This window comes from Anomaloglossus baeobatrachus, chromosome 2, assembly GCF_048569485.1.
Source record: "Anomaloglossus baeobatrachus isolate aAnoBae1 chromosome 2, aAnoBae1.hap1, whole genome shotgun sequence".
In the NCBI taxonomy this organism is placed as follows: Eukaryota; Metazoa; Chordata; class Amphibia; order Anura; family Aromobatidae; genus Anomaloglossus; species Anomaloglossus baeobatrachus.
This window is the reverse complement of record NC_134354.1, coordinates 259,846,355-259,918,443: the sequence shown is the minus strand read 5'-3', so window position 1 is coordinate 259,918,443 and position 72,089 is coordinate 259,846,355. Positions and strand designations below refer to the sequence as shown.

The window sequence follows — 72,089 nt, the reverse complement described above, 5'->3', positions numbered from 1 at the left end:
TAGTACCAGCCAGTGCTGCACGCTGCAGACATGTTGGGGGAGGGTCCCTAGACCAGCACAGGCCTGGGGAGGGCGGCCACCGGCAGATCAGACGGCCCACTGCACACTGATTGGAGCGATTGCGCGTCATCGCACGATAGCTCCAATCAGTGCTGCAGGGGGGGGGGCCACGGTGTCTGCTTGCTTCCAGCCAATGATCGGAGCTGCTGCAGCTCCGGTCCTAGCTGGATTTTACAAGATCACACTATTTTTGGCATTTTTTTTTGCCGAAAACAGCGTGATCAATGTGATTGGCGGTTCCGATTTGAACAGCCAATCACATCGATTGCCTATGGGGGGTGGCGATGCCACCCCCCCTGGGGTCAAGCAAAGTTCCCCTGCTGTAAGAAACAGCAGGGGACATCATTTGAAAGCCGTTGCTATGGCCACGGCAATCAAATGAAGTTTAGGCAGTAAAATTACGTCCCTGGTCGTTAAGTCACGTTAAAATAGGACGTAATTTTACTGCCCGCGGTCGTGAAGGGGTTAAGGCCATAATTCCAGTTTTGTTCATGATGCCTCCTACATAACAAAGTATTAACTATACTGCATGATAAACGCTGGGAAAAAACAACAATTCCATTGGTTTTGCCACTAAAGGCTGCTTTCTGTAAATCTCATGCATAAGAAAAATGGAATAAAAAAAAAAAAACATAATTATGCAAGGACTCAAAAAACTACCCCACATAGCCCTCCATACAGAATAATGGGCTCCTTACAGTCCTCCATACAGAATAATGGGCCCCATATAGCTCTCCATACAGAATAATGGGCCCCACATAGTCCTCCATACAGAATAATGGGCCCCACATCGTCCTCCATACAGAATAATGGGCCCCACACAGCCCTCCATACAGAATAATGGGCCCCACATCGTACTCCATACAGAATAATGGGCCCCACACAGCCCTCCATACAGAATAATGGGCCCCACACAGTCCTCCATACAGAATAATGGGCCCCACAAAGTCCTCCATACAGAATAATAGTCCCACCATAGCCCTCTATACAGAATAATGGGCCCCACATAGCCCTCCATACAGAATAATGGGCCCCACATAGCCCTCCATACAGAATAATGGGCCCCACATAGCCCTCCATACAGAATAATGGGCCCCAGGGCTGGGAGCCCGACGGCCGCAGGCGGAGACCTGGAAAAAGGCACACTGATCCCCATGAATGGAGGGCCCAGGGTACTGGGAACACCTCCAATTCGTCACATGTCTATGCCACAAATGTGGGACGATATAAAGAACCCCCAAAGTACGCAAACACTAATATATGGTCCAGCCCTACAGGAATCTTTCTATGCATACCCCAATATGTCTCACACCACCACCTCGATGGGTGACGACCGCCCGGCTTCTCTGGCAGACCTGCGGTCACTGTTACAAGCGATTCCCACCAAGAACGACATTGCAGCATTGGCTAGTCAAGTGGTGGCGGAATGTAAACAAGAATTCATCCAATTACGGCAGGATCTCTCCTCACTTACTCACAGGGTAGACACCCTGACTGAACAACAATCAAATACTCAGGTGTCTATTCAAGAGACTGTGGAAAACCAATCCAAGCAACTATTTTCCCTTCAACAACATGTAGATGATTTAGAAAACAGAAACAGACGGAACAATCTAAGAGTTAGAGGTCTTCCGGAATCTATCACTGCCCCTGACATACCTGCTGTTCTTCGTTCCATCTTTAATAATCTGCTAAAAAGGCCACCAGGAGCTCCCCTTGAACTTGATAGAGCCCATAGGGCTCTACGTCCTCCGGATCCAGATGATTCCCGTCCGAGAGATGTCGTGTGCAGGGTGCACTTTTTTGCTATAAAGGAGGACATTTTACAAGCAGCCAGGAGGAAACAGAACCTGTCATTTAATGGCTCTACCATACGCATAATGCCGGATCTCTCACGCCACACCCTGGCCCAACGTGCGACCCTTAAGCCCCTTCTTGATGCTTTAAAAGAGAGGGGTCTACCGTTTCGGTGGGGATTTCCATTCTCCCTGTCGGTGCGGAAGGACTCCCGATGGATGGTCTTGCGATCCCCAGAAGACCTCCCGGCTTTTACTAAGAGCCTGAATCTGCCTACAATCCCTATTGCAACCTGGCCGACTACCCTACTCCAGCAGTGGATACCTAGGGGACGGCCTGCCTCTTCCAGACTGACTCCACCTCCTGTGCCCGGCAGGGGGCTGCCTCCGAGAGAAAGGCGGGGTCGTGGGGCGGGTCGCCCTCAGTGACCAATATAGATGTGCTCAGTGGCGGAATGCGCCCTTATGACTTATGCCTCTTACAGTTATTTGAGTCACTTGACTCTCGTATGCTGCCTCTAAGTTTATTCATCGCCCGTACTACATGAATATTTGATATTGTTGCCGGTTTCTGTGGTTATCTTTAATGTTTTTAGCATGCACGGAGCTCTGCTTGGTTATGTCTGACATCCTTTTTCCCCAAATAGGTCGGGATCCTCTGTCCTGCCTAGATCAGGCGGATATGTTCCCTAGAAACATTTGTTCGGATTTAGTTTACTGTGCAAGGTTTCTTTTGCCTGATGTTCTCCCTGTTTTCGTTTTTCTTTTCCTCTTCTCCCTGCTACATCCTACCTACCTCCAGTCTTCTCTTCTTTCTATTCTCGGCGGCCGGGCTGATCGTGTTCGATACCCTCTCTTATATATCTCTAATGTACTATTCTTTTATAGATGGCGGATCTAACCATCGCTTCTTTCAATGCCAGGGGCCTCAATGTTCCGGAGAAAAGGACACAGACACTGTATCATCTTCATAAACGGAAGGTAAGAATAGCGTGCCTCCAGGAGACACACTTTAAACAAGGACATGCCCCTATTCTTAAAAATAAATATTATCAGACATGGGTATCCTCGGACAACCCAGACTCCCGTTCTAAAGGCGTGGCAATAGCCATACATAAATCCCTGCCACATCAAATCTTAAAGTGCACGACAGATAGTCTTGGAAGATACATTATCCTCTCACTGAGGGTGGGAACCCACATTTTCACAATAATTGATGCATATGCCCCAAATCAAAAACAGGACAGCTTTGTTTCCCGTCTGATCGACGTCGCGATCCCCTTGCTACAGGGCACGGTGATTTTATGTGGCAACCTTAATGTCACCCTCGACCCCACATTAGATAATTCCAAAGGGAAATCTAGTATTGCATACACCACCATTAAACGTATCAAAAAAGCTCTACTGCGCATTCAACTGTTCGACACCTGGAGAATTCAACACCCGTCGGACAGAGACTATAGTTTCTATTCCCACACTCAGGGCTCCTATAGTCGTCTTGACTACATACTAATACAACATAGCGCTCTCCCGTGGATCCAACATACGGGAATGGATAATATACTGTGGTCAGACCATGCGCCGGTGTATTGCACGATAGAGATCCCCTCTCTTTCGGCTCCTAAAGGGTCGTGGCGGCTGAATGAGTCGTTGCTACTGGATGAGCTTTGTGTTACTGACATTCAGACCTCTATTACAAGGTTCATGGAGGACCACTCAGTAGATGACACAGCCCCCACATATAAGTGGGAAGCACTGAAATGTGTCCTACGAGGTATTTTTATTAAACACGGGTCCCGAATCAAGAAAGAAAAGGCCCAAGACATAGTAAAAGCTCTCCATAAGGTCTCTGAACTGGAGCTCATCCACAAGCGAGCCTTATCGGCCACAAATCTACAAGCCCTTTTACAAGCTAGGTTCCAGGTTAAAAAACTGCTTGATTCCTCATATCAGCGTCTAATACAGATGGGAAGGGGGAGGTTTTACGAGTTTGGGGACAAACCCGGCAGATTGTTGGCCAACGCGCTGAGAGAAGAAAGAGCTCATACCCTCATAGAACCCATGCGATGAAATACTCTATGCCACCACAGACATCTCAAATACTTTTCACGACTATTATTCCAAGTTATATAATTTACCTGTCGAGCCCCCCAGGTCGAGTGATGAGTGTCCCTCAATGCCTTCACCTTTTAGATGTCTCGATAGCTCTATAATTGAGAACTTGTAAAGTCCATTTATACTGGAGGACCTGCTGGCAGTGATGCGCGACACTCCTGGAAACAAGAGCCCTGGCCCTGGTGGATTCCCCGCCAAATTTTATAAATCCTTTTCGGAACAATTAGCGCCACTAATGCTCCTTTCCTTTAACTCGATTTCGGACTCTGTCCCCTTTCCGCCCCACTCCACCACGGCTCACATCTCACTACTCAGTAAGGCTGGAAAAGAGCCCACGGTGTGTAGTAGTTTTAGACCGATATCACTTCTTAATGTAGATTTAAAAATTTATGCCAAGCTTTTGGCAAATAGACTTGGTCCTTTGCTTCCTGACCTGATCCATTTTGACCAGGTCGGGTTTGTCCCGGGTAGAGAGGCAAGGGACAACACCATAAAACCCTTGGATTTAATTCAACACGCACATACTAAACAACTGCCTCTGATGTTGCTGTCTTTGGATGCTGAGAAGGCTTTCGACAGAGTCTCCTGGCAGTCAATTGCACAGACCCTGGACCATATAGGCCTGGGACCAGTTTTCTCATCTAAAATTATGGCTTTATACCATACCCCGATGGCTCACCTTAAGATTAATGGCACTCTGTCGAAACCCTTCTCCATTCGAAACGGGACCCGGCAGGGATGCCCCTTGTCACCTTTACTGTATGTCTTAGTCATGGAACACTTGTTGTTGGCCATCCGGGCCAACCCGGACATAAGGGGAATTAAGATCGCCAACCGGGAGCATAAATGCGCTGCCTTTGCTGACGATCTCCTTGTTTACCTATGTAACCCCATCACCTCTCTCCCATCCTTAATGGTGGAACTGAACCGCTTTAGCAAGTGGTCTAATTTTAAAATCAATTTTGATAAATCAGAATTCTTAAATATTTCTCTACCCCAAAACAACTGTAAATGTTATAAAACCAAACTTTCCCTTTAGATGGCCACCCCACGGTAGTATTGGATACTTGGGCATCTCTTGATGCCCAAGTATCCAATACTACCGTGGGGTGGCCATCTAAAGGGAAAGTGCCATCTGACTTGTCCAGGCTCTTTCAATTAAACTACCAAAGTTTCCTGTCACGGCTCGAGGGTGATTTAGCCCGGTGGCACAGGGGCACTCTTTCATGGTTCGGCAGGATCAGCGCGCTCAGGATGACGGCTCTGCCGAGATTGCTGTACTTGATACAGACGGTTCCGGTCTATGTTCCAGCAACCTATTGGGCCAAAATGCAGCGCATATTCAGTCAATTTGTCTGGTCCGGAAGGCGTGCCCGTATAGGGAGTAGCGTCCTAACTAGGACCAAGAGTGCGGGAGGGACGGGACTACCTGACTGTAGGCGGTACTACTTGGCAGCCGCTCATGCCAGGATCCTGGACCTTCTACATAATACTGGTTCTAAGTTTTGGGTCTGCCTTGCACAGGATATGTGCCCCTTATCATTACCAACCCTGCCCTGGACCTGGCCGCTCCTCACCAAGCATAAGATTGAGATGTCCTATAGTACTAAACAAACATTGAAAACTGTCCACTCTGGGTCATCACGCAATCTCATGATCCAGCCTAGAGGGCCCCTTATGCCACTAACCGATAACCCGGAGTTTTTACCGGGAGCATCATCTAATAATTTTCTGGGAAGCACGAAACTGAATCCTTTGAGATTAAATCGGGTGGCTCCGGGCGGGTCTCTCATCCCACTTCTGGAGATAGTAGAGGGCCGGAATTTCAAACTGCGATTTAATTTTGAGTATGCTCAACTCAAGCATTTTCTAACCTCCCAGGACACCATCAGGGCTCATCCCCCACCCCAAACTCCTTTTGAAATCCTTTGCACTGGGCCTTCCGACACGCGTCATGCAATATCAAGGGTGTACAAGCTTATGACAAGTGCAGCAGAGGTGTCGCTTCCTCGCTTTTGTAGAGCATGGGAGTTAGAGCTCAACCAAACGATTCCCGGGAATCAATGGGAGCGTTTCCGCTTGACCCACAGGTTGGTAGTTGCCACTAGGATGCAAGAAACCAGCTATAAAATACTTTCCAGGTGGTACAGGGTTCCGGCATCTCTTCATGCGTGGTGCCCCGAAATACCGGACACGTGCTGGCATTGCGGGGCCTCGGGAGGCACCATGTCTCACATCTGGTGGCACTGCCCGGGCCTGTCGGTCTTTTGGAGCAAAGTACTGGTAGCCATAAAAGAGGTCACAGGGATCGTAGTGCCCAGTCGCCCGGAGGCAGCCTTACTGTATATCTTTAACGTATCGGAAAAGGTTTTTAAAAAAATCTATCTTGGGTCACCTTCTTCAGGCCGCCAAGACAGTGGTCCCACGGCGCTGGAAAGACTCTACCCCCCCGACGTTGGATGAGTGGGTAACAGAGGTAAATGTGATCCACCGCATGGAAATGGTGATGGCCCAATCACGAGGGCAAACAGTGGAGACAGCCACTAAGTGGTTCCAATGGGAGTCTTTCCTGTCCAGTGAGAAATTTTTTGAACTAATTTAATCTCCGGAATGGGGGCACCCAGGCTTTTTCTCTTTTAGACAGTACACATCATCCTCTCGACAAATCTTAGCTCAATGGACAATGCATCAGCCCCAGTTGCCTCACCCTGCTTTCTATCTCTCCTCTCCTTCCTCTGAAATACTTCTCCTTCTTTGGATTCTGTGTCTATCACTCAACTTAATCTCTTCTACATGTTCTATTATCATCTAAGGTTTTAAATGTTTATCCATGTACTATTTCTACTTTGTATGATTTGGTACAACATGGATGTATGTTCTAATATTGTAATTCCTTTGAAAATCAATAAAATCTTAAATTGGAAACAAAAAAAAAAAAAAGAATAATGGTCCCCACATAGCCCTCCATACAGAATAATGGGGTCCACATAGCCCTCCATACAGAATAATGGGGTCCACATAGCTATCCATACAGAATAATGGGGTCCACATAGCCCTCCATACAGAATAATGGGGTCCACATAGCCCTCCATACAGAATAATGGGGTCCACATAGCTATCCATACAGAATAATGGGGTCCACATAGCCCTCCATACAGAATAATGGGGTCCACATAGCTCTCCATACAGAATGGGGTCCACATAGCTCTCCATACAGAATAATGAGCCCCATATAGCTCTCCATACAGAATAATGAGCCCCACATAGCCCTCCATACAGAATAATGGGGTCCACATAGCCCTCCATACAGAATGAGCCCCACATAGCTCTCCATACAGAATAATGAGCCCCACATAGCCCTCCATACAGAATAATGGGGTCCACATAGCTCTCCATACAGAATAATGGGGTCCACATAGCCCTCCATACAGAATAATGGAGTCCACATAGCTCTCCATACAGAATGGGGTCCACATAGCTCTCCATACAGAATAATGGTCCCCACATAGCCCTCCATACAGAATAATGGGGTCCACATAGCCCTCCATACAGAATAATGGGGTCCACATAGCTATCCATACAGAATAATGGGGTCCACATAGCCCTCCATACAGAATAATGGGGTCCACATAGCTCTCCATACAGAATGGGGTCCACATAGCTCTCCATACATAATAATGAGCCCCAGATAGCCCTCCATACAGAATAATGGGGTCCACATAGCCCTCCATACAGAATAATGGGGTCCACATAGCTCTCCATACAGAATAATGGGGTCCACATAGCCCTCCATATAGAATAATGGGGTCCACATAGCCCTCCATAAAGAATAATGGGCACTGGCATGGGGGGCGGTTGTTATGTTCTCCACTGTTCAGGCCCCTCCCCCTCAGTGATGTGATCGCTGGATGTCGCTCTGTTACCATGGTAATATATTCCCTCCAGGACTGCACTGCCCCCTATCACCTGTAGATAGATAGACCCTCATCTACACTGTATACAGCGGCCGGGGCTCGTACTCCTCCTCCGGCCTCCGCTGGGCTCCGCACGCAGCGCTCACCTAGCTGCACACACTCCGTCCTCTGTGACCCGCTGAGGGCTCAGATTGCTGCTGGCTCCGCCCCTCGGTCTCTTCACCGTCCTCAGCAATATGGAGTTGTCCGCACTGACTGGAATCCTGGACACAGGGGCGGGGCTTGTCACTGGAGCCACACAGGGGTTGTCATGGAGCTTTCTAGCATGGCCGGAGTCTATGGGAGATGGGTGGCGCTACACTGGTGATGGACGTGGCTATACAGGTGATGGGCGAGGTTAGAGCAGGCAGTATTGCCGTGCAGTGCGCGCTGCTCCACACTTTCCACCATAGATGGAACAGATATGACTCCTATACAGTAGCGTAGTTACCCCGTGCTCAGAGGGGGCCACTAGGAGCTTTCACCTGTCAGTGCTGCAGGGGCAGAGCATATAGGGTAGATAGGACCTGCGATGATGTCATGCCCATGTGACCAAGTGGGTGGAGCCACAGTTTTGCCTTGAGGGGCACAGTTTGAGCCTTGACCTGCCTGAGAGAAGATGGGGTGCAGGGTGAGAGGCATATGAGGGGTGCAGGGTGAGAGGCATAGGAGGGGTGCAGGGTGAGAGGCATAGGAGGGGTGCAGGGTGAGAGGCATAGGAGGGGTGCAGGGTGAGAGGCATAGGAGGGGTGCAGACTCTGGTATTATGGTGTGAAGGGGTGCAGGGTGTTTTAGAGAGGGGTAAGTTGGGGTACAGGCTGTGTGACCTATAGGCAGTGCTTTTTTTGCAGCGGTATGCGCTGGTACGGCGTACCAGAAAATCTGAAGAGCGCCTCTGGCTCTGTCCACATGGCTAACTTGTAAACTATCCAAATTAGCCATGTGGAGCGGAGGCACAAGCCAGAGGCGCATCTAGGGGGGAGCTGGCGGGGCGCTGGTGGGCTGCCTGATGCGGCGGTGTGGAAGTCTGCCAGGGTGGGAGCCGCTATTCTCTGAGCGGGGCTGTCACGCTGACAGCCGCACTCATAGAAAGTGCAGCACGCGGCTCCTACTGCTCAATTGTCCTTGTATCTGTCAGACGCGAGGACAATTGAAACCGTGATCCCTGGCGCTGACGTCCGGGTCAGTGCGACGGCTTTCATGTGATCAGGTCAGCTGATTAGACTGCTGACCCGGAAGCCAGCGCCACAGCGCAGAGGCGGCAGAGAAACGCTGATAATGCTCCACTGTGGAGCTGAAGAAGACACGGAGGAGGAACATTATGGGGTGAGAGGGGAGTATTTTTTAAACAGTATGGGGGGGGGGGGAAGGATCTGTGGACACACTATGGGGGAGGCAGAGGGTGGGGAATGGGAACCATCTGTGGACACACTTTAGGGGGACAGAGGGTGGGAAGGGGGCAATATCTATATACACAGTATGGGTGGGGAGGGAACTATCTGTGGACAGAATATGGTGGGAAGAGAGGATGCGGAGGGGGAAGTATCTTTGGACACAGTATGGGGAGAGAGAGGATGAGGTTTCATGCATGGGGACAGAGAAGTTGAGGTTTCATGCATGGAGAGAGAGAGAGGATGAGGTTTCATGCATGGAGAGAGAGAGAGGATGAGGTTTCATGCATGGGGACAGAGAGGATGAGGTTTCATGCATGGGGACAGAGAGGATGAGGTTTCATGCATGGGGACAGAGAGGATGAGGGGTGGTGCATGAGGACACAGAGGATGAGGGGTGATGCATGGGGACAAAGGATGTGGAGCGAACTGGAAAGAAATTTTGATGACACAGAATAAAGAGTGACATGGTATGAGGAGCAAGTGGGCAGGATGGGGAGTGAGGGGAAAAAGTATATGGACACACAGGAGGTACTGAGGAGACAGGGATGAGAAGAATGTGAGGGGCACAGAATAAAGACTGGGTAGTGGAGGGGGGAGGTATGGAGAGCGGCCAGAATGGGAGGACAGAATGAGGCTATAGCAGGGAGGGGGAGCGTGATGAGGGCACAGTATAAAGACTGGGCAGTATAAGGGGACACAGTGTAAATGACACTGTAAATAGTAGGCTCAGTTTGGAAAGAGGGAATATGGAGGGCATGTACCATAAGAGGGACTGTGTGGGTTATATTTTGTGCAGAGAATACTGAGAGGGGTTATTATTTATTCTGGGGCACAGTGTTGGGCAGATATTTTTAAATAGAAGTATTATAATCATTCTGCTACTTTTAGTTTTTTTTGTGGTACAGAAGACCGGAGAAGATGGAAATCTGCAGAGACGAGATGTGAATGTGAAAAGTTATTATTGCATCAGGACAAGAAAATGAATAGAAAGAAACAACCGGAGACAACATAATCTATAAGGTACCTGAATGTAAATGTTTATTTGTGATACTGACAATGTCTTATCATTAGGCCTTGGTCCCACTTGCGCATTGCTTCTTATGTGAGCGTAATGGGACCCCCACTGATCAGCTGATTATGGTGCAGGTGGCTCGAAATGCTTATTTCTGGATCTGCTCCGTCCTCTGATGGTGTCCGTGGCCGGGTACTGCACATCCGCCTCATTGATTGTAATAGGAGACTGCTGCCACTATCAGAAGACTAACAAAGGGATGGGAAGGGCACCACCCAGTGGGATCTCCTGGTATACAAAACAATTGGTAAGGAACAAGGAGAAAGAAGGGTATACCAACACGGGATCACCACAGCATTAAATAATGAGGAATTAATTTTATTGAATCATTTTGTAGCCAAAACACGAGACACATGTCTCCACACTGGGGAAAAAAAAAAAAAAAATCACACTTAAAAAACACAGTGACACGATAAAAACACTTAAAAAGCCATAGGCGTGAAAAACATGTCCGCCAGGAACCAAATATATGATAATCAATAAATATGACAAGGACACTCCAATAAATATTGCACAAGGCCCGTTCCTAGGATTTAAACATCTGGCATGATAAAATTTGTGCGATAGAATATACAGGTGAGCATAGATGGTAACATGTAATAGGTTATTATGTAGAGACACTTGAGACTGGTAAAAATGCAATATATGCAAATCAGTGGACAGACCATAAGTTGCACGGATACCAAGAATCTCTAGTAATGTACGTAATATAATGTAGATCGTATCTCAGTATGGATCTATCCACAAAGTACATGCAGGTCTCTATACACGCAAAATAGCTCTACAACCATAATGTCCCAACATAAGTGTATCCAAAAGGCCCATACAGTACATGACAATATTAAGTCAGTAATTCTATCTGCATAGTATATATACCAGTATTTTACCACCACACATAGCCAGTGTCCTAGGTGCTTGAAGAGGTGTCCACCAGTAAAAGTATATGGGGCAGATAAAGCAGCAACCAGGCTAGAAGCGGCACAGGAGCGGACCTATATCCATCACCCCACTAAATAAATATCAACCAAGCTGGTGGGGTAGATGAGAGGAGTGACCAAAGGGGTTCCAGGCATGGACACCCCACGCGTATCGCCACGTATACAGTGGCTTCCTCAGGGGAAAAAGAAGGCAATGTGCAATGGCAATGTGTGTCCTATTTAAGGGAGTATAATCAACACTCACCAGTGTTTGCAGCTGCAAGATTTTATACGCTGGAGGTAAAGCTCCGATGGCGGCCGCCATCTTGCTTAGTCACATGATATGGAGAACGTCCTCCCCTACCTTTTACTGCGCATGCGCAAGCCCAATAAAGCTTGATTACACATAAAATATGCTCAAGAAGCAGAGCCTAGCCTCGCTGTTTAATAGCGAAATTCATACATAAGATCTTTTAACATTATAATTATAGGCGCATCGCATCGCAATATGCTGATAAACTCAGCAGCCCGATCGGTGCTATCCGCATGCGTTAGGCAAACAGGGGGGAGGGAGAGAGAGAGAAAAAGTTGATGTATTAACCTTTTTGTAGATGGAGCACTTTCGAGTGCTCACAGACTTGTGATAGTTTTTTGGGGGAGATTTTTCAAGATTTTTCAAACACAAGGTAGAGTAGCCACATATCCCTATCCCTTCAGACAGATTCTATCAGAGATTCTGTCAGTGATACATATGAGGGAGACAAAAGAAGTGTCCAAAGGCATCAGTAAATCCTCAGCTAAGCATTACAGAGTACCACCATTCTTATGATCTATATTGGAGGGATTTGTAAGGGCAACCCTGTACCCATACAGTAATATTCGTAGTTCTTACAAGAAAAGGATCATTAGATGTCAGATGGTGGAATATCCCACTCACTACCTCAGAGGCACCAGAAAACAGACATAGGTCTCTTAAATGGACACCCCTGGATAGTAAGTAATGGCATACTGTACTCATTCCAACATAAGCATCACTGAGGACACCATGGAGACACACTATTCAATAAAATTAATTCCTCATTATTTAATGCTGTGGTGATCCCGTGTTGATATACCCTTCTTTCTCACTATCAGAAGACGGAGCAGATCCTGAACTGAGCACTTCCGGCCACCTGCCACCACTGGCACCTAGAGTAGGAAATTGGCGGGGTTGCCAGGTGCCGGACCCCGACCAGTCAGACATTGGTGACCTATCCTAAGGAAAGGCCATTAATGTTAAAGTAGTGGACAATCTCTTTAAAAAAGTGATTCACCCATATTCATTATTGGCCACATCGATATTATGTTGAGAAACAAGGTTTCTCTCAAATACCTTGTGTTGCCAATTCTGCCTGTGAGAGGTGCTATTGCAGACCGCTAATCCCCATTGCCTGACCCCCAGGCTCTGTGACCTCAGGATCCGGTGATGGCACGTCAACTTCCTGTTCACCTGACATTACCGCGGCGGCCCCAGTCTCTGGGAGTCACTGGGCTGTGGGCGGTGTTTCACCGCTCGTCACAGCCCAGCATTGCTCCTGCTTGCGGTGCTCTGCTGTGAAGGAGGAGGGAGCAGGTAGATGCTGCGCTGTGACACTGAGCAGTGATGAGCGGGGAAACTCCACCCACAGCCCAGTCACTCAGGAAGACTGCGGCCACCTCAGTTGACATGACATCACCCGATCTCAGAGGCCACAGAGCCCGGGGATCATGCGAAGGGGGTGAGTGTACCACAATAGCGCCGCTCACAGGCTCTACTGGTAACACAAATGTATTTGAGAGAAACCTTTTAACTCAACAGAATATCAATGTGGCCAATAATGAATATGGGTGAACCACCCCTTTAAGTATAATGGGCCTACATACATACTTTTTTTTTTCCTTTTAGAAGTGCTCACCTACTTGTTAAACGTGCCATGCTGTACTATGAGTAAACACCCCATTAGAAGGCTTCTCTATATAGTAAAAGCAGCAAAATATCTCATTGCTTCTCAGCAGAAAGACAGTAATGCTCACTCGGGCCGATATACGCCGACACAGACAATGGAGAAATTAAGTTCTCCATCTTCTCATCTGTGCTCCTATTCTTACATGTGAGACAATCGGATGGTAGTAAAATGACACTTGGCTCGCACTCTGAGCAGAGTTTGAGCAATGATCTCTGCTGGCTCAGGTGGGGACTCTGATGCCTCTTTTCAGCTCACGTCATCTGGGCAGCTCCTTTTCTTCTGGTCTGCTCTGTCGACGTTATGTTGATTTCCCACAGGTCTGATATCCCAGTACGCATATTAGGCCATGTCACAAAGCGTAAAGGGAATCTGTCACCAGGTTTTTGATACCTAATCTGAGAGCAGCATAATGTAGGGGCAGAGATCCTGATTCCAGCGATGTGTCACTTACTAGTAGTTTTGATAAAGTCATTGATTAATCAACAGCAGATTATCATTACAGGACTACTTGGCATGCTGCACGTAGTCCAGAATATTCATGAGCTCTGTGTAACTGTAAGATCTGCAGCAGGGAAAACAGTGATTTTATCAATATGTCGGCAAACAGGTCAGTAAGTGACACATCGCTGGAATCAGGATCTCTGCCCCTACTTTATGTGCTCTCAGATGAGGGATCAAAATTCTGGTGACAGATTCCCTTTAAAGCACCACTACAATATTTTTTTTATTACACCGCTGTAGTGGTGCTTTAAAGTGAACCTGTCAGGTGCAATATGCATCCAGAACCACGAGCAGTTCTCGGTGCATATTGCTAATCCCTGCCTAACTGTCCCTGTATCTAGTAGCAGAGATAAAGAGTCATAAGGACGCTTCTGTTTTTAATTCTTGAGTCCGAAACGCGTAAAGTTTCACCTGTGTTATTTTTGTACAGTGTGTTCCCAGACATGACTATTTTAATAAGATACTAATAAAGCCTTTTTACATTTTATTATATTGGTGCTGAACGCACTCCTCCGTTTCAATTTTCTGCCACACACACACACACACACACACACCGGTATGGACTGACCGGTGGGACTCGTGCACCTTGGAGGATAGCATAGACTTCAATGACAGGTGAGCTGGATATCTCTCTTTTGCCGTATAGATAAAGAGATCTTTAGAAAAAGTATTTCTAAAGAACCTTCATGATATGCTAATGGGTGCAGGGACTAGTCCCAAGGGCGTTAGTTCCTGCGCTCATTCCATCCTCTTAGCATGGTAGCACGCGCACAGGGGCATGCTAACAGGCTATTCAATGCAGCATCACCAGCAGTGACACACGTACCTGTGTCCGCTGATCTGAATGCCCAACACTTCCGGTCATGTGCAGTATGAAGCCGGGTGTATGCGTCCCGGCTTCAAAGAGGTCTAGTGCGCTTGACCAATGAGAGAGTGTGCAGTGGGTGGGGCTGGACACTGAGGCCGGGCAGGGCCAGCTCTGGTTATGAGGCAAAAAAGCAGAGGGAGCGGCCAAGTTTGGTAGAGCTGCAGGTAAACAAAGTGACTGCAGACAATGAAGTGAAATTCAGGAGGAAAAAAAATGTAGAAACAAAAAACTAAATTCATAGGAGTGTTGTATATTACAATAAAGCACAGAGTAGCTTCAATTTTTTTATATATTGGAGTTGGATAATGTCTTTAATATATGGACTGTGGTTCTTCTCTCTAAGCATCTGAGTAGATGGAGTGAAGGAGATAAACAGTTGTCACTCTGGGGCGAGGGAACGCCGAGTGTGTGGCACAACTAGACTATTACACCAGGGAAGATGTAAAGGAAGGCCCTGGTGATAGGGAGAGGGGAGAGGGGTCACCACCTCACACTCACCTGTGGCTGATCCATGTGCTCCATAACGTCCCTAGATGGGTCCTTCGCCCTGTGCGTGATCGTGTGCCTTGGCCCTGGCTGACCCTAGACTAGCACTGGCTGGGGAGCAGCCTAGCAAGACACTAGTCTTACTACTAACATAAATACAACACAAGGAAGGGGAGACAAACAGGGAGACAGATACAAAATAACTCCAAATCTTTTCCATAGAGGAGCTCCACTGCATCCACTGAAAAGCTACCACAGCTTTCTTCAGAGGTCAGCATAGAAAGAGCTATCACTGGCACATGGGAGAACCTGGAGTGAGTTTAAATAATGAAGGGAAGTGGCAACAAGGTGTAGCAGCTGAGATTAGAGCTAAATGGAATCTCAGCAGAACAAGGGACCCTTAACCCCTTCAGCACCAAATGAAGTTTAATTCACTCATATTAAAGAGAACCAGAGATCTGCAAATTGCTAAAACTTTTAATACACAGATACTGCAATGTATAAATACTTCAGCTGAACGCGACACTGTTGACAATGGCCTTCATCTTAAATGGTATTCTGTATGATAAGTCTGAATCCACATTTTTTGCAAAACGCTCTTTCCTCATTAATTCTTCTGAATCGTCCGACTCTGTGGAGACAGAAAAAAAAGGGATCAGCAACCAGGAAAGGAATATCAGATATTAACCCCTTAACGACCGCGGGCCGTAAAATTACGTCCTTGCGGTCATAATGTTACTGCCCGCGGTCTGCCGGCAGCATCATGCTGCGATCGGCACACATCTCAGCTGATTTTCAAAGCTGAGATGTGTGCCTGCTAGGCACGAGCAGAATCGTTATCTGCTCGTGCCGTTTAACCCCTTATATGGTGCTGTCAATATGTGACAGCGCCATTATAAGCGCGATCGCGGTCAACTTTTACTTACCGCCCGATACCGGAAGTCACGTGACGCGATCACGTGACTTCCAATAGTTGTCATGGTAGCACAGGGTCATGTGATGACTCCTGTACTACACCTGACTTGCTTTCACTTTCGCTGTGCCAGCGGCACAGCAAAAGAGAAAGAGGGCGTATCTGCTGTTTACAGCCTTGTAGCTGTGATCAGCAGATACTGCAGAGCAATCGGAATGCTGATCGCAATAGCCCCCTAGGGGGACTAGTAAAATAAAAAAAAAAGTTAATTTTTTTTTTAAAAAAATTAAAAAAAAAAACAAAAAAACCTAAAAGTTCAAATCACCCCCCATTCACCCCATTGAAAATTAAAGGGTTAAAAAAATAAAAAATATACACACATTTGGTATCGCCGCGTTCAGAAACGCCCGATCTATCAAAATATAAAATCAATTAATCTGATCAGTATATGGCGTAGCGGCAAAAAAATTCCAAACGCCAAAACTATGTTTTTTTGTCGCCACAACTTTTGCGCAAAATGCAATAAGAGGCGATCAAAACATAGCATCTGCGCAAAAATGGTACCGTTAAAAACGTCAGCTCGAGACGCAAAAAATAAGCCGTCACTGAGCCATAGATCCCGAAAAATGCGAACGCTACGGGTCACGGAATATGGCGTAAAACGTGTGCCACTTTTTCAGACAAACTTCCGATTTTTTTTAACCCCTTATATAAAAGTAAACCTACACATGTTTGGTGTCTACGAACTCGCACTGACCTGAGGCATCACACCCACACATCAGTTTTACCATATAGTGAACACAGTGAATAAAATATCTCAAAAACCATAGCGCTATCGCACTTTTTTTGCATTTTTTCTGCATTTGGAATCTTTTTGCCGTTTTCTATTACACTATATGGTAAAACTGATGGTTTCATTTAAAAGTACAGCTCGTTCCACAAAAAATGAGCCCTCACATGACCATATTGACTGAAAAATAAAAAAGTTACGTGTCTCAGAAAAAGAATGGCGAAAAAAAAAAACGAAAGCGAAAAATCGGCCGGTTGTGAAGGGGTTAAGGGAGGGCATGGACTTATACTGAATATTAGATTTTAGTCTTCAGTGATCCCATGGCATCAGAATATAAGTTGCATTAACGGAGTTTTGTTATATTTGTAAAATAAAATATCTCCTTACCTGCACTCGCAATTTTCACACTCATAGCTGTACCTATACCTGATGGCATATGTATGGTACACTGACGGTGCTGGTAATTCTGGATGAATTGTGATGGCCTTTTGTGTATACCATACCCAGGCTGGCCCATGGCCATCATTTTGTACCCCATGAATATTCCAGCAGGCGGCGTGGCACATTTCGTGCAGCAATGTATCTCTAAGATGGTCTAAAGATAAAAAATATACAATTATCATAAAATATAGAGATGCTTTACACCACAGGGGAAAATCTGCTATGCTATATTATGGGGAAGTCTTAAAGAGGTTGTCCACTATTTTAACAATAATGACCTATCCTTAGGATAGGTCATCAATATTCGATTGGCTGGGGCCAACGCGCCGCACCCCTGCAGATCAGCTGTTCTTGGTGTTGGCAGCAGCAGGCAGCTGGAAATGCTCAGTTTCGGAGTTGTACCGTATTCTGATAGCGGCAACGGCCGGCTACTGCACATTCGCCCCCCATTGATTTGAATGGGCGGTGGAAATGCAGCACCTGCCACTACCGCTATTAGATGACGGGAAACTCCAGGAACTGAGCATTTATGTCTGCCTGCTGATGGCGGCAACACCTAAAACAGCTAAGGGGCGGGTGTGTTGGGTATTGGATCCAGGCAAATCAGACATTGGTGAACTATCCTAAGGATAGGTCATCAAGTAGTGGACAACCTCTTTAAGAGATAAATGACCTGGAGCTTCAGAGTTTTCACTAACTATAGGTTATAAAGTATATCCATCACCCAGGCTGGCATTCCTGATTTAGACACCCAGTAATTTCTAGTTTGTTCCCTGGCAGTCACTATTAATGTGTAGTTTTACCTCATGATCCCCACATTTATTGAAAAAGGGGTCCCTGAAGACATTTCAACGATCCGGTTAAGAACGTATAACTATAAGGGTACATGCCCACGATCAGGACATGCTGCATCCTGGACGCTGTGGGTCCTGACCTATTGGGCCATGAGTCTCCTCTGCAGGAGACCGCAGCTGCTCATACCCACAACCAGGGTTCAGTGCGCCGTGGTCTCCTTGCTGTGTTTTCCCTACGAAGGATGCACGCGACTCCGCAGCAATGAATTGACATGCTGTGGCTCGAAAAGCTGCACTGTAGGTCAGTGTTTGCTGCGGGCCGCACACGCACAGTGGGCACGGGGTTTCTAAAAATCCCATCCACTGTCATTGTAATGTACAACGCACTATTTTGGACGCAGCTGAAACACGCTGCATCCAAAACCCTGCAAACACTAATTGTGGGCACAGCCTAAATATTTCTCTCAACTGGAAAAAACGAAAGTTGCAGTAACTTTCATTCGGCCCTAACAACCTATTACTTTTATTAAAATGTAATATTTTTACCAAATAACACTTACCTGCAGAGTCGCATACTTTATCAGACAGTTCAATGATGGAGGAGCGCTGGTTGCCCTGCCAGATGTTATAGCAGAAGGCACTTGTTGCTGTCAGCCGCTTACTCCATGTAATAGTGATGGACTCAGGAAGCTAAAGACGAGGAATAAAGAGTAAAAATACATTAAATGAGTAATTCCAGAGGAAAAAAACAGAGGAAAGTACAGTCCCTTCTAGGACACTACATAAACAAGGTATAACTTGTGGCTACTGGTCCTGAAGACGCCTCTAGGCAGCAGGGTCCGGGGGTGACTGCTACCTCCGCACCTCTATAACTACAGTGTGTGTGTGTATATATATATATATATATATATATATATATATATATATATATATATATATATATATATATATATATATATACATACATACACACACACACATAAAGGAATAGTAAAGGTTATTGATGATTTAGTTACATAAAAGCTTACATGAACAGTTACAGAAAACAGAACATAGAAGAAGACGTACAAGCCGAGGATTATAGAACTTACCTTATTCTCAAACACGGTCCGGTTCAACCATTTGAATAGTCGTGATGCCAGGTGGTGCTTGGTCTTCTGAAAGTTGTTCACATGCGGAGATTCGGGAGATGTGATCTCCTCTAGGAAGCAGCCTTTGATGTTACAGCAGGTGGGACTGGAAAGAATAGAAGATCAGATATGAAACCTTAGGTTATGTCAGAACACAGAACATTTACTTATTCATTCCATTCCTATACAATTATGTAAGGATTTCCCTTTAAGGATCAATTCACCCCAATGGTAGCAGGTCAGGGCTACATCTACAATAGGGGCAGCCAGCAAATAGCTATGAGTCCGGGCAGAAGGAGGGATCGGAACTGAAATAAATATCCCATAAATTTCAATGCAGGAATCCAAAATCAGTGGTATATCAGCGGGCGTGAAAGTATTCACTGGGTGCAAAGTGTAACTACACAGGGTGGAGGGGAGAGGGGGGGATTAGCTGAAAGGTCTTGGGGTTCATGTTACGTGGGGGACCCGGGGAAGCGTGCCAAGATGGGGAATGGACAGCTTCCGCCGGTCAAGGTCCACTGTGCGGTGTAAGGGACCGCTGCTATGGTGGGTGAAGAGTGAGCGGGTTGCTGCTAGCTATCGTCTGGAATGTCACAGACAATCTATGTACACCGGTCTGCCCTAACCCGTGTGGGTTGTATGGCAGGGATCACACGGCTCGGTGTACCTGTTGCACGGGGAAGCACAGAGGTGCCCACGCACGTGTGCCAGTGGAAGTCACGAGAATATGGCACGAGGGTAGCACAGAGGTGCCAACGCACGTGTGCTTTCAATAACCAGGTGAGTCCGGTGGAGACTCGAGGAGCTCACCTGGGACAGGAACACGGCCTGTAGAAGGAGCTACTGCCGGAGCAGCAAGGCAGGGACACGGCCTGCAAACCAGGTGCTGCCTAAGCAGCAAGGGCCAAGCCCACAGAAGAAGATAATGCCTGAGCAGTGGCGTGGCAGCCATGATGGCAGGAGGAGCTTTTAAGGAGGTGTAGCTCCAGCCAAGGGCGGGCGCGAGGCGGAGATGACGGACTTGACCCAATCAGGATCATGCTCACCCTCCTGCCTCTGGGAAATAGAGGCGGGATCCTCGGTCTCACAATGTGTAGAGATAACGGGAGTCTCACTGCTTCCCTGAGCAGCAAACCTCTGCACATTGCGCAACCTCACAGACCTTCGAGGCTGCTGAGCAGGAGGAGCTGCGGCAGGCAAGGAATGGGAGACCGCCTCATTTCTTGCAACAGGAGTACCACTAGGTGTCACCCTTGTGCTGCCTCTCTGAGGAGGTTTCTCCTGCACTCTGCGCAGTCTGGCAGACCTTCGGCGCTGCTGAGCAGGAGCGCTCGTGGCAGGCAAGGAGACTGTCTCATTCCTTGCCACAGGAGAGCCACGAGGTGTAACATTAACCCCCCGTCTAGGCCCCCCCTGCCCGTGCTCGAAGGCCGCTATCAAACCCGGGGCGTGGATATGATCCTCCAATTCCCAGGATCTATGCTCCGGACCACGGCCGACCCACTCCACGAGGTAGTACCTCCTGCCCCGTATGACTTTTGTCTCCACAAGCTTCGCCACCTCAGAGTCGTCAGGCGGGGAGTCAGTTTGAGGCGTCAGGGACCCCGAGAACTTATTAAGTCGTACGGGTTTCAGGAGGGACACATGAAAGGTGTTGGCTATAGCCCAGCGTGGAGGGAGCTGGAGTCGGTATGCCACCGGGTTCACCTGCTCTAGCACTTTAAACGGACCCAGGTACCTAGGGGCGAACTTGGCTGCCTGTACCCGTAGGTTAACATTCTTAGAGGACAGCCACACTAGGTCACCAGGGGCGAAGGATGGTGCAGGGCGGCGGCGCTCAGCCGTTGTCACCATCCGGTCTTTAGCCCTCTTAAGGGCCTCTTGGGTGTTATCCCAGATCTCCCGGGCCTCAGTCGCCCAATCCTCCACTCTAGGATCGGGTGACGTAATGGGCATCGGAACCGGGATTCTGGGATGTTGTCCGTTATTGAGCAGGAACGGAGTCTGACCAGAGGATTCATGGACCGAATTATTAATGGCAAATTCGGCCCAAGGAAGGAGGTTAGCCCAGTTGTCGTGGTGCGTGGAGATAAAATGGCGGAGGTAAGTTACCAAGGTCTGATTGGTCCTCTCTACCAGTCCATTGGTTTCGGGATGGTATGCGGAGGAGATGTTCAGCTCTATCTGCAGGAGCTTACAGAGCTCTCTCCAGAAGCGAGACGCAAACTGGGGACCCCGGTCGCTCACCACCTTGTCAGGCATGCCATGCAGCCTAAATACATGCCTAATGAATAAGGTGGCGAGAGCACGTGACGTCGTGAGTCGTGGGAGAGGCACCAAGTGGACCATTTTAGAGAAGTGATCCGTGATGACCCATACGACCTTGTGACCTGCTGACTTGGGCAGATCTCCCAGGAAGTCCATTCCCACCACTTCCCAGGGACGATCCGGCACAGGCAGTGGGTGAAGAAGACCTGCCGGTCTCTGCCGGGACGGCTTATTCCGTGCACACGACATACAGGCTCCCACATACTCCTGTATGTCCTGGGGTAGTCTCGGCCACCAATAGGGCCTAGTTACAAGGTCTCTGGTCCTTTTGACCCCAAAGTGACCCCCGACCTTGGAGGCATGGGCCCACGATAGCACCTCATTCCGTAGTTCAGGGGGAACGAGGGTCTTGCCAGGTGGCACCTGGTCCAAAGAAGTGGGAGTGACCATCCTCAAGCTGTCCGGGGGTAGTATAAGACGAGGCTCCTCCTCGTCCTCCTCCAACACAACCATACAACGTGACAAGGCATCGGCCCGTACGTTCTTCTCACCGGCCAGGTGGCGGATAATAAAGCGGAACCGGGAGAAGAACAAGGACCAACGGGCCTGCCTTGGGTTCAGGCGTTGTGCTGTCTGGAGGTATGTGAGATTTTTATGGTCGGAAAATACTTCAAATGGATGCTTCGCACCCTCCAGGAGATGCCGCCATTCCTGGAATGCTAGTTTCATCGCCAGTAACTCCCTATCCCCCTATGGAGTAGTTCCTCTCGGCCGGAGAAAAGGTTTTGGAGAAAAAGAAACATGGATGCTTCCTTCCTCGTTCGTCTTTCTGGTACAGGACTGCACCAGCACCGACCGAAGAGGCGTCTACCTTCTAGTAGGAAGGGTTTGGAGATGTCTGGACGATGAAGGATGGGAGCTCTGGAGAAGTAAGTTTTGAGAGTGTGAAATGCCTCTACCGTTTCCCGTGTCCATGCTTTGGGATTAGCGCCCTTGCGGGTAAGGGCAATGATGGGTGCTGCCACCGTCGAGAAGTTGGGAATGAACTGGCGATAATAATTGATAAACCCCAAGAATCGCTGAATCGCTTTCAGCGAGCGGGGCTCAGGCCATTTCATCACTGTCTCCAACTTCCCCGGATCCATTGCTAACCCCTGACTGGACACGATATACCCCAGGAACGGCAAGGATTCACGTTCAAAAATGCACTTTTCTAGCTTAGCATATAACGAATGAGTGCGGAGCCTCTTAAGTACTCGGATGACATCCCTCCGATGGGTGGCAAGATCGGGGGAGAAGATAAGGATATCATCCAGGTATGCAACCACGGAAAGATACAAATCCCGGAAAACATCATTCACAAAGTCTTGAAATACGGCAGGGGCATTGCAGAGTCCGAAGGGCATTACGAGATACTCGTAGTGACCGTCCCTGGTGTTGAAGGCGGTCTTCCACTCATCGCCCTCTCGGACTTGCACTAGATTATACGCCCCGCGTAGATCCAGCTTCGTGAAGATCTTTGCCCCACGGAATCGATCAAATAACTCCGTAATGAGGGGCAAAGGGTATTTGTTTTTGATCGTGATTGCATTTAATCCCCTGTAATCGATACAGGGGCGTAGATCCCCTTCCTTCTTTTGCACAAAGAAGAACCCCGCACCGGCCGGTGAAATAGACTTGCGAATGAACCCTTTTGCCAGGCTGTCCTGAATATATTTGGACATAGCCTCCGTCTCTGGAGCAGAGAGGGGATACACTCTGCCCCTAGGGGGCTCGGAGCCTGGCTTCAGGTCTAGTCGGCAATCGTATGGCCGGTGGGGAGGAAGGGTATCTGCGGCCCTCTTGGAGAAGACGTCCCTGTAGGCCTCATAAGGTGTCGGTAAACCTGGCTCCCCTGAGGACCCAACCGACCTAATGGTAGCGGGTGGTTCGGTAGTCACGAGGTGCTCCCTACAGGATCCTGCCCATGATGAGATCTCCCCTGTTGCCCAGTTGAGTATAGGAGCATGCTGTCTCAACCAGGGGAGGCCCAGTAGGATCTCATCCGTCCCCTCTGGAAGCACCAGGAAGGACACCTGCTCATGGTGTCCTGGTGGTACTTCCATCCTGAGAGGGATGGTGATCTGGGTGATGGGATCGACTAGTAGGGACCCGTTGACTACCCGAACCCTGAGTGGCTTGGGCAAGAGAACCAGGGGAACTGAGTATCGGGTTGCCAGGGAGGTCGAAATGAAATTGCCATCAGCGCCTGAGTCCAGGCAGGCCAGAGCAGAGAAGAGAGTAGTGCCAAACTGCAACTGGGCGCTGATAGTCAACCTAGAGGGAGAAGCAGCGTCTAGGAACCCCCCTCTGATGGAAACTAGACGCTGTCTTTTCCCGACGGTTTGGGACATCGGGTAGCTATGTGTCCCCTCTGCCCACAGGAAAAGCAGATGACACCAGACCGAGAACCTGGGGTAGAGGAGACCGCTTTGGACACCTCCATTGACTCCACGGAGTCGCCTACAGAGCTGGCTGGGAGACCTGTCTGGTGGAAGACGGGAGCCAGACGCTTTTTAGGCCGTGAGGACGTGGGTGCTGAAGAGACCTCGAGCCTCCGCTCCGCCTGGCGGATGTCTATGCGAGAGGCAACCACAATCAAGGACTCTAAAGTAGCAGGCACCTCACGCGTGGCCAGTGCGTCTTTGACGAACCCTGCCAGGCCCTCCCAGAACACAGGGACAAGGACCTTATCGGGCCAGTCCAGCTCTGCGGCAAGTGTCCTAAAGTGTACGGCAAAGTCCCCGACTGAAGCGGACCCTTGCCGAAGTCGTAGGAGGCGCAGCGCGGAGTCGTGGGTGACTTGGGGCCCGAGGAACACCATTCTCATGGCCCCAAGATAAGATGCTAAGTTATTCACCACCCGATCTCCGCGCTCCCACAACGGCGTGGACCACTTCAGCGCTCTCCCTGTGAGCAGGGACTGGACGAAGGCTACCTTCGCCTTCTCGGTAGCGTAAAGAGTCGTGGACAGCTCTAAGTAGGTGGTAACTTGGTTTATAAACCCACGGCACTCGGAGCTGTCCCCGCTAAAGAGCTCTGGAAGCGCAAGGCGAGGAGACCTTCCGCCCAATAGCACAGCCTGGGTAGCCGCCTGGGTGGCGACTGTCGTCAGAGCAGTCTTGTCGGAGGAAGACTGCTCCACTGCTGCCAAACGTGATTCCAACTGCTGCACATAACGCAGCAACTGCTGCTGCTCTTCAGCCATAGCCAGACCTTTGGCGCGACCGTAATGTTACGAGGGGGACCCGGGGAAGCGTGCCAAGATGGGGAATGGACAGCTTCCGCCGGTCAAGGTCCACTGTGCGGTGTAAGGGACCGCTGCTATGGTGGGTGAAGAGTGAGCAGGTTGCTGCTAGCGATCGTCTGGAATGTCACAGACGATCTATGTACACCGGTCTGCCCTAACCCGTGTGGGTTGTATGGCAGGGATCACACGGCTCGGTGTACCTGTTGCACGGGGAAGCACAGAGGTGCCCACGCACGTGTGCCAGTGGAAGTCACGAGAATATGGCACGAGGGTAGCACAGAGGTGCCCACGCACGTGTGCTTTTAATAACCAGGTGAGTCCGGTGGAGACTCGAGGAGCTCACCTGGGACAGGAACACGGCCTGTAGAAGGAGCTACTGCCGAAGCAGCAAGGCAGGGACACGGCCTGCAAACCAGGTGCTGCCTAAGCAGCAAGGGCCAAGCCCACAGAAGAAGATAATGCCTGAGCAGTGGCGTGGCGGCACGCTGCCAGACATCCAAACATAGAAGGACGGTCGCGCGCCGCCATGATGGCAGGAGGAGCTTTTAAGGAGGTGTAGCTCCAGCCAAGGGCGGGCGCGAGGCGGAGATGACGGACTTGACCCAATCAGGATCCACGACATCCCAGCCTGGCCAGTCAGGATTCACCACGTCACCAGCCTTGTCATCAAGCCGTGTGACGTCAGTGGGCGAATCAGGATCCACCAAGCATAGCACATGCTCACCCTCCTGCCTCTGGGAAATAGAGGCGGGATCCTCGGTCTCACAATGTGTAGAGATAACGGGAGTCTCACTGCTTCCCTGAGCAGCAAACCTCTGCACATTGCGCAACCTCACAGACCTTCGAGGCTGCTGAGCAGGAGGAGCTGCGGCAGGCAAGGAATGGGAGACCGCCTCATTTCTTGCAACAGGAGTACCACTAGGTGTCACCCTTGTGCTGCCTCTCTGAGGAGGTTTCTCCTGCACTCTGCGCAGTCTGGCAGACCTTCGGCGCTGCTGAGCAGGAGCGCTCGTGGCAGGCAAGGAGACTGTCTCATTCCTTGCCACAGGAGAGCCACGAGGTGTAACAGGTTCAAGCCATCAAAGATGTGACCGTGCTGGATCTTGTAGGCTGAGCTGATGGCAGAGGACGTACACCAGTAGGGAGAAGCACTTTATACCTTATACCATATTTTATAGCTTACCGATCAGAGTAACTAATTTTAGATTTTGATAGATCGGGCATTTCTGAATGCGGCGATACCAAATGTGTGTATAATTATTATTTTTTTAACCCTTTAATTTTCAATGTGGCGAAAGGAAGGGTGATTTGAACTTTTAGGTTTTTTATTTTTTTTTAATTTTTCACAATTTTTCTCAGTACTTTTTTTTTTAATATTTTCCCTAGGGGGCAATAAGGATCAGCAGTCTGATTACTGGTTCCTTTCTCACAATCAGAGCAGCATTGCTTAGATCGGGAGAAAAGCTCATCTCTTGTAATAGCCAACACTCGGCTGCTTTTTATAGGACCTTAGTCATGTGAGCTACAGGAGTCATCACATGACCTTGTGCTACCATGACAACCATTGGATTCACGTGATCACATCAACGCGATTCCACTCCTGCCTGGCAGGCACATATGTCAGCTGTACAAATCAGCTGACATGTGTGCTGATTGCAGCAGGCTGCTTGCAGCAGCCCGCTGGGATTAACCCTATGACCGCTAGGATGTAATATAACCACTCACGGTCGTTAAGGGGTTATACCATATTTTATAACTTTATATAACTTACTGCTCCTCTGAAGGGGATCCCTCCTCCAGCGACTCAGATGATTCTGTATATGAAAGGAAACAAACATAAACAACTGGATAATAAAGGGCAACACCTTATACAAAGGGATGAACCTGCAGCATACCAGAGGAACTACTGTACATAAAATTAAAGTATGCAAAAAGGATCACCTAAAATAAAGTTTATTGTACATAAAACATTAAAAATACTTAAAAAGTCAAATTGCTATTAACCATATAAATCCATAATAGATTTTAATTCTGCCCTATTGTTCATTCACATGGTTAACCAATTGCAAAAAGAGTTATTAAATGACTAATACAAAGTGCAAAACAATAGCAATATAGACAAACCATGATTAAATAATATAAAACTATCATAAAGATTATTCAGAAGTCAAGTAGATGCCATATTTTAATACAATGTGTAGATGGACAATATAAAAATCACCTAACCCTGATAACGTAAAGTATACCAATAAATAATATATATCACATTAGGTGAATAAATGATAAAAATCATGTAATCCCAAAAAGCATAATAATCAAACTGATAATATCCTGATGGTGAATATGAGAAAACAACGTAAATATAAACCATGAGTCAAAAGGTATATACTGCCAACACAGCCAATTAAATGTGATGAAGTATGTTCATGTATGAAAGCAAGACCTGCTGAGGTAAGCTGGATACTAAGTGATACCCCATGTGTTTCTCCACTAGAAATGAGGCTTCATCAGGGGAAAAGGAGGATCTTTATTGCTATTGTTTTGCAAATCAAGCACTTTAAGTGTTTTTACCAATCTTTTTGCTTTTGGTTAACCATGTGATTGCTGGATAGGGCAGAATTAAACACTGTTAGATTAGTGTTAGGGGAAATGTATGTGTACTGTGTAGATTATGATATATCCCTAAGTTTTGGACACTGACCTGTAACAATAGATGGTGGTGATACTATTACACAATCATCGTCCTCATCGCTTTCCACTGTCATCAGTAGGGATCTGCTCTCTTCAGAGGAATCAGCTGCTTCCTGATCATAAGTCCTGAGTCCTGTGAATAACATATAACAATACAGAGAATGGATTATGTCCAATACCAGAAAGATAGGATGTGTCTAAAAATTACAGCTCATTTTCCTTACTTTTGGGAGATGTTGTTCCCTCACCAATGGTGTAATCCTCATCATCAGAGACCACAATGACATTGATGGAACTGTGAAAATCAATATAGAAAAAGGAATTAGTGGGAAAATTCAAATTTGCAATTCAGTTATTGATATAAATGGATCAGATAAAATATTCAACGGCCCAGGAGCCACCAGGATCATATATGAAGCCGGGGTGGTGGGCATTGATTGTCCTCAATAGAGCTGTCTCCCAATGGGCCCTGAGCTCAGCAATGGAGAAGATGTGATTCATCTTACCTGTCATGGCTTGATGATGGTAATGGTGTTACATGATCTGAGGAATAAATGGAAATTAATATATTAGGGCAGTAAAGGTGATAATTAAAGATATCTTCCAGGATGCGGAGATTAGTAGGCTGATAATGATTGGAGGGGGGGATCTAAGCAACAGAATTAAGGGACCGCAGGGCAGCTGCCTAAATCATCATTGTCCTTTAAATTGGTTACAACCCAGTCCCACTGGGTGAGCTGCAGAGCCAGGAATGAACGCCCAAACAGGCAAATCTGTGTTTACACTGAATGCTGTTATTGAGGGTTGGACCCCATAGACCCATTGAAAATTTTGCTAAGACAAGACCGATAATCACATAAATTTAAAAAAATAAAATAAAAATAAGTATAGAGACTTCAAACGCTGCAATCTCAAGCAAAACTGTTCTTATAAACCCAGGATTGTGAGATCACATTGTTAGGTTGAATCTAGATCAAGAGAGGTAATTATTCCCGTATACTCTGCCCTGGTCAGACCCCAACTGCAATACTGTGTACAGATCTGGGCGCTCCAACTCAAGAAAGACATGGATATATAGGAGCAAGTCCAGAGAAGAGCAACCAAGATGGTAAAAGGTCTGCAAACCATGTCCTATGAAGACCGGCTGAAAGAACTAGGAATGGTTAGTTTGCAAAAGAGAAGGCTGAGAAGAGACTTAATGGTGGTCTAAAACTATCTGAAAGGTAGCCACATTGCAGCGGGATCTATTCTATTCTCATTAGCACAAGGAAGTACTAGAAGCAATGGGATGAAACTAAAAAGGAAGGCGATTCAGATTAAACATTAGGTAAAACTTTCTGACAGTGAGGGCAGTCAGGGAGTGGAACAGGCGACCACGGGAGGTGGTGAGCTCTCCATCAATGGAAATCTTCAAGTGGAAACTGGATAAACATATAGCTGGGATGATTTAAGAAAATCTGCACTCACAGGGGGTTAGACCCGATGGCCCTTGAGGTCCCTTCTAACACTACCATTCTATGATCTACATATCATCAGGGACTAGATTGTACCTGGGTCTCTGGATGTTTGCCCAGTCTGGAAGCCACCTTCATATTGATGTTCCGGAAGTCGTGGTCTTTTTTTTGGATGGGACTAGAAAAAAAAGGAAGAAATGTAAGAGCCCAAATGTCACATAATCATCAAAACATCAGTAAGGATAGGAAAATAACACTTAAATTAAAAAAATGTGATTTTCTCAGGTCGCAGGTTATGTATCCAATACCCAAATAGGAATTTGACTCTTTATTTTTACCTATTAAGGAAGCAATAATTAGCAGTAATGATAATTCATGAGACCATAAATGAGTTATATATAAGAATAATGTGAAGAAATGACATCTCACCTGATGGTAATCCTCATCACTGTCCTCTATGTCGGACAAAACAAAAATGCGCTTAAAGCGCTTATCACTCGCCATTTTCTCAATCACACAATCACACAATAACAATCACACAATAACAATCACACAATAATACAATCACACAATAACACAATCACACAATACAATCACACAGTCAATAACACAATCACACAATCACACTAACACAAAACACAATCACAATAAATAACACAATAACAAAATCACACAATAACAAAATCACACAATAACACAATAAAACAATCAATAGCTCAATAACACAATCACACAACACAATCAATAACACAATCAATAACACTAACACAATAACACACTACTCGCTCTATAACTCCTCAAAATACCCTCAATGGAATTATCCGTTACATGGCATTAAGAACTGTCCGGTATATTGTGACTTCATCACTCTATAGTGACATCTATCAGCTGCGGACATTGTGTCATCATCGATATATTCTATTATAAGCAGCTACAGTATATATGTATAGATAGGAAGGCTGCAGTTATTCTTCCAAATAATTATTGAAATAACATGGGGTGACTATTTTATTTGGGATGTCTTTGTAAAAACTATTGATTTGCAATGGTGGAAATATTTTCACAGCATCAATGTGAGAGACAGTTAAAATATAAGCTTTAATATATCTTATTAAATAGAAAAACATGAAACATCACTGCACATAATAAACACAAAATATGTGTGATAGGGGAACATGTAGGCATCTCTGACTCCCAGGTCACGGCTGGCAACAATGTTGTCAGAGTATTACGCCACTTTTACGGGCTGGCAATAAAATATACAAAATTGAAAATAAATTGAATTTTATAAGAAAAAAATGTTAAGAAACATTCTTTACTGTATAATGACTTGTATATAAGGCAAAAGAAAAAAGAAAAAAAAGTCTCCTCCACCCTATAGGCTATGTTCACAGTTTATCATTGTTTTAAACATTGAATAACGCTGTAGAAAAGCTGCAAAAATATTGAAAGAGTTGACATGCTTCTTATTTAAAAAACGCATCAGTTTTCCATTTTAGTGAAGAGAAAAAAAAACAATTGTGTGCATTAGAGTTATGATATCTGATCGCTTTTGCTGGTATTATAAGGCTATGTGTCCACGGTAGAATGTTGCTGCGGATTTTTCTGCATGAAAATCCGCGACTTTCCCGGCAAATCCGCACCTTTTCAAAGGTGCGGATTTGCCGCGGATTTACCGCGGAATTGCCGCGGATTTTGGTGCGGATTTTTTTTTTTTCCCAATTCTATAGCCAAAATCCGGATCAAAATCCGCAACAATAATTGACATGTTGCAGATTTTTCCGGATCAAAATCCGTGGCAAATCAGCCGCGGAAAAATCCGCAGCATGGACACAGCATTTCCAAAATGGCATTGAAATGGCTGGGAAGTGCCGCTGCTGCAGATTTTCGGAAAATCCGCGGCTTTTCCGCGAGAAATCCGCGGCAAAATCCGCGCATTTTCCGCAGCGTGGACACATAGCCTAAAAATCAGCTTTTACTGTGCATAAAATTCATGAAAAAAAGGCTGCAAAAAACCTCGGCAAAAATGCAACATGTGAAAACAGCCTTATTAGCCGGGCCATCTCTCACCGTATTTCCCCGTCGCCTATGACTACAATAGATGACATAGTAGAGGGGGAAATAAGACTACATCTTCCTGCAGTCAAGGGTAAATGTAATGTTAACATTTTCCTACCTTACCTGGGTATGTGGTATGTGTAACATGGTCAGACACATACTGTTTAATTTACAAAGGAGGGATTCTGAAGCTCACAAAGCCTATATGGACAGTGCAAGAACTCCAAAAATTAGAAGGAAGAGGGACCCTGAGACACCCAGTATTAGACATAAAGGAGGGTCTCGCACACATGCTGTTAAAACTGTTTGGTAGTGGGACTCCTAAACTGATAATGCCTATCAATTAAGTGCAACGGCTGCCAAAAAGTAGAAGTAGGGACTGCAATACACTATTGAAGACACATAGAACCTGGTACCAGAAAAACATTTTTTTTCCCATTATTAAGCTGTTGGACTCCTAGACTAATAAAGAATATGCACTCTGTGCAAGAGCTGCCAACAAGTAGAAAGAGTCACTGCAATACACCCTGGAAGTCACGTAGAGGAGGGCATCAGAAAACCATTTTTTCCCATTATTAAGGACTGGACTCCTAGACTAGTAAAGCCTATGCACTATGTGCAATGGCTGCCAAAAACTAGAAGTAGGGACGGCAATACACCATGGAAGACACATAGAGCCTGGTACCAGAAAAACATTTTTTTCCCATTATTAAGAAGCAAGGACTGTAAGGCTATAATCCCTATCTATATGCCTGTAATCGTAACCTATCCCTCTCCCAGCAGCTATCCCTACACTGAATGCAGCAAACCGCAATAATAATAGGGAATAGAATAGATGTACCCCTGATAATGAACTTTAGAATTTAGGGTGCAGCAGCAAAGACTGTAAGATTATAATCTCTGCCTATATGCCACTTATCCAAAACTATCCCTCCTCCAGCAGCTATCCCTACACTGAATGCCACAAGCAGCTTTGAATAGAATAAATGTAGCCCTGAAAAAAAAATTTGGTTTTATGGTGCAGCAGCAAGGACTGTAAGGCTCTAATTCCTACCTATATGACTCTAATCCTAACCTGTCACTCCTGCAGCAGCTACAGAAGCTATCCCTATACTATTTCCAGGGTAGAGTGAGGTGAGCGTGATGATTCCTTATGGCCGGCCAGTCACAGAAGCTTTGAAGTCTAAGAACACCATCCCAACTGTGAAACACGGGGGTGGCAGCATCATGATGTGTAGTTGTTTTGCTGCAGGAGACCCAAATTCCCACCAACTATTGTGGAAGGAGATCCAAAACATTTCTTCCAACTTATACAATGTAAGGGCAATGGAACCAAATACTAAGGAAATGTATTTAAACTATTGATTTTGCAGAAAGGAATAAAAATGCCTTAAAACTTTCTCTCTCTCATTATTCTGGCATTTGGCAAATAGAAATAATTTTGGTTCCTAATTGTCCTAAAATGAAAAAGGTTTATTCTGATTCCATGTCAGATAGTGAGAAAAACCTGCAGATGTGTCTTTTTATATAGTGGATGGATACTTGTGGTTTCGGCTGTATTATACTTTTATACAATTTAAAGTAGTCAGTGTCCAGTTTGTATAACAGGGTAAATTTGGTGCCCTCTACATAACTCGATACACCGCAATTAATTTCTAAACTACTGGCAACAAAAGTGAGTATACCCCTAAGTTGAAATGGCCAAATTGTGCCCAAATAGCCATTTACTCTCCCCAGTGTCATGTTACTCATAAATGTTACAAGGTGTCAGGTGTGAAGGAGGAGCAGGGGTGTTACATTTGGTGTTATCGCTCACACACTCTCTCATACTGGTCACTGAAAATTCAACATGGCGCCTCATGGTAAAGAATTCTCTAAGAATATGAAAAAAATAATTGTTGCTCTACATAAAGATGGCTGAGGCTATAAGAAGATTACCACCACCCTGAAGCTGAGCTACAGCACAGTGGCCAAGACCATACAGTGATTTAACAAGACAGGTTCCACTATGAACAGGCCTCGCTATGATCAACCAAAAAAGTTGAGTGCACGTGCTCAGCGACATATCCAGAGGTTGTCTATTCAAAATAGAAGAATGAGATCTGCCAACATTGCTGAAGAGGTTACAAGGGTGGGGGTCCTCCTGTCAGTTCTCAGACAATATGCCAATATGCCTCACACTGCATCAAAATGGTCTGCATGGCTGTTGTCCCAGAAGGAAGCCTCTTCTACAAATGATGTACAAGAAAGCCCACAAACAGTTTGCTAATAACAAGCAGACTAAGGACATGGATTACTGGAACCATGTCCTGTGGTCTGATGATACCAAGATAAACCTGTTCAGATGGTGTCAAGCGCGTGTGGCGGCAACCAGGTGCGGAGTATAAAGACAAGTGTGTCTTGCAACATTCAAGCATTATGGTGGTGGGAAGGTCATGGTTTGGGGCTGCATGAGCGCTGCCGGCTGTGGGAGCTACAGTCCCTTGAGGGAACCATAAATGCCAACATGTACTGTGACATACTGAAGCAGAGCAGGATCCCCTCCCTTTGTATTCCAACATGATAACGACCCAAACACACTTCCAAGATGACCACTGCCTTAGTAAAGAAACTGTGGGTAACAGTGCTGGACCTGCCAAGTGTCTCCAGACCTAAATAGTAATGAGCAACTTTGGGGCCTTGTGAAATGATAGCTGGAGGAGTGCAAGGTCTCTAACATCCACCATCTCCGATATGTCATCATGGAGGATGGAAGAGGATCCAGCGGCTCCTGTGACGCTCTAGTGAATTCCATGCCCAAGAGAGTTAAGGCAGTGTGTGAAAATAATGGTGGTTACACAAAATATTGTCACTTTGGGCAGAATTTGGCCATTTTGAGTTAGGGGTGTACTCACTTTTGTTGCCAGTGGTTTAGACACCAATGGCTGTGTGTTGAGTTATTTAGAGGGCACCAAATTTGCACCATTATACAAGCTGCACACTGACACTGTACATTGTATCACAGGGTCAGATCTTCAGTGTTGTCCCATGAAAAGATGTAATAAGGGTGCACTCACTTTTGTGACATACTGTATGTGTGTGTGTGTATATATATATATATGTATATATATATATATATACAGTTAGGTCCAGAAATATTTTTTGGACAGTGACACAATTTTCGCGAGTTGGGCTCTGCATGCCACCACATTGGATTTAAAATGAAACCTCTACAACAGAATTCAAGTGCAGATTGTAACGTTTAATTTGAAGGTTTGAACAAAAATATCTGATAGAAATTGTAGGAATTGTACACATTTCTTTACAAACACTCCACATTTTAGGAGGTCAAAAGTAATTGGACAAATAAATCAAACCCAAACAAAATATTTTTATTTTCAATATTTTGTTGCGAATCCTTTGGAGGCAATCACTACCTTAAGTCTGGAACCCATGGACATCACCAAACGCTGGGTTTCCTCCTTCTTAATGCTTTGCCAGGCCTTTACAGCCGCAGCCTTCAGGTCTTGCTTGTTTGTGGGTCTTTCCGTCTTAAGTCTGGATTTGAGCAAGTGAAATGCATGCTCAATTGGGTTAAGATCTGGTGATTGACTTGGCCATTGCAGAATGTTCCACTTTTGTGCACTCATGAACTCATGGGTAGCTTTGGCTGTATGCTTGGGGTCATTGTCCATCTGTACTATGAAGCGCCGTCCGATCAACTTTGCGGCATTTGGCTGAATCTGGGCTGAAAATATATCCCGGTACACTTCAGAATTCATCCGGCTACTCTTGTCTGCTGTTATGTCATCAATAAACACAAGTGACCCAGTGCCATTGAAAGCCATGCATGCCCATGCCATCACGTTGCCTCCACCATGTTTTACAGAGGATGTGGTGTGCCTTGGATCATGTGCCGTTCCCTTTCTTCTCCAAACTTTTTTCTTCCCATCATTCTGGTACAGGTTGATCTTTGTCTCATCTGTCCATAGAATACTTTTCCAGAACTGAGCTGGCTTCATGAGGTGTTTTTCAGCAAATTTAACTCTGGCCTGTCTATTTTTGGAATTGATGAATGGTTTGCATCTAGATGTGAACCCTTTGTATTTACTTTCATGGAGTCTTCTCTTTACAGTTGACTTAAAGACAGATACACCTAGTTCACTGAGAGTGTTCTGGACTTCAGTTGATGTTGTGAACGGGTTCTTCTTCACCAAAGAAAGTATGCGGTGATCATCCACCACTGTTGTCATCCGTGGCCGCCCAGGCCTTTTTGAGTTCCCAAGCTCACCAGTCAATTCCTTTTTTCTCAGAATGTACCCGACTGTTGATTTTGCTACTCCAAGCATGTCTGCTATCTCTCTGATGGATTCTTTCTTTTTTTTTCAGCCTCAGGATGTTCTGCTTCACCTCAATTGAGAGTTTCTTAGACCGCATGTTGTCTGGTCACAGCAACAGCTTCCAAATGCAAAACCACACACCTGTAATCAACCCCAGACCTTTTAACTACTTCATTGATTACAGGTTAACGAGGGAGACGCCTTCAGAGTTAATTGCAGCTCTTAGAGTCCCTTGTCCAATTACTTTTGGTCCCTTGAAAAAGAGGAGGCTATGCATTACAGAGCTATGATTCCTAAACCCTTTCTCCGATTTGGATATGAAAACTCTCATATTGCAGCTGGGAGTGTGCACTTTCAGCCCATATTATATATATAATTGTATTTCTGAACATGTTTTTGTAAACAGCAAAAATAACAAAACTTGTGTCACTGTCCAAATATTTCTGGACCTAACTGTATATATATATATATATATATATATATATATATATATATATATATATATATATATATATATACAGTGTGTAGTATTCAGCAGGTCAATGTGCAGAATTACAAATGCAGGGGGACCTGTCAGTCTCGGGATCAGAGCAGGGAGCGGCCTCCGGGGAGCAGCCTCCTGGGCTCGTTATCCTGGTCACAGTGGCCCTGGCAGGGTATTAAATATGTTTTCTCTGAAACAGTTGTCTTATAATGTTCTGCAGAAGCTGAGGTGTGCACTTAGAGGTTCAGCAGCAGCTTAGATGTTTATTATAAGGTTCTGCAGCAACTGAGGAAAACGCTACTATTTAATACAACATTAGCAGCTGAGGTGTTAATTATGAGGTTCTGCAGCGGATAAGGTATGTAGTTCTGCAGCGACTGTGCTGTGTATTATGAGGTTTTTCAGCAGTTGGGATGTGTATTATGAAGATCTGCAGCAGCTGAGAGATTTACACTTCCTGCAGCAGCTGAGATGTGTATTATGACGTTCCGCAGCAACTGTGTATAAAGAGGTTCTGCAGCGACTGTGCTGCGTCTTATGAAATTATGCAGCAGTTGAAATGTGTATTATCCGGCTCTGCAGTGACTGAGGTGTGTATTATGCTGTTCAGGAGCAGCTGAGGTGTGTATTATAAGGTTCTGCAGCAAATGAGATGTGTATTTTCAGGTTCTGCAACAACAGAAGTGTTTATTATAATGTTCTGCAGTACCTGAGGTGTGTATTATGATGTTCTGCAGCAGCTGAGGCATCTAATATGAACTTCTGTGGCAATTGCAGCAGGAGAGGTGCACCTACTTAAAGGATTAATAGACAATAATAGCATATCTGAGGAATATACAATAATTATCAAAGATGGGAATATCCCTTTTAAAGAGACGTACACCTGAGCCATAGGGAGTGACACTAGAGCTGTGTGAGCCGCCCTCTGGCCCTGGGACACTGCTACTTCTGAGTCTTGTATTGCGCTACTGATGGAAGAAATTAATATTTTGCCAAAAGGTTTTCAGACGTCTTCTTTGTTTTTTGAAAGGCAACAAGAATCCAAAATTATAAGCTCATATTTTGAGAGACCCTACTCCAGAGAAATGTGTATATACAGTATATATTCCAAAGGCATAAGCCCCATAATACAAGACAGGAGAATGTGTATGTGTTGTGTGGCAGTGCGGGGCTCCATACAGGTTGGGTGCTGGATGGATAAAGATTGAGACGGGGCCGTTCTGACCCCCAACCCCTCCGCCGCTGACTTTATTGCAGGGGCCCGTGGTATTGTCTGTGATGTTGTACAAGTGATCAAGAGATTGCAAGAGCAGGTAGGAGGACTAAAAATATGTAAAAAATAGAAAAAGTAAAATAAAACAAAGAAATTAAACATTCAAATCACCCACCTTTTCCAATTCATCTTCACATCCTTATTTACAATTGCCGCATCTGTAAAACATTGAAATTTTAAAATCTAAAATTATTTATTCCATATAATTAATGCTGTAAAAAAAAAAATAAAAAATCAATTCCAGCATTGTATTCTTTGAGTCACCTCGAATCCTGCACCATAATGTCAAAAAAAGCAATCAACATATCATAGGTGCTCCAAAATGTGAAAATCAGAACTGCAGCTGGCTCCCTTTAAGGCTATGTGCACATGTTGCTTATTTGTGAGCTTCTTTTCTGCACATAAAAAACATGTCTTGGCAGGAATAAAGCAGCTGAAAAAATGTGCATTTTTTTATTGTGTTTGCGTGTTTTTGCATATATTTTTTCCAGCATTTATTAGTCATGACGATCGCGATAGTTCAAGCGCTGTACCTGCGCGATCACCGTTGGGTCTACAGCTGACGTTACTGCCGGGAAGCGGCTCTCACTGCCTGGAGTGGTGCCCGCGCCGCTCCATGCAGTTTAACCCCCTGAATGCTGCAATCAATGTGATCACAGCAGTCAGGAGGCAGGGAGAGGAATGGCTTACCTCTCCCTGGTGATTGGGTCCCTATAGGACCCCGGGTTACTGAGCTATGGAGAGCCTCACACACCATGCTGTAGGCACAGTGTGTGAGGGGAAAGTGCTGAGCTTTAATCCCTGTAGTGATAAAGCTTTGCAGGGGATTATTGAAAGTCAGGATTCTCATAGACTTTGCTGGGATACGTTTTTGCTTGCAGTACTGATTAAAATATGCAAGGAAAAACGCATGAAAAAAGCCTGAAAAACGTGAAAAAAAACCACATTGTGTACACATAGCCTAAAAGATCTTTATATACTATAAATGCAGTCCCCCATTTACGAACATCCCACATATGTAAGATCCCTAGTTACAAACATTGGATATTAAAAAAATAATTAAATAACACCTCACCTCTAACCTCAGCCACCCAACTGCTCACTGCCCGCCATCTGGTCCTATTCTTCCTGCCTTTGCATGGCAGATCTCTGGCTTTTCAGTATAGGCTGGGTCCAGGGCTTCCAGCCACATACAGGCCCCACAGGTCACTGTAAGCCAAGAGTGGGGAACATTATTTCTGCAAAACCATTTTGACATCATTTGTGAGTTATACAAAATGATTACATTAAAAACTAGTCTGCTCTATTTGGTCAAACATTTATGTAACTCACCCTTGATGCGATGGCTGAAATTTTTTTCTTTATTGTGATGCCTGTGCTGCCCCCACATAATATACAATAAGACTGCGTATCTATCACATAGGATTTACCAAGACAGCTGTATACATCACATAGGATACACTGAGACTATGAGGCACACATCACGTAGGAGGCACAAGACTGCTGTATATACAGTATATCACAACAGAGACACTGATTCTGCTATGTACATCATATATGAGACACTGCAAATCTGTTGTACATCAGATAGAATATGCTTGGATTCTGCTATATACTGTACATGACATAGGAGACACAGACTGATGTACATACATCGCACAGTATACACTGAGACTGCTGTATACATCACACATGATACACTGAGACTAATGTATATACATCACATAGGATACACTGAGATTACTTTATATACATCACATAGTGTACACTATTACTGCTGATACATCACATAGGATACACCGAGACTGTGTTGCATACATCACATAGGAGGCACAAGATTGCTGTATATACATCACATCGGAGACACTGATAGTGCTATGTACATCAAATATGAGACACTAGAAATCTGCTGTTTACATCACAAAGGAAACACTGAGAATTATGTATATACATCAGATAAGATACACAGACTCTGCTATATACATCACATAGGACACACAGAGTATGATAACTCTACTGTACCCCTCTCAATTACCCCACCAAGGTATGGGGACCCTGTAACAACTCAGGCTCTGCCCACTTTGATAGGGGGTGAACTGTTCTTAATAGCCAGATGTTTTCTTCCTTTGTTTGGTAAATCAAGACAAATTAGCCATTGTTTCATGTCAGACTAACTGGAGCCCTATTTGTCTGTTAAATGTGGCTTGCCCCAGCCCTTTTGAACACATAATTCAGAGGAAAATCTTGCAATCGGGTTGAACTAGCAATCAATATGAGAACAAGCATCTCCCACTAATCCTGTAAGACACAATACCCTGAAATGAGAACTGAGGAGTATAAAAAGGCCTTGCTCCTGTCAACACATTTATTTCGCAGGACTTCAGCCTAGGATCCACAGTTCCTACTGGAGGATTGCAGCACTGCTTCACAGTTCAACAGAGCCCAAAAATTTGCTTGAAGAACCCAGGGTGGGACAATTTGGTCACCTGGCTACATATCTTGCTGTGCTCTGTCCGCTTCCTAAGCTTGCCGCTATCTCTTCTCAGTGGGTGCCTGCCAAAAGTGGGTTGCTGCTGACTGTGATAGTTGGCCCTGGAAGCCCCAAAGGCACAAAAATTCTAATCTTAGGAGGGCCAGCAGAAGGGTGAGACTCTATTGCTTGTACCATCTTGTGTTCTTGCTGGGAATGTATAATACACTTTTCGCTGTTGGTGAACCAATATAGTTTTGCCAAAGTGTGGTTCCCTCATCCTGTGTTGTCTGAATAGTGTTCTGCCCACTGATAAGGACTGCGGGCATTCAGTGGGATGAGCCTTTGTCTGAGCGGTCTTTCTGAAGACAGCCAAGCCAGTGGACGGGAGCACCCACTGGCCCTCCTGTCTCCACAGACCCCAACACAGTATATTCCTCCAACTGTGACGACCACACAGTCCTCCATTAAAGAAGTGATTCACCCATATTCATTATTGGCCACATCGATATTATGTTGAGAAACAAGGTTTCTCTCAAGTACCTTGTGTTGCCAATTCTGCCTGTGAGCGGTGCTATTGCAGACCGCTAATCCCCATTGCCTGACCCCCAGGCTCTGTGACCTCAGGATCCGGTGATGTCACGTCAACTTCCTGTTCACCTGACATTACCGCGGCGGCCCCAGTCTCTGTGAGTCACTGGGCTGTGGGCGGTGTTTCACCGCTCCTCACAGCCCAGCATTGCTCCTGCTTGCGGTGCTCTGCTGTGAAGGAGGAGGGAGCAGGTAGATGCTGCGCTGAGACACTGGGCAGTGATGAGCAGAGAAACTCCACCCACAGACCAGTCACTCAGGAAGACTGCGGCCACCTCAGTTGACGTGACATCACCGGATCTCAGAGGTCCCAAAGCCCGGGGATCACGCGAAGGGTGTGAGTGGAGCACAATAGCGCCGCTCACAGGCACTATTGGTAACATAAGGTATTTGAGAGAAACCTTTTAACTCAACATAATATCAATGTGGCCAAAAATGAATATGTGTGAGGTTCTCTGACTTTTTGCCTTGTTTTGTCATTTTGCTTTAATCTGTTTTTTCTTCATAGGCCATCTTGCTTCCTGTTCTGTTGCCCTCACTTTTGCCCTCAGTCAATATGGATTCCTCAGCTTCTATGTTCCCGCCCTGTTCCCTGCCAATTACCTGCTTAAGCCATCTCAGCTGATGGACCAATGCTTCTGAATCCTGTTAGCAGCCTGCCTGTAACCTGATCTACTGAAGTCTTTGGAAGAACTACCTTTCTGCCATCCTCTGTTTTGGATCCCTGGAACTCGTGTCCACACAGGAACCCTTCTGCTCTGCCATGGACACTTACAAGTACAGAAAGAGACTGAATTATACCTTGACACTTCTGCTGAACTTTGAGGATCTATTACTGCTTAATTTGTTCCCAGCTTCTGCACCCTGCAACTGTTTAACCCTTCATGTTTTGTGCACTTACTTGTATGAAGTAATACAAGAACTGTTTAGCAAACCTGTGTCTGTGTTTCCCTTGTACCCTTGCACTAGACTCTATACAAACAGTATTTAACACCTTACAAGATTCAGAAGCCAAGAATAGAGTCTGCAGGGTCTGGGAATATGGAAGCTCGTATTAGCAATCTGTGTGAAGTGACAGACACAATTCTTACTGAGATACAGGCTTTAAAGACCAGCTGTGCAAGTGTGCAGGATCGTAATGAACACAATCTGCAGGTTTTTGGACAAACCATTCGTGATTTACGGGCCCGGATTGAGGCCCTAGAGGGGCGACTCCAAGCACCATCTTCACCCCCGGTTTCTGGAATCCCCAAGTTGCCACCATTCCACTTTGGCGGTGAACGGGAAAAATTCAGGGGATTTATTAACCAATGCAAACTGTTTTTTGCTGCTCATGCATCACAGTTCCTCAGTGAGCGATCGAGAGTGCTAACAATAATCATGCTGCTCACCAACAAGGCCCTTGCATGGGCTAATCCCCTGATTGAGACTGATGATGATTGTTTGAATAATCTGAATGATTTCATTTCAGCCATGGGTCAGGTGTTTGATGACCCGAACCGAGGTGCTACAGCAGAAGCAGCCATGTTGACTTTGCGTCAGGGTAAATGTTCTGTAGCAGAGTATGCCTTGGAGTTCAGAAGATGGGCCCTCGACACCACTTGGGATAGCTCCGCCAAGAAGTCTGTCTTCCGGAAAGGATTGTCTTCTGTGATTAAGGACGAACTTGCTCGTGCAGATCCTCCATCTGTCTTGGGAGATTTCATCAATTTCTGCATTCGGATCGATGTCCGTCTTACTGAGCGCAGATAGGAGAGAGTATCTGAAAATTACCGTATTAACAATTTCCTTCCTTCTTCTCCAGTTAAGGAGTCTCTTGGTAGGAGAACTCGAGACCCTGAACCTGGACCCATGCAGGTGGACTCTCTACAGAGACGGGTCAGTGATGCACGCAAGGAACATCGACTGAAGGAAAATTTATGTTTCTATTGCGGTAAGTCAGGGCATTTCCTTACAAATTGCCCCAGCCGATCCCGTCAGACTACCGCAGCTGTTGTACACTGTGAATGCTGTGAAAGGAGATCTGTAATATCTGAATCACAGGCTCCAGAGAGATCAACAGCTATAGACATTGATTATTCGGACTTGAACTCCGTTATTTCTGACTCCGATTCCCATATCAATGCTGCAGTTTTTCAGGTTTCCTCAGCAGTGTCTCAGCCGATTTGTAAGAAGAACAATTCTCATATATTTCTCTCCATCAAGCTCTGGGTTAACACAGTCGGGGTGTCTAGCTCTGCTATGATTGTTTCCGGAGCAAGCGGCAATTTTATGGACATTTCCTTTGCCCAGAAACATGGGATATGTTCTGTGAAGAAGACTACTCCTGTACAGATGGAGATTGTGGATGGTTCACTGTTAACCTCTGGACCAGTGGATCATGAGACAGAGCTCCTGAAGGTTCTCCTGGGTAACAATCATCAAGAGAGACTGTATTTTATGCTAATCTCTTCTCCCCATTTTCCCATCATCCTAGGATTGCCATGGCTGCAGGCTCAGAACCCTACAATAAACTGGGAAACCAAGGAGCTGCATTTTCCAGAGAAGCAGAAGCAGATAAGTCCTGGGGTTTCAGTCTGTTCAGCCCCTAAGATACCCACACCAGTCTCCGAGCTACCAGCAATATACTGTGAGTATGCGGATGTGTGTGATAAGCGGAACGCTGACCAGCTTCCCCCCCCACCGTCCCTATGACTGTCCAATTGAACTTTTACCTGGTGCTGAGATACCCTTTGGCAAAATTTACCCCCTGGCTGGACCAGAGTTAAAAGCATTGAAGGACTATATAGATGAAAATTTAGCCAAGGGCTTCATTCGCCACTCTTCATCTCCTGCAGGCGCACCCATCTTTTTTGTGAAAAAGAAAGAAGGCTCTCTTAGGCCCTGCATAGACTATCGGGAGCTCAATAAGGTCACAATCAGAAACCGCTACCCACTGCCTTTAATCCCTGAATTATTAGAAAGAGTTCGGCATGCAAAGATTTTTTTCTAAATTGGATCTCCATGGGGCCTATAATTTGGTCCGCATTAGACCTGGGGATGAATGGAAGACTGCATTCAGGTCACGCTATGGACATTTTGAATATCTAGTTATGCCGTTCGGCCTGTGTAACGCCCCAGCTACCTTTCAACATCTAGTTAATGATATCTTCAGGGATCTCTTGGATACATTTGTGGTGATTTATCTAGACGATATTTTAATCTTTTCTAACTCCACAGATGAACATCATAGACATGTGAGGATGGTATTGGAGCGCCTTCGACAGAACCATCTTTATATCAAACTGGAAAAGTGTGAATTCCATTGGACCGAGATTCAATTTTTGGGGTACGTAATGTCTTCACAGGGAATAAGCATGGATGAAAGCAAGACTCCAGCCATCAACGACTGGCCAGCTCCCAAGAATGTAAAGGAGGTTCAGTGCTTCATCGGGTTTGCCAATTTCTATCGGCGTTTCATCAGGAACTTTTCTGAGGTAGTGTCACCAATCACACAACTTACCCGTAAGAAGTCTACTTTCACCTGGATGCCTCAAGCCCAAGAAGCGTTTTCCCTTTTGAAGAATAAATTCACCTCAGCGCCTATATTAGTGCATCCTAACCCTGAACTTGCCTTCATAGTAGAGGTGGATGCCTCGGACTGCGGCATCGGTGCCAAACTCTCACAGAGGACAGGTGAGAATGTTTTACATCCCTGTGCTTTCTTTTCCCAGCGGTTGTCTTCAGCGGAAAGAAACTATGACGTGGGAAATAGAGAATTGCTGGCCATTATTGCTGCCTTCAAGAAATGGAGACACCTTCTTCAGGGAGCGGCACAGCAGATAATCGTCCTGACTGATCACCGCAATCTGTAATTTATCAGGTCGGCCAAATGCTTGACTCCTCGCCAGGCTCGTTGGAGCCTTTTCTTAAATCAATTTAGTTTTGTAGTTTCCTATAGGCCTGGGTCACGCAATGGGAAGGCTGATGCACTGTCTAGGATCTTCTCCACTGACACCATTCCATTCACGCCTCCTAAGACAATTCTTCCCGATTCCAGATTCCTGGAAGTGATTCATAATCAAGACTTATTCAATGACATCAAGGAGGCATATCATTCAGATTCCTTGCTAGCAAATCCATCTGATGAAGTAAGTGTGGTCTTCAAAAATGGTGTGTGGTTTCAAGGGCAACGTATGTACATACCTGAGGCAATCAGATTGAGAGTACTGCAACTCGTTCATGATTCAAAAATGGCTGGACACAGAGGAATTCTAAAGACTCAAGAGTTCCTTTCTCGTTTCTTTTGGTGGCCCACTTACAGAAGAGACGTTCAAAATTACGTTACTTCATGTGAAGTCTGTGCGAGACTCCACGTTCTTCACCTACAGGTCTATTACGGCCCCTACCTATTCCATCCCGTCCATGGGGTTCCATTGCAATGGACTTTATTGTAGAATTGCCAACCTCCCAAGGGAAGAGCACTATTTTGGTGGTGGTGGACCGTTTAACGAAAGCAGCTCATTTTATCCTCTGTGTCGGCTTACCCACTGCAAAACAGACATCTGACCTAATTATTCAAAATGTGTTCCGTCTGCATGGAGTACCAGATGAGGTTATTTCTGATCGAGGGGTGCAATTCACTTCAAAGTTCTAGCAGAATTTTTGTAAGGCATTAGACATCAAAGTTAATCTTTCTTCTGCCTTTCACCCCCAGACAAATGGTCAAACTGAGCGGACCAACCAGACCTTGGAACAGTATCTCCGCTGTTTCATCTGCCATCTACAAGATGACTGGGTGGATCTACTCCCACTGGCTGAGTTTTCATATAACAACTCTCAGAGTGCCTCCACTAAACAGTCTCCTTTTTATGCTAATCTGGGCTATCACCCTAATATTCTTCCTCGCCTTCCCATAGATTCGCCCTTACCAGCTGTGGTTGACAGAATCTCTTCGCTACAGCAGAATCTTGATCTTCTAAAGGAGAACCTGGGATCGGCTCAAGAGAGGTATAAGAAAGCAGCTGATAAGTTTCGTAAGCCTGCACCAGCCTTCAAGGTAGGAGATTTGGTCTGGCTATCAACCAGAAACCTTAAGTTGAGAATTCCATCATCTAAGTTGGGACAAAAGTATGTTGGACCCTACAAGATCACTAAGATTGTAAGTGCTGTGGCTTGTCGTCTTCAACTGCCCAGAACTATGAGAATCCATCCTGTGTTTCACGTTTCTCTCCTAAAGGCAGCAGTACCTAATACATTTCCTGGACATTCTCCTTCCCCTCCTGATCCAGTGTTAATTGATGGTCAGGAAGAATTTGTAGTGGAAAAAATTCTGGACTCAAGGTTGCACAGAAATCAGCTACAGTACCTGATTAAGTGGCAGGGCTACTCATCGGAAGACAGCTCTTGGGAACTAGTCGACAATATCAATGCTCCCCGCTTACTCCGCCAGTTCCATCAGAGATACCCAGACAAGCCTGGTCTGGGGTCGTCCACTGGCCGTCCCTAAGGGGGGAGTAATGTGAGGTTCTCTGACATTTTGCCTTGTTTTGTCATTTTGCTTTAATCTGTTTTTTCTTCATAGGCCATCTTGCTTCCTGTTCTGTTGCCCTCACTTTTGCCCTCAGTCAATATGGATTCCTCAGCTTCTATGTTCCCGCCCTGTTCCCTGCCAATTACCTGCTTAAGCCATCTCAGCTGATGGACCAATGCTTCTGAATCCTGTTAGCAGCCTGCCTGTAACCTGATCTCCTGAAGTCTTTGGAAGAACTACTTTTCTGCTATCCTCTATTTTGGATCCCTGGAACTCGTGTCCACACAGGAACCCTTCTGCTCTGCCATGGACGTTTACAAGTACAGTAAGAGAGACTGAATTATACTTTGACACTTCTGCTGAACTTTGAGGATCCATTCCTGATTAATTTGTTCCCACCCTCTGCACCCTGCAACTGTTTAACCCTTCATGTTTTGTGCACTTACTTGTATGAAGTAATACAAGAACTGTTTAGCAAACCTGTGTCTGTTTTTCCCTTGTACCCTTGCACTAGACTCTATACAAACAGTATTTAACACCTTACAATATGAGTGAACCACCCCTTGAAGTATAATGGGCCTACATACATACTTTTTTGTTCCTTTTTAGAAGTGCTCACCTACTTGTTAAACGTGCCGTGCTGTACTATGAGTAAACACCATATTAGATGGCTTCTCTATATAGTAAGAGCAGCAAAATATCTCAGATTCTCCGCAGAAAGAGAGTAATGCTCACTCGGGCCGATATACGCCTACACAGACAATGGAGAAATTAAGTTCTCCATCTTCTCACCTGTGCTCCTATTCTTGCATGTGAGACAATTGGATGATAGTAAAATGACACTTGGCTCGCACTCGGAGCAGAGTTTGAGCCGAGTGTTATTTGTATAAGGCTATTTGCCCACGTTGCTTTCTGTCCCTGCATAAATTTCTGCAGCGATTTGAACAGCACACGTGCCCTTCAAATCGCTGCAGAAACAGTCCGTAATGAAAAGCCGATTTCTTGCGCTCTGGATGCAGCCCCCTCCATAGACAGAGCAGAACCTGCATCCAAAGCGCATGAAAAAGGTGACATGTTGCTTTTTAGAACGCAGCGCTTCGGCAGCAGCCGAAGTGCTGCGTTATAATACGCCACGTGGGCATGGATTAGGCACAATCCTCATTGATTGTGCTGGGGACGCAGGACGCATCCAGTTACGCTGCAGTGCAGATCGCAGCGTAACTGCATGCAAATACGCTACGTGGGCACATAGCCTAACTGTCCTGATCCTCTCACATGAGAGAATATACACTAGTGTGATTGTACACTACAGGGATTGTCCACCCGTGGAGTAATCTTCTGCAAGTAACTTGTCGAATCCTAACAGTGAGTAGAACATTGTGAGATGTGGCTTAGGCCCGTTTCACACGTCAGTGAAAAACACAGACGTTCTTCACTGACGTGTAAAACACGCACATGTCTCTCTGTGTGCCGTGATTCACTGCACACGTGGGTTGTCTAAGTACAATCCGGGCTCCGTTCTCCGTGGTCCGTGATTGCACATAGAGATTAACTCACCTGCACCCGCTCCTGCTCTAAATGGTGCTGAACGCTCCCGCGGTGCAGCATCCGTCCGGCGCTGACCCCCGCAGCAGCTGCTTCCGGGTTAACTGTGTCGTGCATTCATGAATATGCACGACAGTAATGAGCCGGCTCAGAAGCAGCATGCAGAACCGGCTGCACAGAGCGCCGCTGAAGCCGACTGAGTAAAAATGAATTTTATTTTATATGCACGTTTTTTTTTTTTTCTGGCACGTGTTTCATGGATCACACCACTGCGTGGTCCGTGGGACATCAGTGATGCCAGAAAAAAATGGACATGTCTCCGTGCGGCAATCACGGACACGCGGGTACGCCGCACGGAGACAAGGTCAGTGAAAAATCACTGATGTGTGAGGAGACCCATTGATTATAATGGGTCTGCGTATGTCAGTGATTCTGGTACATAGAAAAAAAAGCACAAACGTACCAGAATCACTGACGTGTGAAACAGGCCTTAGTCTGTAGTCAGTATTTGACCACAAATATGCATACCGCACACTTGGAACTGGCAAGACGAGCTGAATTTTAATGGTTCTTGCCAAAGATTTCACCAGGGGTTGACAACCTGTTAAAAGTTAGTATTAATGATTTCAGATTCATGGTGTATCTTATGGCTTCTAAGAATAGAGTGACAGATGAGGGCCGGGGAGATGCCCCAGAGGATAATAAGGCACATTCAATTTTCATCGAATAAATGTTATGTGAATAGAATTTCCCTGGTGAATTTGGACAAATTTGCCAAATTTGAATTGTGGCAGATTCACTCATCTCTAAAAGTAACATATAGGAGCACTTTCCTATGCCTGCCATTTTCTTTCCCTCACCCCCTCTTTGTACCCTCTATAATGTCTATGACTTACGTTCTCATGTTCCCGTATTGATCCTACAGTTAGCATTCATTGTTCCCACCGGAAAACACCTCTGGTACATTCTGGTTGTTGTTACTTAGTCGGGTATTCTTCTCTGATGGACGCTCTTTATTTAGCAGGAGGATGAATGGTGATAATAGATGTCATACTCATGTGTAGATGTGACGAGCAGTGCGACAATTATCTTTTCTCTTGTTATTTTGTACGCCTATAATTGTTGGTGTTGATACTGTGTTGTATGTTTTACATTTTTGTGTCAATTCTTAAAAAATGAAAAACTGATTTAGAAAATGAAGTTACATATATGTAGTCAGCCACCCGAGTTCTCCCTCTTAAAAAGATGAGATTTGCCTGTAATTGACATCGATGATAGACCACAACTATGAGAAACAAAATGAGAAAACAAATCCAGAAAATCACCTTCTCTGATTTGACAAGATTTTTTTTTTCTTTAAATTATGGTGAAAATTAAGTATTTGGTCAATAACAAAAGTTCATCTCAATATTCTGTTATATATCCTTTGTTGGCAACGACAGAGGTCAAATATTTTCTGTAAGTCTTCACAAGGTTGGCACACACTGTTGGTAGTATGTTGTCCCATTCCTCCATGCAGATTTCCTCTAGAGCAGTGATGTTTTGGGCCTGTTGCTGGGCAACATGGGTTTTCAACTCCGTCCAAAGGTTTTCTATGGGGTTGAGATCTGGAGACTGGCTAGGCCACTCCAGGACCTTCATATGCTTCTTACGAAGCTACTCCTTTGTTGCCCTGGCAGTGTCCTTGGGATCATTATGCAGTTGAAAGGCCCAGCCAAGTTTCACCTTTAATGCCCTTGCTGATGGAATGAGGTTTGTACTCAAAATTTCACGATACATGGGCCCCATTCATTCTTTCATGTACACGGATCAGTTATCCTGGTCCCTTTGCAGAGAAAAAGTCCCAAAGCATGATGTTGCCACCCTCATGCTTCACAGTAGGTATGGTGTTCTTTGGATACCACTGAGCATTCTGTTTCCTCCAAACACGACCAATTGTGTTTCTACCAAACAGTCCTATTTTGGTTTCATCAGACCATATGACATTCTCCCAATACTCTTCTGAATCCAAATGCTCTCTAGCAAACTTCAGACGAGCCTGGACATGTACTGGCTTAAGCAGGGGAACACGTCTGACACTTCAGGATCTGAGTCCCTGGCGGTATAGTGTGTTACTGATTGTAGCCTTTATTACGATGCTCCCAGCTCTATGCAGATCATTCACTAGGTCCCCGTGTGGTTCTGGGATTTTTGCTTACCACTCTTGTAATCATTTTTACCCCACAGGATGAGATCTTGTGTGGAGCCCCAGATCGAGGGAGACTATCAGTGGTCTTGTATATCTTCCATTTTCTTATTATTGCTCAAACAGATTTTATCACACCAAACTGCTTGCTTATTGCAGATTCAGTCTTCCCAGCTTGGAGTAGGGCTACAATTTTGTTTCTGGTGTCCTTCGACAGCTCTTTGGTCTTCACATTTGTGGAGTTTGGAGTGTGACTGTTTGAATTTATCAGTATAAAAAAAACACTTTTCCACAACCTCAAACAGCTGCCATTACTACAGGTAATGAGTGGAGGACAGAGGAGCCTCTTAATAGAAGAAGTTACAGGTCTGTGAGAGCCAGAAATCTTGCATATTTTTATGTCAAAATAATTATTTCCCCCCATAATTTGCAAAAATATCTTGCCAAATTAGACAAGGTGATTGTCTGGATTTGTTTTCTTATTTTGTCTCTCATAGTTGTGGTCTACCTATGATGTCAATTACAGGCCTCGCTCATCCTTTTAAGTGGGAGAACTTGAACAAGTCGTGGCTGACTAAATACTTTTTTTTTTCTCCATTGTGTAGGTGTAGGTATAGGTATATATATATATATATATATATATATATATATATATATATATATATATATATATATATATATATATATATATATATATATATATATATATATATATATATATATATATATATATATATATATATATATATATATATATATATATATATGTATGTATGTAATGCACAGATGTATAATATACAGATAAGGAACCTATAGCTCTGGTGACTGCATCTCGTCTTGGAGTCTGTATTTCTCTCTAAAGGAATTCCTACTTTTATTATATGCCTTGGATTATTTATCAAGGACCATGTTCTATCGTTTATGGTAATATACATTATTCTAATACTGTGTTCAATATCTAATTGGATCTGATGATTTTAAACAGTTAAAATCAGTTATAGAATAATTAATGCTGTTTGAAGTGCATTCATTTTGACGCTGATTGACCATTTTTTTTTTTTTTCCGTTTTATAAAACACACTGGATTTGAAGACGCACCCCAAATTTAGAGATAAAAATTGGAAAAAAAAAGGGGGGGAGCATCTTATTCTCTGGTGGTGCCTTACGAGAGGGGGGGCGGCAGCGGTGGTGGAGCGGGGTCACAGGAGGCAGGGGCGGTGCTGGAGTAGAGCGATGCTGGCAGCGGTGGGGGCTGTGCTGGCAGCGGTGGGGGCTGTGCTGGCAGCGGTGCTGGTTGTGAGGAGCATGACAGTGCGGAGAGTGTTACAAATGCTCTGTCGGCGGTGCGGGCTTCAAAGATATGGCACCTGGAGCCACCACAAATTGAGCTATTGGGCTCAAGATCTCATCTGCACACGGGCCACCTCTGGGGGCCATTTTCCTTACGTCAACTGCTGGGAGATGAATGGGCCAGTAGCGGCGCATGCGCAGATGAGATCTTGAGCTGAAAGCTCCATCTGCACATGCGTCGATTTCTGAACACCAGAGCATTTCACCCGCGGCACCGCCCTGTTCTACACAGCCCCACCGCAGTCACACAGCCCCCACCGCAGCAAGCACAACCTCCACCGCAGCCAGTACAGTTCCCATTCTCTACCTCTCGGTAAGCTACATTCGCATTATAAGATGCACCCCTAATTTTGCTACCAAATTTTTGGAAAGAAAAGTGCGTGTTATAATCCGAAAAATACAGTATATATGGGTGTGAAGAAACCATATGTGCACTAATATCCACGATTCCTATAATACTTTTCAAATATTCTTTTACTATATACAGATATAATTTCATAAAATGACAAACAAGAAAATGTTGCGATGAAGAAAGTTAAAGGGGTGATCCAGGAATTTAGCTAACTTTTTCCTATGGGGCTTGCTAGCTACCGTACCTGCCTGTTCTACCTGGCGATGGTCTCTGCTGGCTCAGGCGGGGACTCTGATGACTCTTTTCAGCTCACGTCATCTGGGCAGCACCTTTTCTTCTGGTCTGCTCTGTTGACTGGTCGTCACTGCCGACGTTATGTTGATTGCCCACAAGTCTCATATCCCAGTACGCGTATTAGGCCATGTCACAGAGCGTAAAGGGAATCTGTCACCAGGTTTTTGATACCTAATCTGAGAGCAGCATAAATGTAGGGGCAGAGATCCTGATTCCAGCGATGTGTCACTTACTGGGCTGCTTAGTGCAGTTTTAATAAAATCATTGAGTAATTTAACAGTAGATTATCATTACAGGACTACTTGGCATGCTGTCAGGTAGTCCAGCATATTCATGAGCTGTGTAACTGCTTGATCTGCAGCAGAGAAAAGTGATTTTATCAAAATGACGGCAAACAGCTCAATAAATAACACATCACTGGAATCAGGATCTCTGCCCCTACATTATGCTACTCTAAGATGAGGGAGCAAAAACCTGGTGACAGAGTCCCTTTAAAGGGAACCTGTCATCAGAAATTTCGCCCAAAAGCTAAAAGATTCCCCCTCTGCAGCTCCTGGGCTGCATTCTAGGAAGGTCCCTGTTATTATTGTGCCCCATGTGAGACCAAAATAAAGCCTTTATAAAGTTCTACCTTTTTGTATGCAGCTTCTGTAAATCCGACACGGGGGCGGGCTCTCTGCCGTCCGTTATTCTGCCCCCTGGTCCTGTATGCCGCCCCCATCGCTCCTTTCCATATCTGATGCACCGCCCACTGCTCCAGCCATCCCCGTGCATGCCCAGTGCCAGTCTCACAGGACTGAGCACTGTGACTGCTGGTGATGTGTGCGCAGGCAAGTGATTATGGACGGGACTGTGACTGTTATCAGCAAGTACCCGGCCATAATCTCTTGAGCGCGCAAACCTCTCCAGCGTCACACTGAGCTCAGTGTAGATGCTAGACTGTATGGGCTGCTTCCAGGGATGACGTCCCTTTGTCATGTGATAGGGGCGTGTTCAAAATACTATCACATGACAAAGGGACGTCATCCCTGGAAGCAGCCCATACAGTCTAGCATCTACACTGAGCTCAGTGTGACGCTGGAGAGGTTTGCGCGCTCAAGAGATTATGGCCGGGTACTTGCTGATAACAGTCACAGCCCCGTCCATAATCACTTGCCTGCGCACACGTCACCAGCGGTCACACTGCTCAGTCCTGTGAGACTGGCACTGGGCATGCACGGGGATGGCTGGAGCAGTGGGCGGTGCATCAGATATGGAAAGGAGCGATGGGGGCGGCATACAGGACCAGGAGGCAGAATAACGGACGGCAGAGAGCCCGCCCCCGTGTCGGATTTACAGAAGCTGCATACAAAAAGGTAGAACTTTATAAAGGCTTTATTTTGGTCTCACATGGGGCACAATAATAACAGGGACCTTCCTAGAATGCAGCCCAGGAGCTGCAGAGGGGGAATCTTTTAGCTTTTGGGCGAAATTTCTGATGACAGGTTCCCTTTAAAGCACCACTACAATATTTTTTATTTTTTTTTTTTTTATTGCACCACTAACTTTAAAAGGAACCTGTCAGGTGCAATATATATCCAGAACCACGAGTAGCTCTGGGTGCATATTTCTAACCCGGCCTAACTGTCCCTGTATACACTAGCATAGATAAAGGGATCTTTATAAAAAGTATTTCTAAAGAGCCTTCATTATATGCTAATGAGCTTAGGGACTAGTCCCAAGGGCGTTAGTTCCTGCGCTCTTTTCACCCTCTAAGTATGGTAGCACGCGCACAGGGGCATGCTAACAGGCTGTTCAATGCAGCATCACCAGCAGTGACACACGTACCTGTGTCCGCTGATCTGAATGTCCGACACTTCTGGTCATGTGCAGTATGAAGCCGGGTGTACGCGTCCCGGCTTCAAAGAGGTCTAGTGCGCTTGACCAATGAGAGTGTGCAGTAGTCAGGCAGAGGGCGGGGCTGGTTACTGATAGCCAATGAATGTGCAGTGGGCGAGCAGAGAGTGGGGCTGGTTACTGATAGCCAATGAGTGTGCAGTGGGCGGGCAGAGCGGGGCTGGTTACTGATAGCCAATGAGTGTGCAGTAGTCAGGCAGAGGGCGGGGCTGGTTACTGATAGCCAATGAGTGTGCAGTGGGCGGGCAGAGAGTGGGGCTGGTTACTGATAGCCAATGAGTGTGCAGTGGGCGGGCAGAGAGTGGGGCTGGTTACTGATAGCCAATGAGTGTGCAGTAGCCAGGCAGAGGGCGGGGCTGGACACTGAGGCCGGGCAGGGCCAGCTCTGGTTATGGGGGTAGGCAAAAAAGCAGAAAGAGCAGCCAAGTTTGGTAGAGCTGCAGGTAAACAAAGTGACTGCAGACAATGAAGTGAAATTTAGGAGGAAAAAAAATGTAGAAACAAAAAACTAAATTCATAGGAGTGTTGTATATTACAGTCATATGAAAAAGTTTGGGCACCCCTATTAATGTTAACCTTTTTTCTTTATAACAATTTGGGTTTTTGAAAAAGCTATTTCAGTTTCATATATCTAATAACTGATGGACTGCGTAATATTTCTGGATTGAAATGAGGTTTATTGTACTAACAGAAAATGTGCAATCCGCATTTAAACAAAATTTGACCGGTGCAAAAGTATGGGCACCTCAACATAAAAGTGACATTAATATTTTGTAGATCCTCCTTTTGCAAAAATAACAGCCTCTAGTCGCTTCCTGTAGCTTTTAATGAGTTCCTGGATGAAGGTATATTTCATTCCTGTTTACAAAACAATTCCAGTTCAGTTAAGTTTGATGGTCGCCGAGCATGGACAGCACGCTTCAAATCATCTCACAGATTTTCAATAATATTCAGGTCTGGGGACTGGGATGGCCATTCCAGAACATTGTAATTGTTCCTCTGCATGAATGCCTGAGTAGATTTGGAGCGGTGTTTTGGAACATTGCCTTGCTGAAATATCCATCCCCTGCGTAACTTCAACTTCATCACTGATTCTTGCACATTATTCTCAAGAATCTGCTGATACTGAGTTGAATCCATGCGACCCTCAACTTTAACAAGATTCCCGGTGCCGGCATTTGCCACACAGCCCCAAAGCATGATGGAACCTCCACCAAATTTTACTGTGGGTAGCAAGTGCTATCCTTGGAATGCCGTGTTTTTTTGCCTCCATGCATAACGCCTTTTTGTATGACCAAACAACTCAATCTTTGTTTCATCAGTCCACAGGACCTTTTTCCAAAATGTAACTGGCTTGTCCAAATGTGCTTTTGCATACCTCAGGCGACTCTGTTTGTGGCGTGTTTGCAGAAACGGCTTCTTTCGCATCACTCTCTCATACAGCTTCTCCTTGTGCAACGTGCGCTGTATTGTTGACCGATGCACATTGACACACTCTGCAGCAAGATGATGCTGCAGGTCTTTGGAGGTGGTCTGTGGATTGTCCTTGACTGTTCTCACCATTCTTCTTCTCTGCCTTTGATATTTTTCTTGACCTGCCACTTCTGGGCTTAACAAGAACTGTACCTGTGTTCTTCCATTTCCTTACTATGTTCCTCACAGTGGAAACTGACAGTTTAAATCTCTGAGACAACTTTTTGTATCCTTCCCCTGAACAACTATGTTGAATAATCTTTGTTTTCAGATCATTTGAGAGTTGTTTTGAGGAGCCCATGATGCCACTCTTCATAGGAGATTCAAATTGGAGAACAACTTGCAAGTGGCCACCTTAAATACCTTTTCTCATGATTGGATACACCTGCCTATGAAGTTCAAAGCTCAATGAGGTTACACAACCAATTTAGTGCTGTAGTAAGTCAGTAAAAAGTAGTTAGGAGTGTTCAAATCAAGAAATTGATAAGGGTGCCTATACTTTTGCACCGGTCAAATTTTGTTTAAATGCGGATTGCACATTTTCTGTTAGTACAATAAACCTCATTTCAATCCAGAAATATTACTGAGTCCATCAGTTATTAGATATATGAAACTGAAATAGCTTTTGCAAAAACCCAAATTGTTATAAAGAAAAAAGGTTAACATTAATAGGGGTGCCCAACCTTTTTCATATGACTGTAACTACTATATTACTGCCCCTATGCACAAAAATATAACTACTATAATACTGCCCTAAGAATATAACTACTATAATACTGTATAAGAATATACAGTGGTATGTAAAAGTTTGGACACTCCTGGTCAAAATTATTATTGAGAACAGTTAAACAAGTTGAAGATGAAATAATCTCAAAGGCATGCTGCACTCCTCGCGGCGGCAGTTTTTGAATCGCATGCTGCACCTCCTCATGGCAGCAGATTTTGGTTCCACGCTGCACCTCCTTAATATACCCCCCCCCCACGCTGCCACTCTCCTTAATATACCCCCACACTGCCACTCTCCTTAATATACCCCCACAATGCCACTCATTAATATATCCCACTCTGCCACTCTCATTAATATACCCCCCCACGCCGCTCTCCTTAATATCCCCCCCACACTGCCACTCTCCATAATATACCACCACAGTGCTACTCTCCTTAATATACCCCCACACTGCCTCTCTCAATATACCGCCACACTACCCCTCTCCTTAATATACCCCCACACTGGCACTCATTAATATATCCCACTCTGCCACTGTCATTAATATGCCCCCAAGCTGCCACTCTCTAATATACCCCCATGCTGCCAGTTTCATTAATATACCCCACACTGCCTCTGCAAAATATTTCCCCCCCACAGTGCCCTTTTGTAAAATAACCACACACACTGCCCACTCTGAATAAAGTACTCACCCCACTACCTCTCAGAAATCTGTGTCCCTTTCACGATTGTTCTCCCCTTCTCCAGTAGAGTTCATCTTCCGCTCCTCCATAGAGCGCTCACCACTGCCCGACGTGTCTGTGGCACCCGCGGCAGTGTGATGACATCATCATGCTGATGCACGTCGGAGCCCAGGCCCAAGCCCCGCGCTACACTGTTCAAATGTATTTACGGCTGAGAGACGCAAATACATTTGATCAGGAAGGAGAGAGCTACAGTCACCATCACTCTCCTCAGCAGTGTGTATGCCGGGCGCAGAATCGCACAGCAGGGCCGACACAGCACAGTGCACACTGCGGAGGAGAGCGGCAGTGACTGAAGATTGAGCGGCCACTACAGGCATCGGCCCTTCTGGCATTTGCCAGTATTGCCCTATGGCCAGTCCGGCCCTGCATGAACTAATGCAAATCAAAAGAAAAATTCCAGGTGGTGATGTAACAAAACATGAAAAATGTGAAGGTGGCGAATAATTTTCCAAAGCACTGTATACATTAGAAAAGAAAAGAAAAATGCAATATGTTTGATCAGCATGGGGTCAGGTTTTTTTTGCTGTTGGACCAAAAATCTGGTCATATTACCATAGACTGACTGATTAATGGTTTTAACTAGAAATCTTAATTAAGGTACCAGTAACCAATTGGGCAGTATTAAAAATAAAGTTACGAGGGGGCGTGGCTGACCATGATGGAGTGAGGCTGCAATTTCTTGGAGCTCCTGCTGCACTGTAAGAAAATCCACCGGCATCCTTCCAAACTATGGGTAAATCCACCAGAAAACCCAGAGCCCGTGCCTCCTCACAACCCCCGACCACCAAGGGGGACATAGCTGCTCTCCTTACCCGCTCACAACCTCCCCAACGAGAGAACCAGGCCTCCCTGCCAGCAGAGCCATCATCGGAGCCGCCTCGAGGCCTGCAGACCGGCGAATCCTCGCGTCCGAGGTCCAACCACCAGACATCCCGACAACAACAGGGGATAATGAAGCAGCAGACCTCCCCTGATAAAAAGAGCACACCGCAGCGGCCCACAACACCGGAGGTCAGAGGAGACACTGTGGCGCAAGATGGCGGCGCTCCTCGTGGCAGCGGTGCTCGGGACAGTCCACTACCTGCGTCCCCTCTGAATGGTTCCGTCAGCGGAGGTACGAGGGGGATCCCCGGGACACCAGGGGACACGCAGCCGAACCCAGCACAGGCACACACAATGCAGAGCATGGAGGAACTGCAGGACGTGACGGCGATGAGGAGGGTGAGACAGGGAGAGGGGAGGGAGGGCAGCGGTTCCCCTATCCACAGTGCAGAGGACTGCGGGAGATCACCGGAGGATCTGAGATCAAAAGAGGCACGGGGAACCACTCCTATGACCCCACTCAAAGAGAATCAGGTGCCCAAGTCCCCCCAGAAGGGGAAGGAAAGTGCTCCTATAATTACAGGGAACTCTCCCAGGCCCAGTGTTCAGTCAAAGGAGATCCAAGCAAAGGAGGGGGTGGGAGGGGGGACGCTGCTCCACTCTGACATGCACCCAGCAACAAAGCAACCTGCATTAACCCAGCATATGTCAAACAAAAGAATTACCACTGCTGAGATGGCACCACAAGATCCAGAGGTGCAGGAGCTGTGGTGCGACCCCTCTCTTCCACGTCTCGCCGATCCCCCAGCCCGGTGGTCATCGGGATCATCATGGCTCTCAACCCCCCCCAGAGATGGAGGTGAGGATGAGACTGAGACACAAGTAGCTACACCCAGGAGGGAGACGCTCAGAATGACAATGGCTTCAAACCAAAGGAATGTCACTACGACTATGATAGACAATTCCTCAGCCCCAGACGGCCAGGACACACAATATCCTGTAGATAAGGAGCAATCCAAACATGCAACCATGGGAGAAAACAGACCGGCCACTCTAGCTGACCTGCGTATACTTTTACAGTCAATGCCTACCAAACAAGATATAACTAATCTAACATCTCAGATTGTCTCTGAATGCAAGCAAGAATTTGCACAATTCCGTGTTGAGCTAACAGATCTTTCTTCAAAAGTGGACTCTCTAAACCAGTCTCGAGACGACTCGGCTAAAACTATACAATTACTAACAGAAACGGTCGACCGCCACTCTGCCCAATTACAGAACCTCCAATCTAACCTAGATGATCTGGAAAACAGAAATAGGAGAAATAATTTGCGGGTTAGAGGTTTACCAGAATCCATCCCTAACACAGACATTCCTTCCACTCTGACGTCCATTTTTAATGGTCTGTTACGCCGCCCGCCGGGAACCTTCATTGAATTAGATAGGGCCCATAGAGCACTACGGCCTCAAGACCTAAACAACCCTCAACCAAGAGACATAATATGCCGGATCCATTTCTTCCAGCTTAAAGAATCAATTCTGCAAGCAGCGCGTAAAAAACAACCACTCTCCTACCAGGGTCAACCTATCCGAATTATGCCGGACTTGTCCCGATATACTTTGGCCCAGAGAGCGGCCCTCAAACCGCTACTCTCTCTTCTACAAGAAAAAGAGATTCCTTTCAGATGGGGGTTTCCTTTCTCCCTATCGGTTCGGAAGGGCCCCCAAACCTACACATTACGAACACCCGGAGACCTTCCGGGCTTTTTGGCCAATCTGGGGCTCCCCCATATACAACTACCTGAATGGGTGGCAGTTACCGAAAACGGAGTGAGCCTGACTGGAAGACCCCCCAGATCCCTGGACCGTCCCCCAGCGGGTCTCCCCCCCCCCAGAGAGAGGCAAAAGGGAGGAGATAAAAGAGGTCCAACCACGGGTCGTAGAACCACGTCTTAAAGACTCAGCCGAAATGAATGCCTACCCCACTTCCGTAGAATCGGACTTTGACCCCATTTTCGTACCTGCTTAAATTGAACAGAAGGTTTGAAAGAAAAGAGGGAGTAGAGAATAATACTGAGCTTGACGTACGATAGTGGAGGACGAGGTGGCTAGGTCTCGGTTGGACACAACAGAGTCTTTACGAGACTGTGGCAATTCTGGGTTGGTCACACGCACTCATCCCCCAAGTTTAAGGGTTGAGCTGTGTGTACCTAAAGCTAAAATTCTATGTTGCCCACAAACTATATTTCACCTCATTTAGCCGGTGGATGCTAAGTTATGTTTTGTTATAAATATGAGTCACTTACAGTGATGTGCAGGCTCCTGTGCGGCCTTGTTAGCTGCTTGACCAGACTTCGCCCCACATAGGGTGTGAGCCTCTGTCCTGCCGTGCAAGGTAGTACAAGCTCCTGTTAAACGCTAGTATCTTTCTAGTTTTTTCTTGCACAGAGGCTATACCTCTGATTCTAAACGTACTGTTTCTTGATTAACGCTACATACTTTACTCTTTCTATCTGTTTCCCCTCACGGCATTGCACGAACCACTCCAGTTACCATACCCTAAACTCCTCCCAGTCTGAATGACAGAATTAAGAATAGCCTCTTTCAACACCAAAGGCTTGAACACTCCGGAGAAACGGGCGCAAATCCTACAACACTTCCATCGGCAGAAGGTACAGATAATTTGTTTTCAAGAAACCCATTTTAAAGAAAATCATGCCCCCAACATCAAACATAAACACTACACTAGTTGGCACTTTGCCAATAACCCTAGTAACAAATCTAAAGGGGTGGCCATTGCTTTCCACAAATCCCTACCCCACCAAATTGTCAGCTGTACGAAAGATAGAGAGGCCAGATATATTATTCTATCTTTGACAATCGAAGGCCAAGCAATAACCTTACTAAATGTATATGCCCCTAACCAAGACCAGGCCACTTTTATATCAAACTTGGTGGACATCTCATCCCCTTTGATACAGGGCACAATGATTCTGTGTACAGACCTCAACCTTACCCTGGATCCGGTTCTAGACAATTCAAAGAAAAAATCACACATTTCATATAGAGCCATTAAACACATTAAAAAGGCCCTCTTCGGGTTGCAATTACAGGATGTCTGGAGACTACAGCACCCCACGGTCAGAGATTACACCTTTTATTCCACGCCGCACGACTCATATAGTCGGATTGACTATATAATGGTCCAACATGCTGCTCTCCCATGGGTGTGCTCTACATCCATCGGTAACATTTTGTGGTCTGACCATGCCCCAATTTACTGTTCACTACAGATTCCTTCCCTTTCCAAAATGACACGCCCTTGGCGCCTAAATGAAAGTTTACTCTCTGACCCTGTGTGTTTGTCGGATATCCATGACTCCATAAAACACTTCCTTTCTGATCACTCATCCGACATGACTGCTCCTATCTTTAAATGGGAGGCCCTCAAATGTGTTCTGCGGGGGGTCCTTATTAAACATGGCTCACGACTAAAAAAGGCCAAAGCTCAAGTCCTTAGTTCCGCACTTCAAACCGTTACCAATCTGGAGCTAGCCCATAAAAATGCGCTCTCGACGGAAACGCTGAGAGATTTACTTAAAGCTAGGTTGGAAGTTAAAAAATTACTAGATGAGTCTTACAAGCGTTACCTCCAAGTAGGACGTAGTCGTTTCTATGAATTTGGTAACAAACCCGGTAGGATGTTGGCCAGAGCCCTGCGCTCACAATGCCTCCAGAATTTCATTCCCTGTATCAAAGGGCCCAAGGATGTCATGGTCCACACAACGGCGGAGATATCGAATTCTTTCCGATCATATTACTCAAAATTATACAACCTACCCACCCCGGAGGGAACAACACACAACATCACATCCCCTTTTAGCTCTTTGAGACCAGAGTTGATAACCGAACTAGAAACCCCTTTTGAACACTCAGAACTGCTGGAGGTAATAAAAAATTTACCCGGCAACAAAAGTCCAGGCCCAGACGGATTTACAGGGAAATTCTACAAAACACTAGCGGACCCTCTATCCCCATTGATGTTGATAGCATTCAATTCCATCTCTGACTCCTCCCCATTCCCCCCCCAATCCACAGCTGCGAATGTCACCGTGCTCCCTAAACCGGGGAAAGACCCACATGTTTGTGGGAGCTACCGCCCAATTTCTCTATTGAATATCGATTTAAAAATCTTTGCAAAGCTGATAGCTAACAGGTTAAACCCATTGCTTCCCTCTCTGATCCACCCTGACCAGATGGGCTTTGTTTCGGGCAGGGAGGCGCGGGACAATACCTTGAAATCTATAGACATTATACATCACGCAAAGACCCATAAAATTCCAATGATGATCCTATCCCTTGATGCAGAGAAGGCCTTCGATAGAATCTCATGGTCATCTCTATCTCAAACTCTCGCACATGTCGGTATAGGCCCCACACTGCTTGCTAAAATTCTCTCATTGTACAAATCCCCAGAAGCTACTCTAAAAATTAATGGTTCACTGTCAGACCCGTTCACCATCCATAATGGTACGCGGCAAGGCTGCCCGCTCTCCCCGTTACTATACATACTAATTATGGAACATCTCCTAGCAGCCATCCGTAATAATCCAGAAATTCGGGGAATTAAAGTAGCCGGAAAGGAATACAAATGTTCTGCATTCGCGGACGATTTATTAATCTACATAACCAACCCATCGACCTCTCTGCCAAACTTGTTAGACCTCCTGGAGAAGTTTGGTGGCTGGTCCAACTTCAAGATCAATATGGACAAATCCGAGGCCCTTAATGTATCCCTCTCTAGTGAGTTGGTAAACAACCTAAAGACACATTACCCATTCAAGTGGCCACCAGACAATGTCATTACTTACTTAGGCATTCGTCTACCCTCGGATCTCTCCAGATTGTTCTCTCTGAACTTTCAGCCATTCCTTTCAAGACTGGAGAATAACTTAGCCACATGGGAACGAACATGTTTCTCATGGTTTGGGCGCATCAATATATTGAAAATGACAATTCTTCCCAGGCTATTGTACCTTTTGCACACAATCCCTTCCTACATACCTGCTGCGTTCTGGGTCGGACTACGACGCCAATTTAGGTGCTTTGTATGGGCCTCTAAACATCCAAGAATCCGCTGGGAAACCCTAATCCGCCCAAAAGAGGCGGGCGGGGCAGGCCTGCCGGATTGTCGTCGTTATTACTTAGCTGTCGCACACGCCCGTGTACTGGACTTAATCCATAACCATGCGTCGAAATTATGGGTTCGCATGGCGACGGATATGTGTCCGACCCCGGTTGGAGCCCTGCCGTGGCTGCGCCCACCCCCTCCCCTAAATAGCCCAGACATATCCTACACAACAGCTAACACTCTGAAAACCCTGAGTGGCCCCTATATGAAAAAAGAGTTGCTGGATGGAAATGGCCCTATGTTCCCCATTTCAGGAAACCCGAAGTTTGGCCCGGGATATACCGCTCCGACGTTTTTGGGCTGCCCCAAAACCCGTCCTCTACGACTATGCCACGTTGCTCCTAACGGGGTACTGTTACCAATCAACACGATCCTAGGTGACATTCCTCCCAATCCACGCCACGAATTTGAATACAATCAGCTCCAACACTTTTTTGCGTCAATCCCGGAGAAAGGAACACTAATACGCCCCTTGTCAACATTTGAATCTCTCTGCCTTACAAAATCTATTATTCCACACACGACCTCGGTCATCTACAAATTGCTCTTTGAAAAAGACCTTCTCTCTCTGCCCCCATTTTGTAAAGCTTGGGAATCAGAATTACAGAAAACCTTCACGAAAACCCAATGGGATAAATGTTTTTCCCTCTCACATAAATCAGTTATAGCATCTAAATCACAAGAGACAAGTTATAAGATCATATCAAGGTGGTATAGGGTTCCAATCACATTAAATAAATGGTTTCCAGGGGTCCCGGATATATGCTGGCGTTGCGGAGCAGAGGTGGGAACAATGTCACACATATGGTGGTCGTGCCCGACCCTGAGCGCCTTTTGGAAAGGAGTTCTCAAGACTATTCTGGAAGTAACGGGTGTCTTAGTTCCGCCATCCCCAGAAGCAATCCTACTATACATGTTCCCCATGTCCAAATCCAAGTATAAAAAATCATTGCTCAAACACCTACTACAGGCTGCGAAAACAGTGATCCCCAGACACTGGAGATCGCTGGATCCCCCGTCCATGGAGGAGTGGTTTGCGGAGGTGGCTGCAATTTACCGTATGGAGTCGCTGATCGCGTGCTCCCAACAAGAAAGAGATATAGTTTCCAAGACTTGGTTTCACTGGGAGGCGTTCTTATCCTCTTCTCTATATAGGCAAATCCTGACATAAAGTGCAATGCTCCGTGTTTCTTCTTCTTCTCCTCATTTCCTCTTACTTTATAGTTTACTCCTCTTCTTTCCCTACTTCAAATGTTTTTCCTTTTTCTTTTAGGATTAAGAGTTCTCCATGTTGGGAGACCAAAATTGGTAATTTACCTGTATACTTGCCTGAATACACAAAATATTTCTTATTATTTATATCTCTCCCTGATTTGGGGATTTGCTATTAATGACAACTCAGGTGATACACCTTGTCAGAATGTTATCAGTGTACTGAATCAAATTCCTACCAAAGTGATATACTGATTCTCATCGCGCAAGTGACTAATCAAATCTCTTCAGTGTTTTTCTTTCTGTATTTTAATAATTTGAAAATCAATAAAAATCTATTGAAATAAAAATAAAGTTACAAGTAGCAAAGTTGACTTCGGCACCTAACTTGTAGTGACCTAATGATATAATTGGTACAGAGAAGAGAACCTTACCTTTACGGGGTTATAATCTATAAGGTTTTGGGAAAGGAGTTAATTAGGGGAGGTTGGTGTAGCTCTCGGGGTATTTACATGGCAAAGGGTTTAGTGCAAGTTATAGTCTTTCCTGGAAAAGAAGGGAATTTTGTTTACTTACCGTAAATTCCTTTTCTTCTAGCTCCTATTGGGAGACCCAGACAATTGGGTGTATAGCTTCTGCCTCCGGAGGCCACACAAAGTATTACACTTTAAAAAGTGTAACCCCTCCCCTCTGCCTATACACCCTCCCGTGCATCACGGGCCCATCAGTTTTGGTGCCAAAGCAGGAAGGAGGAAACTTATAGATTGGTCTGAGGTAAATTCAATCCGAAGGATGTTCTGAGAACTGAAACCATGAACCAAAAGAACAATTCAACATGAACAACATGTGTACACAAAAGAACAAACAGCCCGAAGGGAACAGGGGCGGGTGCTGGGTCTCCCAATAGGAGCTAGAAGAAAAGGAATTTACGGTAAGTAAACAAAATTCCCTTCTTCTTTGTCGCTCCATTGGGAGACCCAGACAATTGGGACGTCCAAAAGCAGTCCCTGGGTGGGTAAAAGAATACCTCGATAAAAAGAGCCGAAACAACGGCCCCCTCTTACAGGTGGGCAACCGCCGCCCGAAGGACTCGCCTACCTAGGCTGGCATCTGCCGAAGCATAGGCATGCACCTGATAGTGTTTCGTGAAAGTGTGCAGACTCGACCAGGTAGCCGCCTGACACACCTGCTGAGCCGTAGCCTGGTGCCGCAATGCCCAGGATGCACCCACGGCTCTGGTAGAATGGGCTTTCAGCCCTGAAGGAATCGGAAGCCCAGAAGAACGGTAGGCTTCAAAGATCGGTTCCTTGATCCACCGAGCCAAGGTTGACTTGGAAGCCTGCGACCCCTTACGCTGGCCAGCGACAAGGACAAAGAACGTATCAGAGCGGCGCAATGGCGCCGTGCGAGACACGTAGATCCGGAGTGCTCTCACCAGATCTAGCAAATGCAAATCCTTTTCAAATTGGTGAATTGGATGAGGGCAAAATGAAGGTAAGGAGATATCCTGATTGAGATGAAAAGTGAACACCACCTTAGGGAGAAAGTCCGGGACCGGACGCAGAACCACCTTATCCTGGTGAAATACCAGGAAAGGACCCTTGCATGACAGCGCTGCAAGCTCTGACACTCTACGGAGTGAAGTAACCGCCACTAGAAAAGCCACCTTCTGCGAAAGACGTGATGGAGAGACATCCCGCAGCGGCTCAAAAGGTGGTTTTTGAAGAGCCCGAAGAACCATATTGAGATCCCAGGGTTCCAGCGGACGCTTGTAAGGTGGGACTATGTGGCAAACTCCCTGCAGGAACGTGCGGACCTGCGGAAGCCTGGCTAGACACTTTTGAAAAAACACGGAAAGCGCTGAGACTTGACCTTTGAGAGAGCCGAGAGACAAACCCTTGTCCAATCCCGATTGAAGGAAGGAAAGAAATCTGGGTAAGGCAAACGGCCAGGGGATAAACCCCCTTTCAGAGCACCAGGCTAAGAAGATCCTCCAAGTTCTGTGATAGATCTTGGCTGACGCTGGTTTCCTGGCCTGTCTCATAGTGGCAATGACATCTTGAGACAACCCTGAGGACGCTAAGAGCCAGGACTCAATAGCCACACAGTCAGGTTGAGGGCCGCAGAATTCAGATGGAAAAATGGCCCTTGAGACAGCAAGTCTGGTCGGTCTGATAGTGCCCACGGTTGCCCCACCGTGAGATGCCACAGATCCGGGTACCACGACCGCCTCGGCCAATCTGGAGCGACGAGGATGGCGCGGCGGCAGTCGGACCTGATCTTGCGCAACACTCTGGGCAGCATTGCCAGAGGAGGGAATACATAAGGCAGTTGAAACTGCGACCAATCCTGAACTAAGGCGTCCGCCGCCAGAGCTCTGTGGTCCTGAGACCGTGCCATGAATGCCGGGACCTTGTTGTTGTGCCGAGACGCCATGAGATCGACGTCCGGCGTTCCCCAGCGGCAACAGATCTCCTGAAACACGACCGGGTGGAGAGACCATTCTCCCGCGTCCATGCCCTGGCGACTGAGGAAGTCTGCTTCCCAGTTTTCTACGCCCGGAATGTGAACCGCGGAGATGGTGGAGGCTGTGGCCTCCGCCCACAGCAGAATCCGCCGGACTTCTTGGAAGGCTTGACGACTGCGAGTGCCGCCCTGGTGGTTGATGTACGCAACCGCCGTGGCGTTGTCCGACTGTATGCGGATCTGCCTGCCCTCGAGCCACCGATGGAACGCCTTGAGGGCTAGATACACTGCCCTTATCTCCAGAACATTGATCTGAAAGGAGGACTCTGTCGGAGTCCAGGTTCCCTGAGCCTTGTGGTGGAGAAAAACCGCTCCCCATCCTGACAGGCTCGCGTCCGTCGTGACCACAGCCCAGGATGGGGGCAGAAAGGATTTTCCTTTCGACAGATAAGTGGGGAGAAGCCACCACTGAAGCGAGGCCTTGGCTTCCAGAGACAGAGAGACGTTCCTGTCTAAGGACGTCGGCCTCTTGTCCCATTTGCGGAGAATGTCCCATTGGAGAGGACTGAGATGAAATTGCGCAAATGGAACTGCCTCCATTGCTGCCACCATCTTCCCCAGGAAGTGCATGAGGCGCCTCAAGGGGGGTGACTGGGCCCGAAGAAGGGATTGCACCCCTGTCTGCAGCGACCGCTGTTTGTCCAGCGGCAGCTTGACCATCGCTGAGAGAGTATGACACTCCATCCCGAGGTACGTCAGTGACTGGGTCGGAGACAATTTTGACTTCGGAAAATTGATGATCCACCCGAACCTTTGGAGAGTCTCCAGAGCAACGGTCAGACTGTGTTGACAAGCCACCCGTGAGGGTGCCTTGACTAGGAGATCGTCTAGGTAAGGGATCACCGAGTGGCCCTGAGAGGGTAGGATCGCTACTACGGATGCCATGACCTTGGTGAAGACCCGTGGGGCTGTCGCCAGGCCGAAAGGCAGTGCCACAAACTGAAGGTGTTCGTCCCCGATGGCGAAACGCAGAAAGCGTTGATGCCCTTGAGCGATCGGCACATGGAGATAGGCATCCTTGATGTCGATTGATGCTAGGAAGTCTCCTTGGGACATCGAAGCTATGACAGATCGGAGGGATTCCATGCGAAACCGCCTGGTTGTCACATGTCTGTTGAGCAATTTGAGGTCCAAAACGGGACGGAATGAGCCGTCATTTTTTGGCACCACGAACAGATTGGAGTAAAAACCGCGTCCGCGTTACTGAAGGGGAACGGGGATCAACACTCCTTCTGTTTTCAGAGTGTCCACCGCCTGAAGAAGCGCAACGGTCCGCTCGGGGGGCGGAGATGTTCTGAAAAAAACGAGTTGGAGGACGAGAGCTGAACTCTATCCTGTAACCTTGAGACAGAATGTCTCTCACCCATCGGTCTTGGACATGTGGCCCCCCAGGCGTCGCAAAAGCGGGAGAGCCTGCCACCGACCGAGGATGCAGTTTGGGGCGGCCGAGAGTCATGAGGAGGCCGCCTTGGAGACGGTGCCTCCGGTGGTCCTTGGAGGACGTGACTTAGACCGCCATGCAGAAGAGTTCCTCTGGCTCTTCTGTGGCCTGTTGGACGAGGAGGGTTGGGATCTGGCTGAGGGCCGAAAGGACCGAAACCTCGCTTGAACCTTCCGTTGCTGAGGTCTGTTTGGTTTGGGTTGGGGTAAGGACGAGTCCTTTCCCTTGGATTGCTTAATAATTTCATCCAATCGCTCGCCAAACAGTCGGTCACCAGAAAAAGGCAAACCGGTCAAGAACTTTTTGGAAGCAGAGTCTGCCTTCCATTCGCGTAGCCACATGGCTCTGCGGACTGCCACAGAATTGGCGGATGCTACCCCTGTACGGCTAGCCGAATCCAGGACAGCATTCATGGCGTAGGATGCGAATACTGACGCCTGAGAAGTCAAAAGATGTTACTTGTGGTGCAGAGGTACGGGTGACCGCATTAATCTCAGACAGACAAGCTGAGATAGCCTGGAGTGCCCACACAGCCGCAAAGGCTGGGGCAAAAGACGCGCCTATGGCTTCATAGATTAATTTCAGTAGGAGCTCTATCTGCCTGTCCGTGGCATCATTGAGCGATGCACCGTCAGCCACTGCTACTACGGATCTAGCCGCCAGTCTAGAGACTGGAGGATCCACCTTGGGACACTGAGCCCAACCCTTAACCACGTCAGCGGGGAAGGGGTAACGTGTGTCATTAAGGCGTTTAGTAAATCGCTTGTCCGGGAAAGCCCTGTGCTTCTGGACAGCATCTCTAAAGTTAGAGTGATCAAAGAAAGCACTCCGGGTACGTTTAGGAAACCTAAACTGGTGTTTCTCCTGTTGTGAAGCCGAATCCTCTGTAGGCGGAGTTGGGGGAGACAGATCTAGCACCTGGTTGATGGACGCTATAAGGTCATTTACTATGGCGTCTCCTTCAGGTGTATCTAGATTGAGAGCAACGTCAGAGTCCTGAGCTGCGACCTCCGCCCCTTCCTCTAGAGAATCCTCAAGCTGAGACCCCGAACTGCGTGATTAAGTCGGGAAGATTCTAAGCGAGCTCGCTTAGCTGGTCTGGGACTGCGGTCCGTGCCGGAGTCCTGCACGTAATAACTAGAGGCCACATCAGGAGCACGCTTCGTCGCAGACCAAGAGGTGCCTGGGGGTGATCCCGCAATGCCCGTGGCCTGTGTAAGGGCCGGTCTGGACTGCAAAACCTCTAGAAACTTAGCAGACCATTTATCCATAGACTGAGTCATGGAATGAGAAAGTGACTCAGTTTGTCGGCTAAAACAGCAAACTCTGTCCCTGCCATCTGGACAGGGGGGGCCGGCGGTTCTACCCGGGCCGAGGGACCCCCTAGTGCCTCAGGCTCCGGCTGAGCGAGAGGTAGCAAAATAACCCTGTGCCTTGGCCCCCTTGCTCCTTGTGAACGACATGCTGTTGTTTCCCAGGAGCGTGATCACTGAGGGTATATAGCCACAAGTGAACAGTACAGCTGAACCGGAAAAAGTATACAAATATAATGTATCTATATACAGTTCAGCACCCTAGGGGGACCAGCACCGGTAACCGGAGTGGCTTACCAACCGCTCCAGCGGTGTGTGGCCACCAGATTCCCAGCCTCGGGTCTCCCAGAGCTGCAGCCAGAAGTCCTCCACCGGCAGGATGTGTTAAAACATGGCTGTCGGCGTTCACAAGGGAGGAGGGAGCCGTGGGCGTCACTTACAAAAGTGCGGGAACTGGTGCCCCATAGGGATTAGTGAGGGGGGAGGAGAACAGCAATGTGTGCTCCAGCCCTCACTGTCGGCGTCAGACCGACCGTCCCGCCCTTACCCCTGACTGGCAGGCCCGGGGGCGGGGGTTTACTGTACTAGGCCGCAAAAGCCGGGGACTAAAGTAAAAACCGCGGCCGACAAGCAGGCACGGTCGGCGCGGTAGTCCTGGACAAAAAAATAACACTGCAGGCGCTGCAGCGTCTGAGGCCCAGGTGCTCCATGCACCGTCCCAAAGGGGACACAGAGTACCTGTAGTTGCAGGGCCTTGTCCCCGACGATACTTAGACTCCTGTCCGGCAGATACCACCAGGGGCTGCGGAGGGAGCCCGGTCCCAGTGCCTGGATGACCGGTTATGGATCCCACTTCACCCAGAGCCCCTAAGGGATGGGGAAGGAAAACGGCATGTGGGCTCCAGCCTGTGTACCCGCAATGGGTACCTCAACCTTAACAACACCGCCGACTCAGTGGGGTGAGAAGGGAGCATGCCGGGGGCCCTTAGGGGCCCTCTTTTCTTCCATACGAAATAGTCAGCAGCTGCTGCTGACTAAAATGTGGAGCATTGTGTGAATGTCAGCCTCCTTCAACACAAAGCATAAAACTGATGAGCCCGTGATGCACGGGAGGGTGTATAGGCAGAGGGGAGGGGTTACACTTTTTAAAGTGTAATACTTTGTGTGGCCTCCGGAGGCAGACGCTATACACCCAATTGTCTGGGTCTCCCAATGGAGCGACAAAGAAAAACAAAACAAACCCAAAACCTTTTCAGGTTTTATTTGATGGCTTTGATTAAGGAAGATATGTCTGATAAGGAAGTGAGTGCCAGAGGATGGGGAATGCTCTTGAGGTCTTGCTGGATGTGGGAGAAACATACTAAGGAGGAAGAAAAAAAAAAACAACGAGGAGATCAGAGACCATGTGTGGTTAGGTAGCAGAAGATTAGAGAATATATTTTAGGTGTTTACTCACAAATGATTTTTTTTAAACAACCGCAGATCTGGAACCATTTTCTGGACTACAAGCTCAGCAGGCAAGTCTACCACAGACATGGATCTGTTTTGATAGGGAGGTTGGAACCACTGACAGCGTTACATGTGACCAGCCGTCCATCGGTCTCCTCCAACTGAAAAACACCTCACATGGGAAAGCTGCTTTTCTATGGGATGATGTTGATTGACCGATCTAGTCACATTCTCCTCCACCAACAGCTATTTTACGACAGGGGAGATGTACAGTGTGATGAAAGCTTCAGGAGAGCCTATAAAACTTAAGTGCCACAAAATCATGGCGCAAACACATTTGTTAAAGATAAAGTAGCCAAATCTAAACAACATCAAACACATAGGATATAAAATCAGAACTTTTTTGCATGCTCTTTTAGTAAATTTGGAGTTAAATGTTTATTAAATAAAAAGTCTATATAGCACTAGAAAAACATCTGTACAAAAATACATCTCAAACGTTAACATATCACTTTGAGAAAAGGTTTTCTTTTTCCTCTGCATCCACAAGCGACAGACACCGGTCAGCGAACTCCACAAACAAGGGCTCCTGCATATACTTTTTTACTGCTTCATCTTTGTTCTCTGTCTGGTCAAGTGTCAGAAGCAGCTGGCGCAGATGTGTATTCAGTAACAAACCTTTCAGCTCCTCTGAGGAACCTGGAAATAGAAACCCAATTCATAACATTATCTGAGAGGAGAAAGGCTTCCTTGATGCTGATGACACAAACCTTATTAAGCATAGAGACATGACAGTGCTGAGCTGTAAACAAAGGAAACACGGAGCTTAGAGACATAAAGGTGTAATTCACACCAATCGGAAGAAATTGGGCACTTTTGACTCAACCACACCTCCTCATCGAGTCTTAAGACGCGTTTGCCCCCTCACAAGTCTTTCTCCAGTAATGGAGCTAGACGTGTATCCTTGCTCAGCACTGTGGAAACAACAAGTAACCATATTTTTTTTTTTAACTGTCCCAAGCATTTTACCCCAAAATTCTGGCATAATCCCTTTGATGAATAGGGCCATAGTTTTAATATAAAAAGTAGCAATGAGCAGGCAGTATCATCTTCACCACTTGTAAGGAGCAGTTGGATGCTCAGATGGGCATGACTTGAGTATAAGGGAAGTCAATGGGGATCGCAAGAATTTTTAATGGAAATCTTCAGGAAAAATGCTCAAGTTCTCCATTGACTTCCATTGTATTCGGATACTTGAGTCACACCCATCAGTGCATCCAACTACTCATTACAAGTACAGAGCATGGTAGTGCTCACTCATCGCTAATAAAAAGCTGTCAGAGAAAGCCTGAGTCCTGTAATACCGGTCACCATACAAATTAGAATCGTTTTCTGAATTGGTTTCTAAGGGTTTCTCCAGGAGTACAGTTTTTTTTGCTGAATATAATTAACCCTTCAAGAACATGCCAAGTATATACATAGTGTATCTTTAGGACCTGTTCTCATCGCTGGAAGAATTCACGGCTGCTGCACCGGTGCCCGACCAGCAGTGATCGCTTACACTGTTCATATTGCAGCAGGTTTGACACCAGGGCTGCCGTGCCTACAGCTATGATAAGGTGTGACAGTTCACAGCTAGTGCAGCCACAGAATGGAAGGTAGATTTGTGCCTACCATATTTGCTGTGTGTGGTGGACAAGTGTCATTCGGTGACACATTCCATACATGAAAATGTCAGCAACCAACGGTTAATAAATACATTCTACTCAAGTTTATTTTAAACTCTTAAAAATAAATAATTCTATAATTACTAAATATTAAGGAAAAAAAATTGTGATAGTGATGGGAGAATCAGACAATATCTGGTTTGGGATCGGAATTAATTCCGGATATCTGGCTGGATGCAGATATTAGTCTATAGGCACTCGAATCACACCAAA

At 46.3% G+C, this 72,089-nt stretch overlaps 2 protein-coding genes across 2 annotated transcripts in view; both read right to left on the bottom strand.

The window, feature by feature from the left end:
* Positions 1 to 15,693: 15,693 nt before the first annotated feature.
* Positions 15,694 to 57,831, bottom strand: LOC142289624 (germ cell nuclear acidic protein-like). The gene is made up of 12 exons (XM_075333605.1): positions 57,743 to 57,831; positions 38,130 to 38,263; positions 37,170 to 37,212; positions 29,017 to 29,098; positions 27,973 to 28,009; positions 27,691 to 27,761; positions 27,477 to 27,599; positions 26,547 to 26,589; positions 19,177 to 19,321; positions 18,646 to 18,775; positions 17,238 to 17,445; positions 15,694 to 15,778 (listed from the first exon to the last, which is right to left on the bottom strand). The coding sequence occupies exons 7-12, from the start codon at positions 27,538 to 27,540 to the stop codon at positions 15,694 to 15,696; spliced, it is 675 nt and encodes a 224-aa protein (XP_075189720.1). The 5' UTR covers positions 27,541 to 27,599; positions 27,691 to 27,761; positions 27,973 to 28,009; positions 29,017 to 29,098; positions 37,170 to 37,212; positions 38,130 to 38,263; positions 57,743 to 57,831.
* Positions 57,832 to 69,954: 12,123 nt separating this feature from the next.
* ZNHIT3 (zinc finger HIT-type containing 3) overlaps positions 69,955 to 72,089 on the bottom strand; it is a 21,789-nt gene continuing 19,654 nt past the window's right edge. The window contains exons 5-6 of the mRNA XM_075333738.1: positions 70,157 to 70,848; positions 69,955 to 70,060 (exon numbers count right to left, since the gene is read on the bottom strand). Of these exons, the coding sequence (XP_075189853.1) occupies positions 70,658 to 70,848 (191 nt within the window). The 3' untranslated portion in view covers positions 69,955 to 70,060; positions 70,157 to 70,657. The remainder of the gene's footprint in view (positions 70,061 to 70,156; positions 70,849 to 72,089) is intronic.

Coding starts and splice junctions, on each gene's coding strand:
- LOC142289624 (XM_075333605.1), bottom strand. CDS start 27,540: ATGACAGTGGAAAGCGATGAGGACGATGATTGTGTAATAGTATCACCA. Junction 17,446..18,645: donor TAAAGTATGCGACTCTGCAG/GTAAGTGTTATT, acceptor TTTTATCTTTAG/ACCATCTTAGAGATACATTG. Junction 15,779..17,237: donor TGTGAAAATTGCGAGTGCAG/GTAAGGAGATAT, acceptor CTGTCTCCACAG/AGTCGGACGATTCAGAAGAA.